Source organism: Chanos chanos, chromosome 9, assembly GCF_902362185.1.
Source record: "Chanos chanos chromosome 9, fChaCha1.1, whole genome shotgun sequence".
Classification (NCBI taxonomy): domain Eukaryota; kingdom Metazoa; phylum Chordata; class Actinopteri; order Gonorynchiformes; family Chanidae; genus Chanos; species Chanos chanos.
Genome location: NC_044503.1, coordinates 4248673 through 4319996, shown reverse-complemented (window position 1 = coordinate 4319996; position 71324 = coordinate 4248673). Strand labels below are relative to the sequence as shown.

The 71324-nt window shown below is 41.9% G+C and overlaps 5 protein-coding genes across 5 annotated transcripts in view; all 5 read right to left on the bottom strand.

Moving 5' to 3' along the window:
* Positions 1–2973, bottom strand: part of LOC115820653 (granzyme G-like) — a 5567-nt gene extending 2594 nt beyond the window's left edge. The window contains exons 1-2 of the mRNA XM_030784290.1: positions 2931–2973; positions 143–308 (exon numbers count right to left, since the gene is read on the bottom strand). Of these exons, the coding sequence (XP_030640150.1) occupies positions 143–308; positions 2931–2973 (209 nt within the window). The remainder of the gene's footprint in view (positions 1–142; positions 309–2930) is intronic.
* A 2739-nt stretch (positions 2974–5712) lies between these two features.
* Positions 5713–9340, bottom strand: LOC115820652 (granzyme G-like). Its single transcript, XM_030784289.1, has 5 exons — positions 9283–9340; positions 7373–7523; positions 6371–6509; positions 6045–6254; positions 5713–5856 (listed from the first exon to the last, which is right to left on the bottom strand). Exons 1-5 carry the CDS (start codon positions 9338–9340, stop codon positions 5713–5715), a joined length of 702 nt encoding a protein of 233 aa, XP_030640149.1.
* Positions 9341–19382: 10042 nt separating this feature from the next.
* Positions 19383–24961, bottom strand: LOC115820650 (complement factor D-like). The gene is made up of 4 exons (XM_030784287.1): positions 24804–24961; positions 23373–23508; positions 23038–23262; positions 19383–19442 (listed from the first exon to the last, which is right to left on the bottom strand). Exons 1-4 carry the CDS (start codon positions 24893–24895, stop codon positions 19383–19385), a joined length of 513 nt encoding a protein of 170 aa, XP_030640147.1. The 5' UTR covers positions 24896–24961.
* A 2098-nt stretch (positions 24962–27059) lies between these two features.
* On the bottom strand, positions 27060–31397 carry LOC115821140 (granzyme B-like). Its single transcript, XM_030784902.1, has 5 exons — positions 31340–31397; positions 30689–30839; positions 29312–29450; positions 28769–29020; positions 27060–27218 (listed from the first exon to the last, which is right to left on the bottom strand). The coding sequence occupies exons 1-5, from the start codon at positions 31395–31397 to the stop codon at positions 27060–27062; spliced, it is 759 nt and encodes a 252-aa protein (XP_030640762.1).
* Positions 31398–39884: 8487 nt separating this feature from the next.
* Positions 39885–64961, bottom strand: fgf22 (fibroblast growth factor 22). Its single transcript, XM_030784285.1, has 3 exons — positions 64598–64961; positions 41813–41916; positions 39885–40079 (listed from the first exon to the last, which is right to left on the bottom strand). Exons 1-3 carry the CDS (start codon positions 64959–64961, stop codon positions 39885–39887), a joined length of 663 nt encoding a protein of 220 aa, XP_030640145.1.
* Between the last annotated feature and the right edge of the window lie 6363 nt (positions 64962–71324).

Genomic DNA, 71324 nt, shown 5'->3' with positions numbered 1-71324 from the left:
GAGTCATTATTATTATAAAGGAACAATACTATTACTTGAGTACAGTTTTTGCTTACTCCACCCATCTCTGGAGAACAGGCTGTCATTTTTGCAATTTTGAATCATTACGAAAATGGTATATGGAATTTGGCAAAACTCTAACCTGCTATAGCAGTGGGCTGCCGTCATAACAAAGGACTCAGACACCAGAAAGCCGCCACAAATATGTCTGTGTGTCTTCTGCACTGAGACCATGTAGGGTCTGGAGTGAGGTTTGGCTTCTCCTCCATTAATTGTTCCCACATTCACAGATGCTGAGAGAGAGGGAGAGAAGGAGAGAGGGAGAGCGATACTTATTATTGTGATTTAAAGATTTTCACTGACCTTCTTACTTGATTTCATATCTGATTGCATTAAACTAATTTTTAACTAAGTGATGTTACAAAAAACAAGCACATTTGCCATACTCGCCGCTCGTGATCATGTCCTCTATTCTAAGTCTCCTCATGTTTCTTCTTTATTCATGCATATTAGTAAAAGCATTTCTTTTAATAGGCTGGAAAATGAATGTAACAGAGCAATAATAACTTTACATTATTAGTCGGAAAGTTATTATTGAGAAAAAGAAAGAGAGAGACGGAGATATGTGTTCATCATTATGACTCAGAAGTTCTCACCAACGTTCTTACTTAGTTTAATGTCTGATTAGAGCATAACTGTTAGAGTATGCAGCCCAAGTCCTTGTCCAGACACTTGCAATCTGATGATTAAAGTACTGCAGCTCTCTTCTGGCAGGTCTACCAGCATGTGCTCCTAAACCGCTGCAGATGATCCAAAATGCTGCAGTATGTCTCTTCATCTCCCTCTACTGGCTCCCTGTATCTATCTATATCAAGTTTAAGTCCCTGCTTGTTGCTTCCAGATCAGCCAGTGAAATCGACATACATCAGATCACTCCTTGGGAGCTGTGTTCTATACTGCCCACTACAGTCTGTGAGGGAACAGCGTTTGGTGACTCCACAACTGCTCAGCAGAAAGTCTCAAGGTGGCCTCTTCTCATGAGTGGTTTCCGGATGGTGGAAAGAGTTGCCCAGTTCTGCCTGATGTGCAGACTTCCTCACCACCATCAAAAAGCACCTGCTGACTCATCTTTTCCACCAACCTCTTACCTCCACAGCCACAAACTAACCCACTCCCTCATGACCGATGTTTCACTGAATTACTTGTTCTCTCCATGATGAATACTATTTGGCACTCCCTTATAAATATTCTTTTCTGATGCTTATGCTTATGCTCTCCTGTGTCCATGTACTTTAATGTTGTAGATTTCTTGACACTCTATGGCAAGTATTACTTAAGTATTTTACTAAGATACTGTATTTCAAATAGTACATTATGACCAGTAGGCGATTTGTAGGGATGAGGGGGGGTGCCATCCCCCTTGTTAGCAATATGACCAGAATGCATCCCCGTTGTTAACCTGCTATCCCCATATATACTCTAGAGTAGTGTCAGTGACCCCTACTGATTATGACTTTAGATTATGATGCAACAGACCTACTTTGTTGTTACTGCGGAAGTTTAGCTGTTTTGTTGATAATTGCCACAGCATCCCAACTATTAGCACTGCTTCACTCCCCACCTTGGGTGATAGCTTCTGCTCTTGCACTTTTGTTTTGTCCCAGTTCATTAGCACTGTTTCAACCATCTTCGTGTTTGTTATTCAGTCTTTTACTTCCCTCAGCTATTCCTATCCTTTCTTGAGAAAGGTCTAAGAAAAAGACTACTTCAGATTCATGACAGATTCATCTTAAACTGCAGAATTGTTCGCATCTTTGTTCTTATAATGATAAATCTGATGAATCATTGTCCTGGTAAACTGAAAGCGCATGCCAGGTGTTCCTACTTAGCCAATCCCTATAAAAGGGCATGAGACTACAGGGCCGCGTTTCAGCGACTTTGAAAAGAAAAAAAAAACAGTTTGCTTAATTGCAACCTTTATTTCTCGGAATCTTGACTTTTTTTCTCACAGTTTTGACCTTTTTTCCCTCACAATCCTGACTTAATTTCTTGTAATTTGAGTTCTTTTCTAACAACCATTGCTTGGGCCAACCAGTGGCTTGGGCCATCACTTCTGCTCCCGTTTTAATGGTTCAACGCAAGGTGTGTACAGTAGCAGACAGGAGCGAAGGCTTCAAGGACTCTGCTCTGTCCAGGTGTTTTAATATTTATCCATATGTAAAACTAAAACTGACTGATTCTTACACACCTGATTTACACCCTGTCTGGTTTCAGATGGGATAACCCATCAGTAGTGTATGTAAAATTACTGCTCACTTATCACAGTCTCCATCAACTGTTATATTCTCATATTGCTCTTTTTGTTCATTGTATGAGTAAATATGCACCACATTCTGGAGTGTTACATGACATGTTAGTGCAGTGTTTATTTTAAAGGACCATAATGCTTTGTAAAATAATGAAAATAAGTATTAAAAGAATATTGTAAATGATAAAAAAACATTATTGTAATTTAAATTCTATAGTATCATACAACTGTAGAATTGAAGAAAATGCAATAAATTATTTTGCGCAAACATGTCAGCACTCAGATGTGCGCAAGAGTGCTCTTGAGCGAGCATAGATTTTGTTCTTACCTAAGAGCAAATCCCAAATAAGAAAACACTGGTGAGTGTCAGAAAACTTGCGTAAACGGGTTTTAAGAACAAAGTTCTTTTTAAGAACAATTGGTGAATGAGACTTTATGATTTTAGTGGACTAGAAATTAAATGTGACAGTTTGTTTTACATTATGAATTCACACTCAAGTCATGAATTTGGACCTCAGCCCGCTTTTTGCCCTCTTAAATAAACTCTACTTCAATTTTTAAATACATTATACACTATGCAGGTATTCACATACAGTATGGGTCTTACCAGAGGGGGTCAGAGCTGGAAGTGCAGTAATAAGCAAGAGCAGAGGAGTGTTAGCCATGGTTTAGGACGGGGTTAACCAGCGTCTTCTCAGACAGGAAAGCTTTATACAGAAAAAAGAGCTCAGGACACGCTCTTTTTCTCTTCCTCCCTTCCTCTTGTAAACATCATAATAAGCTGATTTTTAGGTTTGATAATGACTAGAAAAATCATCTTAGTACTGAGCCCTCTCAAACTTGTTCACATCTTTCATAAGCAACGTCAAGAAAACTAGAAAACTGTATGAAATGAACAAAAATATCAATGGCTTTTAAATTCTATGCTTTTCAAAAATCGTGGAAGCCTATGTCTTCAAGTGACAAACACAGGCTGCAAATGTAATAATCATGAAATCTACAAGCAGTGGTTTTGAATTTAGGCCGTTTACGATCTGTGGAAGAGCCGAGTGTTATGTTGAAGCTGAGGGAGAAGTCCAAAAGCTGCATGTGTGTGAATGAGTGTCTGTGTGAGAATGTGTGTGTGTGCATGCGTAAGTGTCCTGGTGTGGTCAGACAGGGGTGCTTTCACATGCATGTGAGTATGGAAATGCCCTATCAGCAGTTGAATCACTCCCAACTCAGTGAGAGAGATTTATGAGAAATTTCAAAGGCACAGTATATGATTCATTTACATCTGTAACTGTGAGCTGAATGTGTCTTCTTCAAACTTACCTGTGCATCTCACACCAACATTCACTAAGAATAAGCATAGCTTTGTGTATAGTAACAATAACAGCTATCATAAGTACATACCTCTCACAAATACACACACACACCTGTTCTGTCTTTCTATCACACACACAATCTCACAAAGACAGACATTAAAAACAACCTCTCAAACTATTGTTACATGAGAAATAAGGGTATATTTTTTCTCTGCCCTCACTTCAGACTTCCTCTGATTCCATTTATCCGTCTGGGCGGCCACCTTAGACCCAGTAGTTGTTCGTCCTTGGATATCAGTCTCCAGTTCCAGTTCCTATACCTGAAGGGCTTACAGCCTCTGCAGTTCGGCTGTCTGCTCCACCGCCCTGGTCACCAGTCCTGTCGCCTGGATCTCTTGTCCCCGCAGCTCTGTGGCCTGGATTCTCCCCCGACCTGCACTGTTCTGTCTGTACCTCCTGCAGTCCTGTCAGTAGAGTCATGGCCCTTGCTCAAGGGCACACAGCCATGGATGTTGGGCCTGGGAATCAAACTGGCAACCCTCCAGTCACAAGCCCGGTTCTCTAACCTTTAGACCCCAGCTGCCCCAAGTGATGGGACGTTCGATACCGAAGCTCCGTAGCTTGCTTCACTTTCACGAAGCGTACTGGTTCGAAACACTGTCGAAGCTTGAGTCAAATTGCCATTACCACTGATGATGTCCAAAGCTTCGGATGTCACTGAAACACCAGTAAGGGTTTGACTGATTTGAAGGTTTGGCGCGATCCCATGCCCCAGCTAGTAGTAGTGAACCAAGAGATACTGAGAGAGAAAATATGGTAATTATTAGTAGAAAGCAGCGATCACGAGTGTGTGAAGATTTTGCCCTGTTGGCCATCAACAAATTTTATTTTTCTTTAGTATTACAACTTTTGAAACAACAGTGGTAGTTGTTGACTATTTCTATTCTTTGTTTTGAAACCAAGATCCGATCAACTGAAAAACGGGCATAACAAAAACCGTTCATTTAGAAGCATCATGAGACATAGGATGTACATAATGTTTGTGTGATATCATAACATGCTTTCCATTAATAGGTAAAATATGATATTTTTGGAGGGAATAGTTATATTGTAGTAAACTGAGACATATTACAACAGATACATTTCTGGAAACAATGAGTGACCAATGGTTACTAGAAGAGCAAAATGAAAAGACATGGTGCTCTTAGGCTTTAAGTGTACACATCGTATCAAAACTGAAATCAACGAGGCCTTGCATGTATTCTCTCTCTGCAGCTCGAGCTCAGGGCTGCCATAATTTCTGCTAACCACCAGATGTCACTGTGCTGTCTGAAGCTGCTTTGAAGCTTTGAAGCTTTTTTCGGCACAATCAGGAAGCAGCCTCAAAAGCTTCACAAGGCCTCATTCGCCCATCCCTAACTGTCACGTCTCCCTTTCCAACTCCCTCTCTCTCTTCTGATCAGAGTACAGTTTGTCAGCTCGTTAGTCACCATGAGTCAAGCAGCTCGTGCCCTAATCGTGTTCACCTGCTCCATGTTCACTGTCTCATTGGGTCACTAAGATTTCAGCTTTGTCATTTCCTTGAACCCAGAAAAGTTTTTTTTCTTTTTTAGGTGGTCATTTTTTTTCCACAGATGGATGACCTCTTTAAGGAGGGGGGCATAAGGTCAAGAAATCAGTTTTCTGGCTCTTTACAAGTTGAATTATGAGCTGAACATTGATGATGGAGAAAAATCAACTAATATTTCTACAGGCTGGCAGGATATAAAACAGATTGACATCTTCAGTATCTTATTTTATCTGTACCTGCGTCAGCATTGGCAGATTTAGGTCATGATAATGCCAAGAAGCATTACACTGATAATATCTCTGTCCACTAGGCTGGGTTCCAAGGCATTTATAGATTTATACAGTTGAGCTAACTAAAAGAGTATAGGGAAGCAAACTATAACAGTGTAATCTCCTGTGGACTGAAGATTACAAAAATATATGCCTGCCTCTCAAGGATACATTTACGCTCACACAAATAACAACTGCTCAAAGAGACAAGTTAATGCAAATGAAGGATGATTTTTATTGGCTCACAGCTTGTAGCATTTATCCAATGATTTTATTAATCCAAGGCAGAAAGGCTGATATGTTTGTGTAAACTTCTGGCAGGGCAGCATTTGTACATTTCTGACCGAACGACGACACCCCCACTGCCTTATCCCCACACACCAAAGGACCCCCAGAATCCCCCTGTAACATAAAACATGTTAATAAGTAAAAGTGAAATCAAATTTTCCACCGTTTCAGATATAGCTTATCTGCCATACAATACCTTGTTAGTAAAGCGTCAATATCTACATAAGAAAGACTGATAAAGTCTGTGGTCTTACAAGGCAAGTTGATGCTGCTCCACTAGCACACACCACGTTCTCTAATACCTCTCCATCATGCTGTGTCCAGAGGCGTTTACACTCTGCCTCATTGAAGACTGTGAGATTGGCCTCTTGTAGGCGCATAGAAGGATGTCCATCAGGTCTAGTGTAACCCCATCCAGCCACACTACAGACAGTCCCAGCTTTGACATGTCCATCGGGCTTTGGAAGTGGGATAAGCTGCACTCTCTTGCTCAGCTGAACTTTGTTCTCAAGCTAGAAGAATAAACATAAGATATCTGATGGATTTTAGTTTTGCAGTTTATATGAACAATTTAAAAAAAAAATGTTTCAGATTCTCTGAATATCTAAATGATGGAAAAAAAGTTAACCTCCAAAAGCATAATGTCATTCATGAAGGTTTTTGGTTCAAAATTAGGATGTCTGTGATATTTCTTCACTGTCACTGGGCCCAGGTTGTCTTTAGCTGACAGATCATGAGCACCCAACACGACTTTAAGGTTTTGTGCACTATCAAGAGGAAAGAAATGATTTTAATACAAACATTTACATCTACAAGTCAATACTGGAAAATCTTAATGCAGCTCTCCCTGTGACAACATGCTAGAAATCACATACACTAATGAGAACAACAGAGTGGGTAGTAACACGTTATATTAACTCCATTACATGTCATTGTAATGTGATGAATGTCTATTGCACTGCTGATATTTCAGTAGTGCATCCAAGCACACAGTTTTACTAAGCGTATAGGATAGAATGGCTCTGCTGTTTGAGGCTTGTCTCTATGTTGATTCTATTTCTAAATTAGGTTATTTGGTCATTTTCTTTTCTTTTTTTTTGTTTTTAGGAATATGATTTAGTACTTGAAAACTGATATTCTGATACATTTGAATGTAATACATACATTATAGATGTATTTGAATCGTTATGAAAATGAAAGGCGTAATGGTTCTGAAACCGAGACCGAAATTGCGATACAAACGTCCACAGTCACGTGCCGTGGTTCCAGGCAGACGCCCCCAACCCCAACTCTCTGCCAACCACTGCGGGTGCAGCCTGTTTAGTTCTCATTACGTTATTAATGTATCAATATTCATTTTTCATTTCACAATTAACACTACAACACATGTAAATCATGAAATTACTATTCTGTTTAAAGTTAGGTCAAGCTGTATATTTTGTGTTAGGGGTGTAACTCAGTTTCCTCTTCAATTCCATGACTAAGCCGTAGTGTTTTGCGTGTCTTTTTTCACTGTACTGAAATCATACTGAACCGTGACTTCAAAACTGAGGTACATATCAAACCGTGACTTTTGCATACCATTATACCCCTAATGAAAATGTGACATAGGATTTGGCAAAACTCTTACTTTTCAGAGCAGTGGGCTGCCGTCATAACAAAGGACTTAGATACCAGAAAACCGCCACAAATATGTCCCTTACTGATCTGCACTGAGACCATGTAGGGTCTGGAGTGAGGTTTGGCTTCTCTTCCATTAATTATTCCCTCATTCACAGATGCTGAGAGAGAGAGAGAGAGAGAGAGAGAGAGAGAGACAGAGATGGGGAGGGAGAGAGGGAGAGAGCGATGCTTATTATTGTGATTTAAAAATTTTCACTGACTGTTTTGCTTGATTTCATATCTAATTGCATTAAATTGAGTTTTAGGTCATGTTACAAAAAACAAGCACATTTGCCATACTCGTTTCTCGTGATCATGTCCTGTATTCTAAGTCTCCTCATGTTTCTTCTTTATTCATGCATCTTTTTCATGCACATCAGTAAAAGTATTGCTTTTAACAGGCTGGAAAATGAATGTAACAGAGCAATAATAACTTTACATTATTAGTCGGAAAGTTATTATGGAGAGAAAGAAAGAGAGAGACGGAGATATGTGTTCATCATTATGACTCAGAAGTTCTCACCAACGTTCTTACTTAGTTTAATGTCTGATTAGAGCATAACTGTTAGGGTATGCAGCCCAAGTCCTTGTCCAGACACTTGTAATCTCAAGAACGGACTACTGCAACTCCCCTCAAGCAGGTCTACCGGCATGTGCTCCTAAACCGCTGCAGATGATCCAAAATGCTGCAGTATGTCTCATCATCACCCTCTACTGGCTCCCTGTGTCTATCTATATCAAGCTTAAGTCCCTGCCTGTTGCTTCCAGATTAGTCAGTGGAATCGACATACATCGGATCACTCCTTGGGAGCTGTGTTCTATCCCGCCCATTACAGTCTGTGAGGGAACAGCGTTTGGTGACTCCACAACTGCTCAGCAGAAAGTCTCAAGGTGGCCTCTTCTCACACGTGGTTTCCGGATGGTGGAATGAGTTGCCCAGTTCTGCCTGATGTGTAGACTTCCTCACTACCATCAAAAAGCACCTGCTGACTCATCTTTTCCACCAACCTCTTACCTCCACAGCCACAAACTAACCCACTCCCTCATGACCGATGTTTCACTGAATTACTTGTTCTCTCTATGATGAATACTATTTGGCACTCCCTTATAAATGCTCTCTGCTGATTCTGATACTTCTGATGCTTTCCTGTGTCCATGTACTTTAATGTTGTAGATTTCCTGACACTCTATGGCAAGTATTACTCAAGTATTTTACTAAGATACTGTATTTCAAATGGTACATTATGACTTTAGATTATGATGCAACAGACCTACTTTGTTGTTACTGCGGAAGTTTAGCTGTTTTGTTGATAATTGCCACAGCATCCCAACTATTAGCACTGCTTCACTCCCCACCTTGGGTGATAGCTTCTGCTCTTGCACTTTTGTTTTGTCCCAGTTCATTAGCACTGTTTCAACCATCTTCGTGTTTGTAATTCACTCTTTTACTTCCTTCAGCTATTCTTACACTTGTGTCTGGTGAGTCACTGACCTCAGCCGTGGCTCCTATACCACAGCCGGCTCTTTAATGGGTATGTGCTTGGATTGTATTTTGCATCACTTGGAAATCTGCTAAATGAATAAATGTAAAATGTAATGGCTTTACATTCATTTCTTAAGTCATGTAACAAATACATAGGAGGAGCTTTGCCATACCAGCTGATCATGATCACGTCCTCTCTTCATGTTTCTTCTTTACTCATCTGTCTATTTTGTGCGTATTAGGAAATACATTTTAGTAGACCAGAAATTTAATGTGACGGTTTGTTTTACATTATGAATTCACACTCAAGTCATGAATTTGGACCTCAGCTTCTCAACTCAATATTTAAATACATTATACACTATGCAGGTATTCATATACAGTATGGGTCTTACCAGAGAGGGTCAGAGCTGGAAGTGCAGTAACCAGCAAGAGCAGAGGAGTGTTAGCCATGCTTTAGGACGGGGTTAACCAACGTCTTCTCAGACAGGAAAGCTTTATACAGAAAAAAGAGCTCAGGACATGCTCTTTTTCTCTTCTTCCCTCCCTCTTGTAAACGTCACAATGAGCTGATTTTAGGTTTGATAATGACTAGAAAAGTTATCACGGTACTGAGTGCTCCCAACCTTATTCACATCTTTCATAAGCAACATCAAAAAAACCTAGGAAACTCGATGAAATGAACAAAAATAGCTTTTAAATTCTATACTTTTCAGAAATCGTGGAAGCCTATGTCTTCACGTGACAAATGCAGGCTGCAAATGTAATAAGCATGAAATCTACAAGCAGGGGTGCTTTCACATGCATGTGAGTATAGAAATGCCCTATCAGCAGTTGAGTCAGTGCCGACTCAGTGAGAGAGATTTAATTTCAAAGGCAAAGTATATGCTTCGTGCAGATCTGTAACTGTGAGCTGAATGTCTCTTCTTCAAAATTACCTGTACATCTCACACCAACATTCACTAAGAATAAGCATAGCTTTGTGTATAGTAACAATAACAGCTATCATAAGTACATACCTCTCACAAATACACACACACACACCTGTTCTGTCTTTCTATCACACACACAATCTCACAAAGACAAACATTAAAAACAACCTCTTAAGTTATTGTTACATAAGAAATAACGGTGTATTTTTTTATTTGCCCTCACTTCAGACTTCCTCTGATTCCATTTATCCGTCTGGGCGGCCACCTTAGTCCCAGTAGTTGTTCGTCCTTGGATATCAGTCTCCAGTTCCAGTTCCTATACCTGAAGGGCTTACAGCCTTTGCAGTTCAGCTGTCTGCTCCACAACCCTGGTCACCAGTCCTGTCGCCTGGATCTCTTGTCCCCGCAGCTCTGTGGCCTGGATTCTCCCCCGACCTGCACTGTTCTGTCTGTACCTCCTGCAGTCCTGTCAGTAGAGTCATGGCCTGCTCCTACATTCCTACTACTTTGCTTATTAAAAGGTCTTAAACCAATTTTTCAAAAGTCTTAAAAATGCTAAGACATGGGAAGTAGAATTTTATTAATTGTTTTTTTTCTGACACTGTGATTTAAAATCTCAAAATGATAGGCAACATCTATTTTTTAAATACTTTACCGAGTGTCATATTTTGTTTGTGGCCTGGATGCTCAGAGCAGATGCACTGTCTGCTAGCCACTGACAACATCATGTGGGGAAGTGCAAATTCATTGAAAACTGACTATTCAACCAAGATTTTGCAGCATGACTGAAACCGGTACCAGGCAACAACCATTAACAAACTTTATATTAAGGGGACACATTGGTACAGCCATGTTTCCATTTGCATACAAATGAAATGAATATCTGTTTCATTTAGAGGACAAGATACATATATCAGGTTCTAAATTATTCAGGTATTACTAATATGATCAAATCATTATTTGCATGACATGAGAAATCAAATTCATGATTTGTGTTTCAAGTATTTTTCGTACATTAACTTAGCTACAGCCTATATGAACTGGTACTACTGACCTGATCTCAAATGCACTCCACTGTAAACTACTGGGCTTATCATTTACAGATAGATGTGTAAGAATGCACAGAATGCATTTTGGCAGCTCAGTGATGTGTCCAGACCTTGAATAATATGAATGTTGTATATTTTGAATAGCCAAAGTATTCTGAAACTGGTCCATTTCTGCTGCTTTTATCTTTACTGGATGGCATCAAGCCATTAAGACGGGAATGAGAATCCGACCGCACACGGGGAAAAAAAAAGGATTTTGTTCTACAAGTTTTTGTTGGACCTGTTAAGAGCCTATGCAAATTAGTTACACCACACAAAACATACTAATAGTTAAAGTATGAAGAATACCCTTTATTCATATCTTAGCTGTTGTAAAGTTGGTCTTAAATTTCATCCCAGGTGGCATTAAAAAAGTCTTAAAAAGTCTTAAATCTAACTTTAAGCTGTAGGAACCCTGTATAAGGCCTGTGGCTGCCAGTCACTGCTGGATGTACTCTAGGCCCTGTCTGGCAATCTCCAGTTCCTCTGTGGCTTCTAGAGTCAAATCCATACATGAAGCACTGAATGCATGCACTGCTGCCTTTAACAACAGTCTCCTGAATGTAAACATGGATGACTACAAAGCAGAGTCATACAAGCTAAGGAGGGCTGTGGAAGATGCTAGAAGATGATACAGGGACAAAGACTCACAGTTCACCTCTCTCACATCCAACACATGTGGCAAGGACTACGGACAATGTTGGACTATAAAGGCAATGTTTCCTCTATGGTGAGTGCTGACGCTTCTCTCACTTACAACCTTGACTCTTTCTTTTTTTGTTACTCCCCCCTCTCTAGAGACCGTCTCGTACCAAACACAACCACTCGAGACCCAATTGGTTCTTCAGTGATTCTCATTTGCATAAAGTTGAGAATTCGCCATCTCAATTTTGCTTGCTTCGGCAAATTTGCCTCTTTTTTTAAAGCTTCCCCCACAGCCTACAGGAAACTGACAGAATCCCACATGGCTGCGGGGAGCCAATCCCGTCGCCGCACATCAGCAGAGAGACACACACCCACACAATGAACCAACAGCAACACACACACACATGCACACACAATGAAACAACAGAAACATACACAAGGACAAGAAATAATGACCGAGGGTCGTAACAGCGTAAATGAAGTCCAGTGTATTGTTTTCCCTGGTGGCAAAGTTTACATGTTGATGAAATTTAGGTAATACAGTCTTTAGGTTTGCCTGATTGAAGTCCCCAGCAATAATGAAAAATCCATCAGGATGAGCAGTTTGTTGTTCACTGATGCTGTTATGTAGTTCGTGCAGTGCCTCTGAAGCATTGGCGCTCGGGGGCAAGTACACAGCCACAATAACAACAACAGTGAACTCTCTCGGCAAGTAGTATGGCCGGCACTTAACAATTATGAATTCCACGATTCCACGAGTGGAGAGCAGTGTCTGAAAACCATCGCAGCGTTTGCACACCATTCTTTGTTAATGTAGACACCCAAACCACCACCACGAGTCTTACCATACAGGGATGATGCCCTGTCGGCTCGGTAGCATGCTAGTCCATCTAGCTGTATGCTGTGTAGCCAAGTTTCTGTGAAGACAAAGATACAATAGTTCTTTGTTTCACTCTGGGATATCCGTCGAAGTCATACACAGTATAGTTTGTTTTCCAGAGAGCGTAATTTTGCGAGTAGAATGGACGGGAGAGCTGGTCTGGAGGGATTAGCCTTTAGCCTAGCACGGATGCCTCCACACACTCCACGCTTCCGGGTCCTCTCGCACCACCTCCGGCACTTCCTCAGGCAGGTGGCCACAGTGGGATGTCCCGTAGCTATGGGGACTGGGTCGCGTAGCAAGCCGAGGCAACGGAGATTGTCCAAGTAAGTAGGGATCTGATCGTGTGTGATCATATTTCCAATGTCCAACAGCTCTTGAAGGTTTTAGTTGTGTTTCCTTGTAGAGCTGGCATTCTTTCTCACAGTGGCAGGCACTTTAGACAACATTCTCTGGTCCACATGAAGCCGCCATCTTATCCTACATCTTTTCTTATCCTATAGTCCCTGCCCTTACTGGTCAGTGAGCTTCTGGACCTTGGACTGCATATCTCTCTGTGCAAATAGATCCTAAATTTTCTGACTAGTGGACCACAGGTAGTTAGAGTAGGCAGCCTCACTTCCACCTCTCTCACCCTCAGCACCAGTGCTCCTCCAGGTTGTGTCCTCAGTCCCCTGCTGTATTATTTGTACACACATGACTGTGTGGCAAGGAATAGCTCCGACGCCATCATAAAGTTTGCAGACAATACTGTGGTGGTGGGCCTGATCACCAACAACAACAACGAGAAGGCCCACCTGGAGGAGATGGAAGACCTGACAAAATGGTACCAGGTCAACTGCCTCTCCCTTACTGTCAGCAAAACAAAGGAGCCGGTAGTGGACTTCTGTGAGCCGAGACAGAGGAGTTACACCCCACTCTCCATCAATGGTGCCCCAGTGGAGAGGGTGAGCAGCTTCCAATACCTGTACTCATCACCAAGGACCTGACGTGGACCACTCATACTACCACCCTGGGGGAAAAGGCATGGCAGCGCCTCTATCACCTCAGACTGGTAAAGACATTCAGACTGCCAAAACAGATTTCTAAAACCTTCTACTCTGGTGCTGTTGAGAGCATTCTAACAGGATGCATCACTGCCTGGTATGGGAATTGCTCTTCACAGGATCATAAGGTCCTGCAGAGGGTGGTGTGACTAACTGAGCATACCACAGGGACTGTTCTAACACCCCTCCAAGAGTTGTGTGCCAGACAGTGCAGCACCAGAGCCAGTAGGATTATGAGGGACCCGTATCACCCAAACCATGGACTCTTTCAGTGGCTGCTGTCAGGGAGACATCTCCACAACCTCAAGGCCAATACTGACAGGCTCCATACTACTTCTGCACCTAATATATATGTAAATATCTCTCACACACACACATATATATATATATATATATATATGTGTGTGTGTGTATATATAAACTTGCCAGTCAAAACATAGCTATTACGAAGGCTAGCCCTAAACAGGACATTGCAAGACACATTGGGCACATTTGATTTCAAGTCGGCAGCAGAGGACTTTGTGGCAATGAAAAAAAGGAGAAAATAAAATGTTTTTTTTGTTTTTGTTTTTTTAACTGGCTGTAGATGTTACAGGTTACAGATGTTTTGTAATAGCCTACATTTTAGTGGCTAATGTTGGGGTTTTGCTAAATCATTACTGTTCATTAAAACAAATAAACTTAAGGAAGAAAGAAAAAGGTCAGCATTATGCCACACTGCAGGACAAATGACTGAGATACCAGTTAGAATACAGGGGATGATTGTGGATATACATAAATAATTTAATAAGTATTATATATCAGGGCTTCCGCTAGGATTTTTTCCTGTAAGGTCAGAAAGAGTTTATTTTTACCAGACAAATATGAAACTTACTGGTCACGTTTTATAGACTTTGTGTCACGCTGGTGGAGTGGTGCAGGACCCATGCACAAGACACGAAGATTGAAGGTGACAAAAGGAGGACTTTACTTACAAACTAAAGATCAAAATACACATGAAAACTGGAACAAAACTGATAACAAAAAGGTGCAGCCTAACAGTGTGCATATAAACACAAACAACAATAGACAAAGGACAGGTGAAACACAAGGGCTTAAATACAAGAGGAAAACTAAACAGGGCAAACATGATTGGATAAGCTTAACAAGGGGGGGAACGAGGTCAATAAATACAACAAACAGGATCAGGTGAGGGGTGGAAACACACATGGAAGAGGAGCACAAGACATTTCAAACTAAAAGTCCAAAAGATGAGGTGCAGGCTGTGACACTTTGTTACAAACGCAAATATGATGTACACCTAGGTTGAGGACATAATGACAACGACCTCAAATTAGCTTGACTATTTAAGTTATTTCTTAAAATTGTACTTCTTTATTGTGAGTGTTGCACAGTCTGCCCTGCTGCCGACCATCATTTCACTGCTGCTGTACACTGTACCTTTGACAAAACAAACTCTGAAACTTGAAACATGAGACTGATTAACATCATGATGTTTACATCATTAGTCAGTGGTTTATGTTATCTTTGCCACGTCAGGCGTACCTGATCTTAAGCTTCATGATAACCATCAGTGTGGCCTTCTCACGAACTCATTGCTCCTGACGGTTAGATCTACAGGCACCTCCAATATGTAAGTAATATGTTATTGCTTTGCTTGCAGAAGTAGAACAAATAATTTCACACCCAGACAAACCCACTGATAAATAACACGTTGTCATACATTACCTGTGTCAGGAAGTACCTGGGCGGAGGACACAAATGTGGGCAAACTGAGGTTTTTAATAAGTCAAACAAACAAAGAAGCTCTACACAGACAGGCATAACAGGAGGCTAGAAGGGAGTGCAAACAGGTAACAGAGAAACTAGGAACTTTTCAGAACACGCAACACAAGACGGCTCAGTAGACACATGGGAAGGTGTAGACTTCGCCCTGACTGATCCGACGGAGGGGTTTAAATAGGGAGATGTGTAATGGGAAACTAAAGTGAGGGCAGGTGTGTGGGAGGAGAGCGATCAGGCCGGTGATTAGTAGACCGGCGACGCTGAGCGCGGAATGGCTGAGACTGGCGAGGGAGGAGGCGAGGTTGTTACAATCTGGGGTCAAGTGCACACACTCACAGAACATACAAAGTGAGGGTTTCAGATACCAGGTCTCAATTCATATTTCAGATCTCATTTAGAAAATTCAAATTAGATTTGCCTAGCTTGGTTGTTGATATCCTCATAAATTGCTTGCTTGTTCTAGAATGTTTGTTTATCACATTCATCTAGTCACACATTTCAAACTTAGTGAAGTGATAAATTGTTAGTTTGTCGTCCTCTCAGTAGGGGGTGTAATGGAGCCATGTTCAGCACACTGTTACAATGTCCGGCCAAGTGCCAGAAACTATAGTTTAGTCATCTGCAAAAACAACCAAATAATGTCAGCTACTGATTTCACTTGGTTATTGGATTTTTTTTTTTTCAACAGATTGCTTGTATCAGTTTTACTCAGGGGTGGACAGTAACGAAGTACATTTATTTAAGTACTGTACTTAAGTACATTTTTCGAGCATCTGTACTTTACTTCAGTATTTTTTTTTTTTTCTTTTGGAAACTTATGACTTTTCGTCCACTACAATTGAAAGACAAATATTGTACTTTTCACTTCACTACATCTCTGTGAATGTTCTCGTTACTCATTACTTTGAAGCATAGCTTTGTAGTCAGCGCATGAATTTTCTTCTCTGGAATGCGATACGGCATATTGTGTCCATCACATGAGAAAAGCCAATCACAGTAAATTACTCCAATGCTGTCAGTCAAGTGTATGCTGTATTTTTTTTTTTTTTTTTTAACAATTGAACTTGGCGGTTTTACTGATGGCTGCCACTATGGCAGATAAAGATAAAGGTTCCTCACTAAAGCACCCATGGCCATATTTTAAGTCCATGTCTGAGATTGAGATCAAGTGATTTTCAAGCTGCTTTCCGTACGTGTTCACGTGCTGTGTTCTCCTAACTTTTTTCATAGGTGGCTGTGATGTAGTGCTCACTGCTCACTTACAATCATATTCACCACAGTAGATATAAAATGCGACTTGAAAATCACAATTAATATGTTTGTGAATATGTGACGAATCTGGTGACAGAGGCAGACTACAACTGCTACTGTTAAGACAGAGTGTGAACACGAACGGAAACCAGTTAGCTTGGAGACCATTTGGGACATAACACCGGGTCCTGTGTGAATCCACTGCTGACGCATACTAATAGTTAGCTAGCGAAAATGCCGAGTTAACATTACTAACAAAAGGCCTTTCAGAAATATATGTTTTAATCTTGTCAGATAAACACAATACTATTAGTAAGGTCATGCGAAGGCCGTGGGTTCAGGTAGGAACCGGTCCCAATAAGTGGAAGGGTGGTGGAAATCAAGCGGTGACGAGGGTCATCCAGCTGTCTCACATTTCAGGCGATGCTATGTAGTAGAAGTAAAATAAAGCTAACCTATAACGTCAGGACGTGTTTATCCTTTTAAGGCCAATCTGAATTAACCTAGGGCCTATTTAACTGAAGCTATACACTATCTTTTATAGAGGAAGCATTTGATTCAACTGTGTTTCTATAGGCTTTGTACCATATTCCACAAGCTTTCTATTCTACAGGTTCTACAAGCAAGTCAGTGCATTCAGTAGGTTGTTTCAGAGTCATTAGGCTCTGTAAATGCATTGTGGCAACAATACAGCAATGTGTTGACATTAAAAAGAAAATGTACTTTTGAATATTTAAGTATTTTTAAAATCAAGTACTCCAGTACTTTAACTCAAGTAATAATTGAACTGAACAACTTTTACTTGTATTGGAGTAATATGTCACGACTCTCGAAAGAGGCTGGATGCACACGCAGATAAATTTCTCTCTTTTATTTAAAGCAGGGGTGGGCAAATCCGGTCCTGGAGGGCCATGGTCCTGATGTTTTTCCTGTCAACTAACTAAATACAATCTGTGATTGGCTGAAGAGCATGCACACCTGTTTTCAAGGTGAACATCAACAGGTAACTAAGAGGTGAAAACAAAAACCAGCAGGACACTGGCCCTCCAGGACCGGATTTGCCCACCCCTGATTTAAAGTAAACAAGAATTTCACTTACAGACTCGAGAACAGAACCTTGGCAGAACAAGAAAATGAACGTGACCTGGAGGAAATATCCAAACAATGCCGACACAAAGAAACAGGGGAAGCCAAGGAGTACTTATATCAAACAAAATAAGATATAACTTCTAAACACAGGTGAGAGCAATGATTGAGCCAAGACTAAACAGGACTGAACCAAAAACTGACAGAATGGGGGGGGAAAACAAGAGAAAACAGAACCCAGACCCAACACTAGAGGGAGAACAGAGGGACCACGGCGTGACATAATATTTGACCGGGAGTATCTATACTTTGACTCAAGTAATGGGGTTGTGTACTTTGTCCACCTCTGATTTTACATAACATATATACTGGTTAAATTTAATCTCTTTCCAAAACCATGGCGCTAGGAATTCTTTTCATCAACATGACCCATACAGTTAAAACTTGCTCAACATTCCAAATTTCTTAACATAGGTTACAGTTTACGAGGCAGAAGATTTCACCACGTGTACATATGCTGTGTAAAAGTTTTGTTAGTGGTCTGCATCTGTACCAAACACAACTGAGCAAAAAAAAAAAAAAAAAATGAATCACTCCATTGATCAGTGCATCTGAACAGACCTTCGGTTTCACTAATGACTTAGATTACAGATTGCGAATGTTTCTGGTCTACTAAAATATAGAGTGTAACAAAATGTGAAAAACAAGTTCCAGTGGTGAGGTGGTCTTTCATCAGAACCTGAGGCTTGCAGTACAGAATGTGCTAACCACACATTTCCACTGAGCAGCATCTGATGGTGTTTGATGATAACGTGGCAGAATTATGCATGGTTCTGCAGTTAAGCATAACCGTCGGCATGTGGAAAAAATATGTGAGCGTGTAAGTGTAATTGTTTTAAACATATTAGTTTGGGAACTGAAGTTATTAATATAGGAACAAAAAAACTATGCCAAAAAAAAAAAAAAAAAACTTTCTTGTACATGGGCTCAAACATATAACCGCCATGCAAATGCAAAACAAAATAATCTGTTTGTCGAACTGATCATTGCGTTCACACAATGATGGCACTGATCCATGCCAGGAAAGAATGTCACAGTGTGTTGCAGTTTGTCACACTATGTCACAAATTCATCATGTCACCCATTCTTCTTATACAACAAACTGACGTGGCTGTGACACCAGGAACCCCGTGAGTTCCTCATTTGAAACCAGTTTTAGAGGCTGGTGACTTAAACTGTCACTGTAACAATATTATCAGTATTAGTATCATTCACCCATAATCTTATGGCTCTTAAGCTATGTTGCAATCTAATGTTGACAGTTTGGACCAGGAATTAAGCCTGTTGATATAAAGAAAGTGCTATAGATGTTCTGTATCTAAGGCAAAAGGAGCGCTGGGCCATATGAAGTAGTCATTGTGATCAGTGGTATGAGGGTTGAAATGACGGTGTGTGTCTTAGTATTTGACACCTCTTAAGCCATTGCAACGTTCTTTTAGTACATGACCCCTCCCCCCATGGATGTCAGTTCCCCTTGCTATTTTTTTCATCTTGGTATAGACCATGCATTAATTCTGTCATTTCACTGGTTCTGCTTGTCATTTGTAGACTTTAGTGTTTGTTAGTGTTAGAGGGATTCTTTTGTTTGTTTGTTTTTGTTTTGTTTTGTTTTGTTTTGTTTTGTTTTTGTTTTTGTTTTTGTTTTTGTTTTTGCTTTAGTTTAAGTTTTCTTTTCTTATCTTACCTTTTTGAGAGAAATGAAAGCTGGATTGAGACCTTTTCTCAGAAATTCAGCAGTAACCACAGCATGCTGTTGCGTGAGGGTGGGACAGCCTTGTTTAACTGAGAGTGTGACTCACACAGGGAGAAATGAGTGAGTCTGTGTAAAACCTCTACCCTTTCCCACTATGCCCTGACATTATTACAGACAGGTCAGACACAAAAAAAAACCCCACACCAGTGGCCTCCAAAATGTTTCTGTGCAGTCTCTGTGCAGTGTGAGAGTTCATGATAATGCATTTAAATGTTTTAACTTTCAAAAAGTAAAACTCATCACATGACTTCTTTCTACTATATTTGTGCCCTGTCCAAATAGATTTGTCCAAACAGGACGGCCTCAAATAAGAAAAGAGTTCACTGTCAGGCTGCGATTGGAGGAGAGACTTTTTACATTGCAGTACATGGGTTAAGAAATGGTTCACTGATGGTGTTATTAAAAATTGCATGGGCAGTCACCAACCCCCCCCTCCTCCCCCAACCTTCTGTGACACCTTCTCTCACTTTCACTCCTCCTGTCTGTCCCTGTGATCCTAATTTCCCTCTCCAATTGTCTAAGCGCCCCACACCCCGCATTCAGAAACGATGCACATCAAAGCAAAAACTCAGTAAAAAAAAAAAAGGCAAAAGCCTCTGTAACACCTAACAGACACCAGGTTTGACAACTTATCGACTCCATGAATACCAGATCACCTCAAGATTAGTTTTCCATGGGGACAGAATTTGGAGCATGCCACAAGTCCAAACAACATTCCCACGCTCACTGACAAACTTGATAGAACAAGAGACAATGAAACTTGACTTGTACAGCATTTCTGAAGAAATGTTCATATTAAACCTCTAATCAGTCATGTAGCCTTAAAGGTCAACAGTTACCAACAGTTATTTCTCAGGATGTCAGTGGAACTACATTGTCCATAGTGTTAGAGCACTCTTGTTCGTTATTGCTCAGAAACATAAAGTGCGGTGGATAGGAGTAGGCCAATATAATTTAACTATTCCCTAGCTGGAAAAAAACTTATGTCAAATTGTTTAAACTGAGTTAAAGATTAACAACCTCTAAAATTTAAGGATTGTCTCCTCCCCCTAGCTAGAGGCGCTCCTAAAAGGGTGGTAGCATCCCCATCCCCAAATGAGATAAAAACCCAGACGTCCCGCTGTCCTCTTCTTCAGTCAAGTCTGAATCAAGTCAAGCTTAGCTTGGGCTCGGCCGAGTTCTGGTCGTGTCAGCCATCTTGTTGTCCGTCTGTTCGGTCCTGCTCATATGTGCGAAGATTCAGCCCAGTCTAACCTCCTCTGAAGATCAGCAATAGTAGCAGTCTCATCACAAAGTCTCACTGTTGATCTCCTACAATCAGCCTCAGTAACGACGGTTTCTCACACTTGAACATGGCTGGGCCTGCTCTTCTTCTCCCCTCTTTTCTCTCCTTCCCTCACTACCATTGGTGTAAGTAACTCCACCAGAACATCACTCAGATGTGGTTTCTATTGGTTAAGTGTGCCTCTTTGTGAGTAATAATTCGTACCTGTATAGTTGTTCATGCATGTACACTGAAGGTAATGAGAATATTGTTATTGTCTATCATTAGCTGTCATTGTATGACATTGTATGTAGTGTGTGTGTATTTGCCTTAGTTCCACCTAAATCCCGATTTATTCAGCATTAGATTCATTCTGTACCGCTTATATTTACGTTTCTATTCTTTGAGTATGTGATGAATCATCTCTCAGTTTAGTGAATGTTGTGATCAAGGAACTTCGTAATCTAGGATTGAACTTGAGGAGTATTATTGTACTTGCTACATTAATGCTATTACTTATGTTAGGGTTAATGAGGAGTTATTTTGAATAATTTTGAGGTTCAGTGTTCAAAGCGCTGAGTTATAAATACAGTCTTTCAGAATAACTGTAATTTGGGGGTTCAGATACTTGAATAAAGTTATGGTTACAGCTACGTGGCATTAGTATACAGTATAATATTCACAGAAAACCATTAACCAGAATTTATCTGCACCACTGTTACGACAGAACGAATGTCAGATGTGCTAATACAGAGTGACCAATAGACAGGGATTGAAATATTTCGCAAATTCTGGTTTTATATTTTACTTTCACAAGTGACCACAGATGATTTCAGATGTAACAGCAACAAAAGATAACAAGACTGTATCTTTTCTAATTGGCTGTGTGCCCAGACACAACAGCACTGCTTGTACATACAGATACTAAACAAAGTGAAGCAGAAATTTCGATATAAGTAGATATATGTTTTTTGGAATGGTTATAAGTGCACATTTCTCACTGGTGTGCTGCCATGGTAACAAAAGCCTTCATGATTACAGGGCTGCTCATTGGCCGGGACTAAAATAGACCCTAACCAAGATGCAAAACCAACTGAAATGTGGTAGATCAACCTTTTTGGAATGAGCTCACACTACCATCTTGTGGAAGAAGCAAGCTGTGCTTAACCTTGATGTCCAAAACCAGATGGACAAAGCAGGCCAGGTTCAGTCCACAATAATCAGGCTACTAAAGGGAGGACTATGAATCAAAAACAATAAACAAGGAATGGTCAACAAACAAGGAAGTTAAACAGAATGGGAAGGCTAAAAGGAACTAGGAGACTAACAGTATAAGCACGGCTCTGTGCACTCAGACTGGCGAGAGATTTCGCAAGTGTTCGGGCAGTATGACAGGCATCTACTCCGTCCTATCAGTTTTCTTCTTGGTTGGCACTGGGGGTGGGTCTTGGCAGGGTCAAGTTCAAAGTAACTGCGGAACTCACCTTTGAGAGAGAGTGAATGAGAGTGATCCAGAGGCGGCCGTGTTAAAACTGAGACTGCCTAAAGTTGACGATACGGTTACTTTCTTTTGACATATTCTGAATCGCTGGGATCCAGCCAAACAAAACGGAATGAGAAAAGAATGGGAAAAAGTCTTTGGAGCAAGACAGCTGGAGCTGATCGTTAATAACACTTGTGACTTATAATGCAGGCTACCGCAGCCCATGCCAGTCTCTTTCTTACTCTTCTCCAAGAACAGAACTTTAAGGGGCACGCTTTTGAACGAAGGCTTGAGCCAGTCAAAATCTTTCCAACCACTACAACAGACTTACTCACCGTATCGGACTTACTGCGGTCAAGGCAGATGGGTGCTTTAAATTGATGACAAAGATGAAATGGGCCTAGATATGAGGTTGCAATGATACATGGTGCTGGGAGAAATAATGCTCTAACAGCATGCATGTCCGTTTCTCAAAAATACATTTACACTTTAACAAATACCGACTGCGCAAACAGTGAAAAGTTAATACAAATGAGGGACAGCGTTTACCGGCTCACAGCTTATAGAATTTATCCAATGATTTTATTAATCCAAGGCAGAAAGGCCGATATCTTTGTGTAAACTTCTGGCAGGGGAGAATTTGTACATTTCTGACCGAATGACATCACTCCCACTGCCTTATCCCCACACACCAAAGGACCCCCAGAATCCCCCTGTAACATAAAACATTAAAATGAAGTTAAAGTCTTTCCGCCGTTTCAGATATAGCTTATTTGCCATATGATACTTTTTAGTAAAGTGTCAATATCTACATAAGTAACGCTGATAAAGTCTGTGATCTTACACTGCAAGTTGATGCTGCTCCACTAGCACACACCACGTTCTCTAACACCTCTCCATCATGCTGTGTCCAGAGGCGTTTACACTCTGCCTCATTGAAGACTGTGAGATTGGCCTCTTGTAGGCGCATAGAAGGACGTCCATAGGATCTGGTGAAACCCCATCCAGCCACACTACAGACAGTCCCAGCTTTGACGTCTCCATCGGGCTTTGGAAGTGGGATAAGCTGCACTCTCTTGCTCAGCTGAACTTTGTTCTCGAGCTAGAAGAATAAACATAAGATACCTGATGGATTTTGAGTTTTATTTGAGCAAATGATGTTTAAATGATGTTTCAAACCTCAATGTCGAAATACTGAAAAAGTATGGTTACCTCCAATAGCATAATGTCATTTCTGAGAGATTTTGAATCATAATGGGGATGTCTGTAATATGTCTTCACTTTCACTGGGCCCACTTTGTCTTTAGCCGACAGATCATGAGCACCCAACACTACTTGCAGATTTAGTCTACAGTGAAGAGGAGAAAGAAATGTTTTCAGCACATTTACATATGCTGTAGTGACCTCAAGGCTGTCACTGAAATCACCAACATCTTCATTCAGCTCATCTCCCCAGGAGCACATTGTAAAAATCACTTGTACCCCTTTTCCACTGACCCGGCGCCGGTGCCTAATCGAGCACCGGGGCCGCGCTTTTCCAGTGAAAAAATACCGTTAACGGTGCTAAAAAGCTGGCACCGGCACGGCACCGCAGAATTGCTGGTCCTAAAACTTTGAACTGCTGACGTCAGTGGCTATGCAGATAAAAACCACGCGAGAACCAATCAGTACAGCGTTTTCTGTGTTTGAGTAACAAAAAAGTCTGACCAAGCTAGCAGTAGGCTAAATGCTATATGTAGCATGAGAATATATATATGATTGAAAGATGTATGGGCAACCATTTGTGTCTACATCAACACGGGCCGTTGTTTACATGTTACATTGTCACAACCTGCACCGCCATTTTGGACTTTTAGTTTGATATGTCTTTGTGCTCCCGTTCTGTGTCTGTCTCCGCCCCTCACCTGTACCTGTTTGTCTAATTATTACCTTGTTAATTTTATCCAATCCTGTTTTGCCCTGTTTAGTTTCCACCTCTATTTATGCCCTAGTGTTTTGCCTTGTCTTTGTCTATCGTTGTTTGTGTTTTGCGCACACTGTTATGCTGCACCCTTTGTTATCAGTTTGCACTTGTGTTTTAATCTTCAGTTTATCAGTAAAGCCTTCCGTTTGTCACCGTCAACCATCGTGTCTTTGCACTTGGGTCCTGCACCACACCACCAGCGTGACATACATGAACGTAGCGGTAGAAAAAAACTCTCTCTCTCTTGGCTCTGGTTGATGCTAATAGACCACTGTAGAGCTTCGTTTGAGCACTCATTTAAACTTTTGAACTAGGTGACAGGCTTACTATTTTAGTGAATTTTGCCCCCAGAGCGAAAAGTTTTAGGGCAAAATTCGTGATGTGTTTCGCTGTGTGGAAGCCTAGCGTAAAAGTAAATTTATAAAAAGCGTTTTGTCTGACATTATTTTTTCCCCACGGAAATTACCCAAAGTCTCGCTACGTAGCATTCGGTTCCCAAACCAGTGGAAATGCAGGCCGGTTCTCAAAAGGCACCAAGGCAGCCCTGGCTCCGCACCAGCACGGGCACCAGCACCGTCCTAGTGGAAAAGAGCTACTGATATACTGATGAGAAAGTGCTATTGTTTTTAAATTTCTGAATCATCGTAAAAACACTCCATGAAACTAAACAAAACTCTTACTTCTGCCAGCAGTGGGCTGCTGTCATAACAAAGGACTCAGACACCAGAAAGCCGCCACAAGCGTGTCCCTTACTGATCTGCACTGAGACCATGTAGGGTCTGGAGTGAGGTTTGGCCTCTCTTCCATTAATTATTCCCGCATTCACAGATGCTGAGAGAGAGAGAGAGAGAGAGAGAGATGCTCACTATTGTGATTTAAAATTTTTTGGTAATGCCTTATCTCACAGCTCTCTAATTACCAGGCATTAACTAGGAAATGAGATGGTAATAAAATACAGTTGCTAGGAAAGTGTCAAAAGAAGACAGGATAGAAAGTACTAAGTAATTTCCTAGTAAGTACATAGAAGCCTACTAGGAAAGTAGATGGCAATAAAATATAGTTATTCAGAAAGTACCCATAAGAAATGGATAGTAAGTACTAATTCATTATCTAGAACAGGGGTTTTTAACCTTTTTTGACATGTGCCCCCCTACTTTGTCTAGGTTTGAACTGCCCCACCCCCCCCCCATTCCTTTTTCATTTTTACTTGCTGGTTTGCGCTTAAAAATCTCCTAATCTTGCACCCCTCTTAACAAGTGCTCGTGCCCCTCCGAATGGGTGGGCCCCACAGAAAACCCCTGATGTAGGAAGTACATAGAAACCTACTAGGGAACTACATAGCAACAAAATATAGCTATTCAGAAAGTACCTATTAGAGATGTATTGCAAGTACAAAGTTATTATCTAGGAGGTACATGGAAACCTACTAGGAAACTAGATGGTTAGGGCTAGGGTTAGGGTTGTTGCCATCTAGTTTCCTAGTAGGTTTCTACGTACTTACCAGGAAATAATTTATTACTTCCTATCCTAATACCCATATTTTATCACCATCTCATTTCCTAATTAATACCTGGTAATTAGAGGACTGTAACATAAAGCGTTGCCAAATTGATTCACCAACCGTCTTCCTTGATCTCAGATCTAACTGCTTTAAACTAATATCGTAAGTCCTGTTGCAAGAAACAAACAAGCACATTTGCCATACTCGCTGCTTGTGATCATGTCATCTGATCTAGAACAATAGTGTCCTTACATTACTAATTCACACTCGTGCCATGAATGTGGATCTCAGTCCATTTTGCCCTCTTAAATAACTTCCGACCTTAATTTTTAAATACGTTATACGCTGTGCATGTATTCACACACAATATTGGTCTTACCAGAGAGGGTCAGAGCTGGAAGTGCAGTAATCAGCAGGAGCAGAGGAGTGTAAGCCATGCTTTAGGATGGGGTCTTCTCAGACAGGAAAGCTTTATACTGAAAAAAGAGCTTAGGACACGCTCTTTTTCTCTTCTTCCCTCCCACTTGTAAACGTCACAATGAGCTGATATTATCCGATCACTATACTCAGTACCTCTGAAACTTCTTCCGACATAAAGAGAAGTCAAGAAAACTGTGAAAATGGAGTAAAGAAAACTATCATCTGGCTGCCGTCTAGTTGCTATGCACTGTCTATCTGTCTGATAGCCTAGTGCGCTGAAGAGCTGTAATTGTCACTGAGGTAGGTCCAGTTTAGATGTTCAAGTGAAAACTAATTGTCAAGTGAAAACACAAATACAAAAGACAGGAAATGTGAAGTTTGTGCTTGGTTTTGAATCTAAACCACACACCAATAGAGGAACAACAGAGGGTTATGTTGCAACTGAGGTAGATGTGCAGAAATACTAGTGTAATGGTGTCTGTGTTTCTGTCTGGCAGGTTGTATGTGAAAGTGTTGAGTGCATGTGTGCATGTGTGCATGTATGCATATGCTGGTGTGGTCACACATGTGTGTTTACATGCTTGTGAGTACAGAAATGCTATATCACCTGCTGAATCAGTACTGACTTGGTCAGAAAGATCTATGAAAATTTTCAGATGTATATTACACTATTAATGTAGATCCATAACAGTGGGTTTAATGTCACACTAAACTTGAATTGTGCGTTTCATACCAGTGTTCAGTGAGAATCAGTATGTGTGTGTATATAATAACAGAGCTTAAGACAAGTATGTACCTCTCACACACACACTCACGCATACACACACACATGCTCTCTCTCTCTCTCTCTCTCCCTCTCTCTCTCTCTCTCTCTCGCTCTCTCTCTCTCACTAACACACACACACACACACATACACGCACACGGAGACAGAGATAAAAAAAAAACAATCACTCAAGCTATTATTACATCAGAATTATTTATTTGTTTGTTTGTTTATTTGTTTGTTTGTTGTGCTCACTTCAAACTCCCGATGATTCCATTTATCCAGGGAAGAAATTTTGAAATCTGTGTATAAACGTTTGGTCTGTTTGGTCTGTCACAGTTATCTTTCTCATTGAATGACACCACCCCGACCGCTTTTTCCTTACACACCAAAGGACCTCCAGAATCCCCCTGTAGAGCAGAATGACGTGAAACAAATGAAAGTGAAACAAAAAGTTCAGCTCACACGCTCTCTGATTTCTGGGCGCTACTGTAAGAAATGACACAGAACGTTTCAGAGGCTCCTCTGGTTGATTTTAAAGAATGTAGGCAGTTGCAAAATTGCAGCATCAAATTTATTTTCAGTTTTTAATAACAAAATCTCAAGCAAGTATCAGTCACTAACGCTGCATCATTCATTCATGTCAATTCCACATCTCCACCTGTACTTCAGAATGTATTGAAGTCTTAACCAATGAGAAGTCTCAGTAATGAAATGAATGAATAAGAGGTAAAGGCAGCAGCGCCGGAACGAGTGGCAAAATAGGGGTGGGGGGGGGGGGGGCAAGGGGGTAAACCCAGACCTGTAGGGGGCATCCTCCCCCAGGGAACATTTTCTCAATTCTGGCAGCTAAATGCACTGTTTTCCCGTAATTTGAGACAGAAACAGAAAGCCTAAAGGCAGTGGCATTACCAGGGTGACCTAGCGTATGCTACATTGCAACTTTACAACTTCTAATTTGATGCAGTCAAAACTGTCAAAGCACAGACATGACAACCGCAACCACCACAACTTCTAAGTTTCCAGGAACTGTTTACTAACCAGTTTTTTTTTTGTTTTTTTTTTTACGTGAACTGCTGCATAGTAATAAACACACATGGTTAATATCATGCCATCCACACAAATGTACTGAACTGTTGTTAAAACTGAACTTGGACAACGTCTGGGTCCTTACCCTCTGTTTGTATTGTTTGCATGTAGTCGAAGTAGCCTGTGTTTGAACACAAAGGTGCTAACTTGTCGGGTTTAGCAAACAGAGTAATGGGATGGTTAGGTAGGTTTATATACATAAACAAATGTTACAGAATAAATGCAGACATAGGTTATGGCAACTCTTGACTGTTTGCCATGCCAGGTATCCAAGTGCGATTTTCCAAATCAACAAAATACATTGCACAAAATACATAAGCTTCGCCCCTCTTCTTAAACATTATTGCGTTACGTACCTTGCGATCTAGACATAAGATTGGTTGGTGACATCATGAATGGGAGTGAAACATTAATCCTAAAATTGAGCTGGCTATGAGCTCCTTCATTTACAACACCCAACCCCCCCCCCCCCCCCCACACTCCCCAAACACAGAAATATATATACCTAGACAAAAGCGAGCCAGGTTCCTACTGCAATGGTTAAGTTCTCTCTCTCCATTTTTAAGCATAACATGGACAGTGTTGATTAACACTGATAATCTGAGAGCCAAAAGTGCCCCCCCCCCCCTTCCCTTTGTCACCCCTGGGTAAAAGGGCAGCAAACATAACTCACTCTGCTGTGGTTTTCCCTATATATGAAATCAGAGTAATTTCAAACACCTGCTGGGAATACTTTTAATAAAAAGAAAAGGGAAAAAGAGAGAGAAAGGGGGACTGGTGTGCAGATAGATAGATAGATAGATAGATAGATAGATAGATAGATAGACAGACAGACTGGATATTATGTACTTCCAAAGGCTCGTGATCTTACCTGGCAAAACCCTGCAACTCCTCCAGCACATATCATGGAGGAGGGTTTGAAATAACTATTCCACTTGCGACTGCAGTCTTTTTTGTCCATTATGCTCACGTTGGCCTCCAGGAGGCGCTGCGTCGCATAGCCCTTGGTTCTGTTGGCTCCCCAGCCAGCCACGCTGCAGCTAGTCTTTGCCTTCACCTCTCCCTTCTTCTTCGGGAGAGACAGCCACTGCACGGTTTTGCCCTTTTGTACTTTTTCATTTAACTGCAAACAATAAAATAGGAGTCAGTCGGTTTGTCAATCGATGCAGCAAATCAGTCACTTTATCATTCAGGCGATTAGTAAATCATGTGGTGAGTGAGTGAGTGAGTGAGTGAGTCACATTCAAAGAATAAGTCATTCATACAATGTCAGTCAATCAAGTCACTCCTACACTGCATTTTCGTAAGTGAAAAAAAAAAATGAGAGTAATTTGTGATTCTGAGGTTTGAAATACTTTATGTGCTCAAATCCATGAGACATTGTGAGATTACAGAGACCAGATCAGTCCTTTACTTGCAAAAGCATAATGTCATTTTCCAACGGTTTTTGATTGTAGCCAGGGTGAATGTGGTAGAATTTCACAAGCTTTTGGTCAGAGGGCCTCTTCTTTGATAAGTCATGAATTCCCACCACAACGGTCAGTTTTACTGCCCTATGAAGTGAAAGGAAGAAAAAAAAGAAACATCTATTTTTTTTTTCCAAATATGAAAAATAGACAGTAAAACAGAACAGTAATGAAACAAAGGGAAGACATTTAGAGATAAAACATTTGAATACGGTAATAAAATAAAAAAATAATAATAATTCTAATTCAAATAGATTTTAAATATGTGTGCAAGTTGATCCACTAATAGAGGGTTGTACCATTAATAGAAATTACATTGTATTATGTTTATTGTTCTTCTTCTTATTATTGTATTTATTACGTTTTAATGACATGATACATGGCGGTGGTTCTCAACTCCACTCCTGAGGGCTGTCTGTCCTGCACATCTTTGTTTTAACTCTTCATTATCACAGTTAATTGAGTTTATAGAGGGCTTGATAATGAATTGATCAGTGGAATCAGGTATGTCAGTCCTGAGCTCAGGAGAGTTCAAACGAAGACGCACAGGACAGTGGGCCCCCAGGACTGAAGTTGAGAACCACTGATATATGGTACTCAAAACCATGAGTGAAGCATCTCTGAGTCACCAACTAGAATCACTACAGAGTGAACACTGAGTTGCTATCCGGACACTGAAGCGTCTGGTCGTTTAACGTTTGGCTAATGCTGTTTTATATCGAATCGGCAGAGCGGCTATGCAATATCATTCAGCGAGTAAAGCTTTGAGAAAACACTCTTTGGGAGACATACTGACAATAGACCACCCGTGAAATTATACACAGACAGGTTTCATTATTGCAGCTCTCACACCCACTCAGTTTCTGTAAGGTTTCTTGATCTTGCAAACGATGCAGCTTTATCCAAAAAAAAAAAAGAAATAGAAAAAGCAGCACCGAGACCTAAACTTGTGTAACGCTGCCATCCTTATGTAAAAAAAGGAAATCACAAGGCACTGATAACTCTGCTGCCCCAACGCCGTATATTTCTGTTGGGTTTTTTTTTTTTTTGGGAAAAAAATTAACAGAGCAATTTTATCCATAACTGGCTGAACCTTTTTTTTTTTCAAGTAAGGAAGAGTTGGGGTCGTGCTCAGAGAGACGTAACCGGCGAGAGAGGACTAGAAGAGTGTGGGTGGGATGTGGTGGTGGTTGCGGGTTGTGGTGGGGGGGGTGGGGGGTGGGGGGTGTTTGGAAGCTATTCTGGTAAGTCACTGTTTCCTCCAACGAGCCAGACGACGTGCGAATAAAATGCTGAGTCAGAATTGAGTAAGCAGAATTGCTTACCACTGGAAGCAGTGTGCTGCAGTCATGACGAAGGACTCGGACACGAGAAAGCCACCGCAGAAGTGTTGACCGTCTTTTTGCACTGACACCATGTAGGGTTTGGAGTGAGGCTTCGCCTCTGTTCCATTCACTATCCCCACATCCACATAGGCTTGGAGAGACGGATGGATTTCAGGCAAAGTTTAATTCAAATAAAACACAACTTGTTTGCAGTTTAATGACAGAAAACCCAAGAATTTCCTTTTTCTTTTTTTTTTTTTTTTTTTTAAATGACATTTTATGGCTTTTATATAAATTATGCAAATAATCCTGACCACAATTTTCCCATAGTCTGAATGCACACATGCATCTTCAGACATACACTTCTATCAGCTAAGTTGAAGACAGGCCCATAAATAGCCATTATAATTCAAAAATTCTGATTATATTTTCGTTTCACAAAGAATTTGAACTTAGTTAAAAAGGTTACAGTGATGGAGATCCACATTTACTTATAAATAAAACAATTTACAATTTACATTTGGCATTTGACAGATGCTTTTCACTTAGAATAAGTCCATAACAACAACAACAATAAATAAATAAATAATGGACTGGGTGAGGAGGAGAGAGGAAGGTTGTTGGGATAGGTAATGCAGGGATGGATCTTACCGGAGAGAGTCAGGACTGGCAGGACAGAGATCAGTAGCAGAAGAGGAGTGTTAGCCATGCTGTCTGTAGGACAGAGAAGGGCGATATTATTTCGTTTTGGCATGGGGGGGGGGGGTCTTTAAATGAAGGTGGGCATGATCTGAGTTTCCTCTTTACTGCAGCACCTTGCATAAGCACTGAACCTCAAACACCGTCATCGTTTCACATGTGGTCAGTGACAGGAAAACGTCGCTTTCCTCGCCCCTCTGTTTCCAGAAACTCTAATTTACCTGAAATGTCAATACCATGGTCAGACTACTGACCGCACAGGCATGGAAGCCAATGTCTAAATGTCTAAATTACTAGGTATCGTTACTTTGACTTTAAAGATCAGTCAACAATGTCGACTTTGGATTTGATAAACCAAGGGATGCAGTGTGATGGAGTCACCACTTTCATGGTAAACATGACATCATCTTACAAGGTTCCCCTTGACAGATTATGAAAATCCCACGTCTTGCTAAAATGCCAACACGTTCCAGTTAAAAGGAGAACCATGGCATCTGATTTTTTTTTTTTTGAAAGTGTAAAACAGTTTATTTTGAGCATGTAAGACCTCTTTTTTCATACTGGTGTAATTCAGTTTCTCTAATGCTATATTGTTCTGTTATTTCTTTACTGGGCATACTTTAACCCTTATCTGGTCAGTGCTTGATTTATTTTCATCTCGTTCATAAACACACCATTCATAAACAGGTTAGGTAGATTAGATATACCTTGTTCTCATGTGCAAGCAAACATACACACACACACACACATACGCGCGCACGCACACACACGCACACACACACACACACACACACACACACATATGCACACACCACTCGATGTTTAACACTTACTCAGCTTTTCACGCCCCCTTCCCTCAATTTCCTGTTCTCTCTCTTCTCTACTCTTTACATTTCAGACACACTGCGTGTGTGGAAAACGGTTGACTAATAAGTGAAGACCCCGGGGACTAGTTTGAAAGGGTCTACCTGGATACCACGCCTGACAAAGCATTTGATGACGGAAACTGACGTTTCTAATGTGAAGTTAGGTCATGTCTTATCTGTAATGTATTCACACGACTGACCGTAAGCTAGCATCTGAGGGAGCCTCCATTTGACCCTTTCCACATCCTTTTCATTTTTTTTTTTTTGAAGAGTTTTACTCCATCATCCAGATTTTGAGACCAAATACCAAATGCATTTTAAATGCAGTCTAGAATTCATAAAGAGAGTTGACCAGGAGGGAGATTCTGTAATTCTGCATCTCGTCCAGGAGGTGGTGCTGTGGGATTGTTAGGTGGATATACAGCGTGGACTAGGAGTGGATTCTTGGACCTTGCTTCGTTTTTTGCTAAGCGGGAGGTTTACAATGAAAAATTATGATAATAACAATAACAACAGCAATAATAATAATAATAATAATAATAATAATAATAATAATAATAATAATAAAAACGAATTTTGTACTTTTAAATTGTGTTGATTTCTGTTATTTTATAAGATCATCAACAGAGATCTCAATTACATTTCATTACTGTCTCTAGTTTTACATAGAACTCAAACTGTTTAATAATAAAGGAGTTCATAATGGATGTCCTTACGTGTGTGTGAGTGTGTGTGAATGTGTGTACATGCTTACACATGCGTGTAAGTGTGTGTGTGTGTGTGTGTGTGTGTGTGTGTGTGTGAACCTGAAGTGAAGTACACTGGAAATACGCATTTGTGAATGTATATACATGCTTTTGCCTGAGCATATGTGAATGCATACACATGCTTGTAAGTGTGTGTGTGTGTGTGTGTGTGTGTGTGTGTGTGTGTATAATTCTGAGAGGAGAGAGGCGTTGAGAGGTTCATTCAGCAGCCGTCTTTGCACCATCTTCCACGGTATCATCCAGACAGCGCCTCAGCACCCCACCCCTCCATCTCATGCTGGCCTGACCAAAGGCTCTCTAATGCTATAATTACCTGCCATGCTGATGGGGCCAGACTCTCTGTGCTCTGTGTGTCAGCCGCAATAGCCCGAACATTCTGGTTCTAAACCACCCCAAACATTCTGATACTACACCAGTCCGAACATTCTGGTTCTAAACCACTCTGAACATTCTAATTCCAAATCACTTAGCAACATGTGCCAGAGGAGAATGTCACACACATGCTCACGCACACACACAAACACACACACAAAATCTACTCAACCTACAGAAGAATCATTAATCATACAACAAGTCTCTTCAAATGAAGTTGATTACAGTTGCAACACATACCAGTGGCTCAGATAGTTTGTAAATCCTAAACACCTTTGAATGTTGATGTTTTTCTGATAATACATCACCCTTGTAACATAACTTAGCTAAGACCAGCCTAATCTTACAGAAGAGAAAAGACAAATATAAAAACAAGAAAGACACTGAGCACTGTTATTCTTGCCCAAGATATTGTGTTTTTGTTTCTTTTAGATATTTTGACAATGTCTAAACTGAACACCCACTGACAGTTCTGGACTGCATGCTCCAAACATCCAGTGCTTCTGTGGAAAATATCAAGCAATTTAAAAAAGAGAAGCAACTTGAAATTTTCTATATCTTCTCTGCTAGAAGCATCAAATTATCTCATTGGTTGGGGAAACGACAGGTGACGCATGCAGCCAGCGCTCACCTCTGTTTCATGCATCTGATACCTCCCGATGGAAAATATCCAACACAAACCCACTGGCCGCAGCTAAAGAGGCTCAATATTTGAGTGGAAAAGGAACAGTGTTGAAAATTTTGTTTTTAAACATTATGCATCAAAAAAAAAAAAGCAAAAAAAACCCAAAACTGTCAAGCGGGGGAAAAAAAATGAAACACGAGTGGCTAAAGTTGAAAGCTGCAAAAGCTAACGTTGAGTCGTGATTATCAGTGGCGTTAGCGGCGAGAACAGTACCGTCACACAGATAGCGACGAGAGACAGAGGCCGTCTAGCCCTCTCTTTTCCGGGAGAGGTTTCTCGGCGTGCCCTCGGAGATTCGAGGGGGAAAGGTGGACGGGGCGGTTTGGCTCGGGACGAAGCCTCGCGTCCGGAACGCATCCTGACTTATGTCTTTTCCAGTTAGGCCAAAGCCAAACACAACCTTGTGATGTTGACTGGGACAACGTCCAAGATACTGGCCCTGCCTCAGCTAGCCAAGCTCGCTGGCAGCGGGACGGGGCCGCCACCACCAAACCCCCCCCCCCCACCCCCTTTCCCCGACACCCCTTACTCCCCAAAGTCCCCCCAACACCCCCCCCCCTCATCCCCACCTGCCTTACCAGTCCCACCCTCACCTCCCCATCGCCACCCCCCCCCCCCTCCTGACTCCTCACCCTTACCCAACCGGTCCGTCAGACAGCGTTTGACGCTCCCTCAGGCATCCCGGGAATGAGGGCCAGCGGGGGCCTGGTGGCGGCACATGCCTGGGAGACTGTGGGATGGATGGCATGGCAGAACACAGAGGGCACGTAATGTATGTGGCACTGAGGGGGCTCGGTCTGAACCAGAGAGAGCACCGCTGTCTCATCCAGACACAGGACTAATCCACGCTGAGTTGAGACGGCCCCCACTCTGATAGATCTCACTTTTACCTGCTGCCAAGACTCGCAGAGAGTTCAGCCAAACTGCAGGAGGGAGAGAGAGAGAGAGAGAGAGAGAGAGTGAGTGAGAGTGTGAGAGAGAGATTGGAAGGGGGGGGTTGTTTCTGAAATGCACAGAATTTTCTGAACATTCTCCGACTCGTTTTAAGTGCTATCTGAAGTTCTCTAAGGAAAAAAAGAAAAGAAAAAAAAAAAAAGCAAGACCCTCGTTTTTGTGGATTCTGCGAGCACATGCTATGCAACCTGTAATGAGAACTTTATCCTGAAACTAAATTGCCAGAGGAGAGTCACAATTATGTGCATTATATGATTCATACCTGATAAGATTTATAGAAAAAAGGTGCTTTTTATAGTCTACAAGTCAAGACAAATCTTAAAAATAGGCTGAAAACAGCCCCAACCAATAGGACAGGATGTAAATGCTATTCATTCTTCCATTCCAGTCAATGGTCCCTTTAGGGTAACAAAGTTGATTTACATTAAAAGGATGAATAGGTTTTTCATTTATTGGTTACAAATGTTGATCATCATGATATGTAAGGTCTCCCTTAAAGGCATCCGAAAATAAAAGACTTCAGTCTGAAACACACACACACACACACAAACACTCAAAGGCACACACAAAACACACACACACATACACTCAAAGACACACACAGAAATACACAGACACGCACTCTCAAACAACACTGAAACACACACACACACACACACACACACACATACACACACACACACTCAAAAACACACACATACCCAGACATACTCGCAGAGAGAGAGAGAGAGAGACAGAGAGAGAGAGAGAGAGAGTTCAAAGTTTTGCTCTGCTGGTCCATTCACGGGCATAAATCAGTATGGTTTAGTAACAAATCGAGACTAATCCCAAATTCAGAGCATTGTGAAAGACCCAGGACAAATGGCAGACAAGTGTGAGAGGGCTTAGCTGGGGTCTGTGAAAAGGGTGAAGGGTTTGCTATTGATCTGCGGTGGTCCTCTTACTCCTTGCAGGAGCATTCAAACCCAAAGACCCTGCTGAGTTTGAGCAAGTCAGGCCACTCCAGTTCTCTGTATGCCACCAGAGCACACACTCAGAACTACTGCAACTCCTCTTCAAAGCTCTGTAATGGAACTTCAGCAAACACTTCAAAAATCACTTACCTCCTTCATTGCCCTGCTCTTACATCAAATCTGTGTGATGGGAGGTGATTTTTTTTGCGAGGGGTGGGGGGTGGGGGGGTATTTTCTATGCTGTCTCATTCTTCAGCGAGTAATGGTGACCACACAGGTTTCAACAACTGACAAAACTGTGAATTGCGAGGACCGTAGGAGCATGGCTTATATCTCAAACAAATCCTATTCTGGATACAAATTAGGGAATTTGTAAAACAAGTGTGTATGAATGGAAGGCTGGATTTTACAAAGATCCTGGAGGATTTTGAGGAATCCAATGTAAAAAAAAAAGTAAAAAAAAAAAGTAAAAAAAAAAAAAAAAAAAAGGACAAGCGTCCTTTACATTCGGGAATTATTTAACATTTTTAAAGAGGAGTGTGATTGGGTCTGCCCGTGGTAAGGACATGAATGTTCTGTCTGATTTTGGAGATTTTGAAGTCTGTCCAGCCAGAGAAGAAAAACTTCAACGTAACAGCGATGCAGGTGTTTTGACAGCCACGTTCACCTAACACAGCAAAAAAAAAAAAAAAAAGACTATACGCAGTTCTAACGGTGTGGCTTGCCAGTCAAAAATTCACAAAGCGACTGACTAATACACCAAATGTCAAGACAAAGTTTACTCCCTCCTCGCCTCTGACACCTTGAATTTAAGACAGAACACCTGGACGTCGGGTCCAGGTGACTCTGGACTGAAGCAGCGGACACGGACATCCTGGTAAAGGTATCCGTCCCGGGCCCTTCTCTTTGAAGCGCTCCACCTTGATTTTCCATAGCTTTTTTTTTTTTTTTTTTGGAGGTTTTCAGCTGATCAAAGGACACGTCTTTGATCTCTTGCCTTGGTGCTGCCAAGAGATCACTCTCGTCTCTCCGGCGAATGAGTGAGTAGGCAGGACAGTAGAGAAACAACGATAATTACAGGCTCCAAGTGTGTTTCTGTGCTTTTCTAGCAGGGGGCCTGGCAACCTGGCAGTCTTGCCGTAAAACCCAAGGAAAAGAACAAAAAAGAGGGAGACAGAGAGAGAGAGAAAAAAAAAGAACAAAATTCCTGGATAGCTCATGAGATCAATGGAAGAATGAAAAGCCTCTGTAAATCGGGCCTACCATTCAAGTGAACAAGCAGAAAATGGGATTCATTTGAAGGTTAAATGCTTTTTTTTTTTTTTTTTTTTTAAATGCTTTGTCACTGAGATTTTTACCATTTGCTGTAACAGACGTTACGGATGTCTCAGTGTTCTTGATTTTCAGTTTAATTTCTCAGCTACGGCTGAGGCTTTCTGTATCCACATTTCTGACTGGATTAGGTTCATTTAGTTCAGATTTAAAGTCCAGTTGGGTCTTTATATAAAGAGTAGTAACACTAAGATAGGCCTGTAGCACATTATTTCTGGTGATCATGAAATACCTAGAGTTCAAACTTACTCTTAGTTTTGTGTAAACTGGAGAAAGACAAGGGGAAAACAAACAAACAAAAAATTAGAAACTGAAATACAGAGCTGAATTCATTTCATCGACTGACTCATTTGCTCGGTTTGGGGGGACGTTCTGTAAAGAGTTATGGGGACATTGTGTAATTCTTTGACTTGGTATGTGTCACAGTCGAGTAATTTCACATCAGGATGAATTGAAGGTTGAAAGGAGTGTTTTTATCTTATCTTTTTTGTTTTGTGTGTTTGTTTGTTTGTTTGTTTTTTGCATTTTTATCAAATCGCTCTGAACTGGGAAAAGAGCCTCCAGTGGTAGAGCCCTTGTCCTCTGAATGAAAGGCCTGTAAGACTCACTGAATGTACAACAAGAATCCCAGAGGACAGGAAACTTATTCAGGGTTCGAAAAGCATTGAAGAAGAAGAAGAAGAAGAAGAAGAAGAAGAAGAAGAAGAATGATCTTCTTGGGGGTTTTTTTAGTTGATAGCTGTAGTTACTTAGTTTTATCAGAAGTAACCTCCAGATTTTTTTTTTTTTTTGCTTTGCTCCTCTGGAAAAGTAAAAACCCTGAAGCAAATGCAATGAGATGGTTAGTTATTCTTTAGAGAATGGATGTGTTCACCTGAAATCCATACGGCCAGACCTCTATCTCCAATTTTTCACAAAATATATTTCTTCTTTGTGTGTGCGTATGTGTGCGCATGTGTATGTGTGTGTGTGTGTGGGGGGGGGGGCCTTAACAATTGCTATTTATGTATTTTTTGTTTTACTTTTCTGTTTCAATTTATATCTCAAACATGACACCATAAATTAATTCTGTCTGTCATACTTTCATGTCGGCCAAAGAGAACATGGGTTTTGGGTGCTGAACCGTTTTTCAGCTGTCTTGGAACAGCACTAAATAGTGTGGCAGGTGAACAGAAAGTTGTGTTTTGACTGCCACAGCCGAAACGTCCATTAGAGTGGCAAGGATTTGGCCGGCGCAGGGTGGGTTTGGACTTCCTGCTGTACGCTGACCGCGTTGCAGGTGACGAGCATCATTAGCAAGCAGAGCATGGCGCTAAGGTCATGGCACGGGAGAGTGTGCCAAGCCCGAGCTGGCACAGGTACGGAAACAGGAAAGGGATTGACAAAATGGAGACAATAACAACGCCAAAACTTCAGAGAGAACGCAGTTCAAAAAGGTTTTTAAATATATTAAATGTTCTATTCACAACAGGTTGTGGAGGAGAAACAAAAATATGTTAGTTCGGAGTGAGAAGGACAAACATACACAATATATTGTGAAAACTTACAGAGGCAATCAGTTATATGTACGGTGAGAACTGCACCCATAGCCCTTAACAACAGGATGACTCTGCTACTCCAGTTGGAAATGTCTGACTCAACAAATACAGCTTCTCTTTTACTGGATAGTCCTTCCATTTCAATGAGTCAGAGTCCACAGTTTGTCTATGTAAAACCTGACCTCTCACACTGTTAGTCCAACAGTAAACGTAGATAAAACAGATTCAGACACAAATGTGGAAGTGTATCTCAGTCACCCAGCACAACAACACTCACTCTAGCAGCTGGTTGACTTTCCAGACAAGTTTCCTAAAATGTTTTTTACAAACTCTCCAGAAGTTCTTTTCAGGGACAAAAAAAAACAAAAACAAAAAAAAAACCTTAAGAACATAAACTGGAAAACCAGGGGGAAAAAAAACACAGTCATGTTCATTAAATATGTGAAATGGAAGAAAATGAAACAGCTTAAAAGCTACACACCACATACAACTGATGTGCCCTCTGGCGCCCCCATCCATCCAACAAGCATATTTCATTATTTTCCCAAGTAGTGTTGCATCTCATTGCTGAGGCTTCGTCATATGTACTGAACTGTACTACTGTAAAGTTGCCTAACAACATTACGAGATATAGTATATTTACATAAACATTAGCAGCTTTTTTTTGTTTGTTTGTTTGTTTGTTTTTTTGTTGTTTTTTGTTTGCTTTCCAACCATAAGCTGAAACACAGAGGATTAATAAGTTAGAGTACTACTACAACCTCACTGTGACCACCAAAAATAAACAACATAATATTGTTTTTGTTTTTTTTTTGTTTTGTTTTTTTTTGTTGTTTTTTTTTTTTTAGAAAAGACCAAACAAATGTACATATATGAGATTACATGACATGGGTCGTAATAATAATAATAATAACAATAATAACAATAATAACAATAATAATCCATGGTAATAATAATAACAACAATAACAACAGCAACACTAATAATCATTTGTGTGTGAGACAGAGAGAGAGCGGGAGAGAAAATCGGGCTATGTCGGTAGCATGGGGAGGAAATGGGTGGACAGGTGCCTCCTGCGGGCTTTGTGACCCCTCCTCGGCCTCCCTCTCCCGTTTAGGGACACGAACATCTGCCTCCCCCCGTGTTTCCAGCGCAGAGAGGCATACGTGTTGTAGCCGTTCTCTTCGATGCGCTCTTTAAACTTACAGCTGGGCGTGTACCTTGCCTAAGGCCAAACGGAAGAAAACAAAACACACAAAAAAGGATGAGACTTCAGTTCACAAATACACACTGTTAAATCTTAAAACCCTGGACGACCATACTGGAATTCTGACTGGTGAAGTTCCGTGTGCTGTCTGTATTTGTCCCAACGGTGGACTCTAAACGCGTCTTGATAAAATGGATACTCAAGATACATGCAGAGGAGTTAACTCAGAAGCCAGAAGCCACGCTGGTTTGTTTGGACTTTGAAGTCGTGTGATCTTTGACAGCTGACGGCCCAAGGTATTCTAAGAAACTGGAATTTTCCATCAGCCTGGTGTCAAGACTGACTGACATAAATGTTCCTTTGTTGTTCTCCTATTGGATAGTTTGTGATGTTTAGCTCAAGTTTTGTTTTGTTTTTTTTTTTTAACTAATTGAGAAATCCTGCTTAGTGCAATACACCGCTGGTCTACAGGAACACAATAACAACAACAGAAACAAGTACTAGGTACATCCAGTGAGCCTGTTTATTCTATGAATACATTATGACATATTGTTAAAATTATGTTACTGTCATAGCTGTCGTAGCTGTCGTAAGCCATCATAAAACATCAGATTGTAAAAGAGAAATCTTATATGACTAAACATTACGCGCTGTAAATGTATACATTATGGACACTTACAAAGAAATAAAATGTGTTACAACAGCTGCGGCAAAGTGCATTTGCCATTCAGAGCCATCAATAATAGTTATGTGTTTTCCCCATTGTGATCTCACATGCTGTGGTTATAATGATTTATAAAAGTCTTCAACTAAACGTGCAATTTTTTTAAAAGATTTTAGTAGCATTCATCCTGCTGAATCACTCCCACCATGACTTTTAAACTGTTCCTGACTGAGTCAGCCAACACTATAGCTTTGTCTGGTCTGTTACGGATGGATGAAGATGTTATCAAAGCGAGAGTGCTGATTGGAGGAGATACTTCTACGACGAAAAACACAAGAAGTAAAGGGTCTTATCTCCAAAATCCACACTGCCCTCAGCAAGACAACAGCCTCTTAAAGCCACTTGGCTAATTAATGTTCATTAAGGTGTGTTTCAGAAGAGGATGAAAAGAGAGGTTCTCTCAGACGCCCCCCCCCCCTCGTTAAAACCTCTCCAGCTCGGAAAAAAAAAAGGTCGCCTTATCTTAGCTTCTGTGACTGATCGCCAGAAGAGATTTTTTTTTGTTGTTGTCGTTGTTGTTGATGTTGTTTATCTCGTGGAGTTATTTTAGCGTTAAGACACCACACGAAGAGCTGCCTTGTCATGCAGAGTAAATAACTGTCAGATGGCACGCAAAAATCTTCACAGGACACAGCTTGATTCATCGTGACACATCTGCTAGCTCTACCTTTGCAACTCTTTTTGGGCTACTGGGCGGAATTTTCACCCATGTCATGGTGTTAGTTCAACTTTGTCGGGCTGAGTCTCAAAGTCTTCTTCGGTCTGTGTGCTTAGAGCTGCAAAGATTTGCAAAAAAATAATATATGTTTAATTTTTTTTTTTTTTTTTCATTCAACCACCTGTCAGGTCAGATTCAGGTGTACAGAGATGACTGCTTCCCAACTTCAAGGCCTATTGAAAAGGTTTCCTAGCTCCAGCTATTTAAGGGGAGCTTGTTGGTTCTCACAAGACTTTCGACCCTCACAGCTGGAGTTTGGAAAATAACGTTTTTGGGGTTTTTTTTTTTTTTTTTTTGAGATGTACCTACCGATCCAAACAGTGTTCCTTTTTTGGACATGGCTAAGTACAGTCCTGTGCTGACAGATTTGATGGCGACAACTCCCACACTGACAGATCGGATTTCCATCAGGCCTGAAAGAGAGAGAGTAGGAGTCTGCGTTAGAAGAGGGAAGTTTCCCCATCAAAAGCTACTCTGTCATTACTGATTAAGAAACCAGGCCTCCATATACTCTAGGGAGCTTTTCTGTTCCCTAAGAAAAGAAGAAAAAGAAGGGGGGGGGGAAATGTACTATAGTCTGTTTTGAATGATGTGCTTTGTCAAGGAACCATCTATATCCAGAATTTCCAGACAATGAAAACAGTTATTTCCTACTTTAAGGACACTTTTTTTTTTTTAACCAAGTTAAAGGACACAGTTGTGTTGTACAGAGATTAAACCCACTTTCTCCCCACTTTGTCACTGTATTACACACACCCACATACAGATGCAATAACTGTCTGTATGATATAGCTAAAATAAGGCATTCTCAGTTTATGTTTAAAACTCTTACATCTTACTATTTAAATTCTCACGTCCACATATCACATTAAAGGTTATCTTTATCAGTGTGCAGATCATCATCCCATTGAGTTCAAGGTGTTGCACAACAGCGTGTCCAGTCCAAAACTGACTGGGAGGTGCGATGATGTCATAGTTTGTTACCTGTTGTGCTGTAAGATAACTCGCTCCACCCATACAAGAGCTCAGAAAGTTCTGGATTGATTGTCTGCTGATTACAAGCCTGTCACATGCACCACTCTCAAACAGTTAGACCGTTACTATGGTAACCAGCGAGATGTTTTGGAGGTGACTCCAGGTCTGAACGAGGACTTAATTGTCGAGTGTCAGCTTCTCTTAGCGAAATCTTTCTCCGACGTATTTCAATTCAAGAATTCTTATCCTCAAAGGTTTCCTAATGAACTAAACGAATCTGATCCTCCCATGAACCTCAGAAACCCAGCTGGACCGCAAAACATTTCCAAAAAAACATTTTGTTCTCTACTGGTTGCCTCTCTCTCTCTCTCTCTCTCTCTCTCTCTCTCTCTCTCTCTCTGATATTGAGAACGTAAACAGCGTCTAACAAATTAACTTTTGCCCTTGGAGAGACGCGGTAAACAAAGCAACACGTTGATGTGCTGACTGAGTGACAGACCTCTCGTCAGTAGGAAATGAAGTCAAAAAAACGGGGGCGCCCAGGCCAGCAGCCCCCACAAAACACATGCAGCACAGGTGTGAGCAGAGAGAGAGAGAGAGAGAGAAAGACAGAGAGCGATCGAGCGAGCTGAAGTTTATTCTTAAAGTCACCCAACCATGGAGAAAATAAACTAGCCGACAGGTGCAACTGACTCCACGGGCCCATCGCTCCCCATAAATACGTATTTAATGTTTTAAAGGACGGAAGAGGAGTATTTATATACTTGGCTGAAACGGGATGGGTGAAAATTTGGCGTTGAATTGACAAAATAGTTCACCTCCTTTCAACTATGCACACCAAAGATTACGCAGGATCCCATGAAATGTTGAATGTATATTATTATACTATATGTCACAGAACATTCCAGAGATATGCTGTTCATTTTTTATAATTGTTTTTCATTTGTTTGTTTTGTTTTTTAGTACATCTTCTGTTCTTTAAGTTACATTAGTATGTTTGCAAAAAACAAAACAAAAAAAAAAATGAAAAGGTAAGAAACTTGTTTCATTATTCGGAAATGTGCATCCAATGTTATATCAGCTTTTCACAAACATGTCAAGCTAAACAAAAATCATAACAGCACAAAAAAGGGAATGAGGCACATTTTGCTGTTTAAAGACATGAGGAGAGGGAGAGAGAGAGAGAGAGAGAGAGAGAGAGAAAGAGGGGCAGATCAAAACATCGGCAGTGCCTTTCTTCATTTGACATGCATGGCTAGAGTAGACCTATCCCATCATGCAGCTGGGTCTGGCAGGAGCATTCAGGTAAAGAGCAGCTGCGTTTGCCTGTTTTGTTTCTGTCTGGGATGCCTGAAGGTCACATGTTATTTACACGGGCTGTTTACAAACACTGGGTCGTTTCGTGGCACAAGCGAGCGTGCAAATCACCCATAAACAGTAGTGCCAGCCTTCCTGTTGATTGGAGCTTTGGAGCTCGCATGGCGTTTATGGAGATTTGTCAGGCAAATGAAACCCACCGGTGCCTAATAGTGCCGCTACTTCATCTTTCTCCTGAGGAGCTAAGCCCAGGAAGCACAGTCACAGTCAGCTGGAAATGCTACTGGAGTGAAGGACATGAGAGACAGCGGACGACTGAGGGTTTCTCTCTCTCTCTCTCTCTCTCTCTCTCTCTCTCTCTCTCTCTCTCTCTCTTCTTCTTCTTCTTCTTCTTCTCCCTCTTCTTTTTCTTTTCTTTTTTAGTTTTGGTTTTTTTTTGTTTTGACTGCTGACACACCTTAGTCACAGGATGAAGCACTTTTCTAATACGCGGCATTAAAGAGGTGCAACATATTTTCCCCAAACAGTCACTCCTCAAATGGAGAAAAAGATGGAAAAATTCAACACTTCATGTCACGTCCTACCCAACATTCAGCCTTTCCTTGACCTTTAAAGTCTGAAGGCTTTTTTTTTTTTTTCATCTGCAGAGTTTCAGTTGTTCAGGGTAACCATAAAGAGTTCACCAAAAAAAGGAGAAGAAGAAGAAGAAGAAGAAGAAGAAGAAGAAGAAGAAGAAGAAGAAAAGGAGAGATCTAAAGATGTGAAGTGGGATTTTTTTCTTTGTTTAGAGAAATCAGTCAAGCACTGGACGCTTGACCAGAGCTCTATAAAGGCCAGTTAGACCCATATTAGTCTGAGTTCTCTTTGAAAATGCACTCCATTGTGTTCAAAGCCCCTGGAAGAAAGAGTTACTCAAAGTCTTAACTTAGATTTACATATAACTATCTGACCCGAACATGGCGGAAAAACAACCTTTCAGGTCATGACAAAGCAGAGGCTTTGAAAATTAAGCCCAGACTTCACACATGCATTAATGTTGTTTCAGGTTTCATTGTCTTAAAATCCATAAGAAATGACCAAAACTCTTTCTCTGTTCTGTGTGTGTGTGTGTGTGTGTTACAGCTTTATGTTATGGCTGTTTCTAAACCAATTCAATCCTTTCAGTTTCCTGTGAATTTTCACAGGCTCATTTGTGGAAAAGGAAATCGTGTGCTAAGAAAAAGAAATTGTAATTGTTGGACCAGATATGCAAAACACGTCGTCGTCGTCGTCATCATCATCATCATCATCATCATCATCATCATCATCATCATCATCATCATCGTTGTCAGTGGCTTCTTTAGTCTGGTTCAGGTTGCAGTGAGACAGTGAATACTATTCTTTCTCTGTCCTTAACCTCTGGCATGTTAAGGCCACAGTCTTCAGTCAGCCTGTAGCGGCTGTTACAAGCAAATCCTCGTCTATACGAGGTTAGTCAAGTGTGGACTGACCCTTTTTTTTCTTCTTATTTTCTATTGGACTTTTAAAAGCACGGAACAAGCCCTTTGCTTGATCTTTTTTAGTCTCTCTCTCTCTCTCTCTCTCTCTCTCTCTTTCTCTCTCTCTCAGTCTTCTTTTTTTTTTTTTTTTTTGGAAGTGAGCCCATCGTTAGATCATTCAGCCTTTACTGACCCTGAAAGAAAAAAAAAACAAAAAAAGGAGAAAAGAGAGAGAGAGAGAGAGAGAGAGAGAGAGAGAGAAAAGGTCTCTCATGGGGTTCCCTTTGTCACAATTATGTTTCGAGAGAAGAAGAGGGAGGTTTGGGGTTTTTGGGGGCAGTAATCAGGAGGTCTGGCGAGAGGGTAAGGTGGAGGAGGTGAATGGGGGGGTGGGGGGTTCGGGAGTTGGGGGTTGGAGGGGGGGGGGGTCATAAAATAATGTTTCCTTCAACTGCTTCTCTGCCCCTAGTTCGCTTTTGTCCTTTACCTGGGACGTGGAGGCAGACATGGTCTCATTAATGACCGAGCTTTTTGTCTCGGCTAACGAGAGTCCCTCCCACAATTAAATGTGAAGGGAAAAGAGGGGAACGGAGTGAAAAGGTTGAGCAAAGTTTCTCCAACTCTCTCTCTCCCTCTCTCTCTCTCCCTCTCTCTCTCTCCCTCTCCCTCTCTCCCTCCCTCTCTCTCTCTCTCTATCTCAGCCCTCCCAGAACTGCCCTGCCTCTTTAGGAAAAAGCCTGGGAATCTCTGGTCTCCCTGCGTTTGATTGACATACCTTTTCATTTATTTCACAGTTTGCTTTCCTTTAAAATGGAGAGGGCCTTGTTTTTTGGGGGTTTTTTTTATCTTTTTATCTTTTTTTTTGCCCTCCTTTTCAAAACACACTCTTTTCATGTAGGGGTTTTTGGCTGATGTGTCTAATGACTGAAGCCAGCACCTTTGCTCTAATCTGACCCTTCCAAAGCACCCCACAGTACGCAGCGAACAGAGTTTGTATTTGCGGTCAGGTCCCTAACAAAAGCCAACATCATTCATTAGCTCTTTTAACACTCTGTCACACAGTCAAGAGAACAGCCACTTTGAGCGATCATACGCATTTCAACAATTTAATGTTGTTTTATTAAATAATTCACCAGTTTTCTGTTTTTTTCAGTCGGTATGGCCTATTGTCTATAAGATCTGGTGTTTAGACAAAACATTTCGATAACCTGTGAGTAATTTAATTCATCATAATTTGTCACTACTGTGTGTCCATTACTCACTTACATATTATTTAAGCAGTTGACAAAAACAACCCCAAAAGTGACACAGAGTGAGATGTTGTTTAAACGTGGATAATAAGAAGAGCGTGTGATGGTTTTATTTTATTCTGAAGTATGCGCTACTTCTGAGTGATTCGTCTGTTTGTTTGATTATGGAATATTGCCACTTTCTGCTGATGTGTTGTATATCATCTCTTGATTTTTATATACAAATCAGCCATCTCCCCATTCATCTTACCCCGCCCCGAAGAACAGCTAGGCCTATATACTGCCGAAAATTGCAAACACGCGCTCCTATTCACGCTATCTTCACCGACAGACGAGTGTGTCGAGAAGATCAGATCTGACATGAAATCAGAGGGGAAGTAAATGAGCAAAAACACCAGAGACGTTTTTTTTTTTTTTTTCCCTCCCCTCCTGTTAAATACAGTGTTTGTGAGAGAGAACTATGACAAATGAAAATGTCAGAGAGGAAACAAACACCCTCGCCTCTTACACCTGAGCTGATGGATTTTCGAAACCACAAACGCAAACAGCAAACGGACCATCGTAACAACAAACACCTCTGGGTTCTGAGCATCCCCCCCCCCCTCTCTCTCTCTCTCTCTCTCTCTCGGTAACGCGATAGCACGACGCTAACTCAATTTGCTCTGAGTTTGCTGAGCTGCGTTGGCGGTGACAGACCAAGGGTACAGTCAATTTTACGTTAATGACTGGCTAAAAGAGTCTAGGCTATCCGAGCGACTAATGATTGATGCGTTGCTAGAAGACGGAGAATTTCGTTTTAACGGAGAGCCTGTGTAGCTTGGCCGCGGTGTAAAGCTGCAATGTGAGATTCAGTCTTGTTTTGGCCAGAGGAAAAGACAAATATCACCTACCGGAGACACTTTCCAAGACTGAATAATGCTTGACTTACACGCTCACCGACGACGGGAGAAAATCTAACGGAAAAGCGTTTTTTGCCCATTCCGTTACATCGTTGCACTTACGTAAGACTTCAGCCTTCAGACATCAATATTTCACTGGGCTTCAGTGACAGTAATATTGTAATAACAAACAGTCGGTTCTAGTCATTTTCATTAGTGGTAACATTCTCCAAACATATCGTTTCATTTTTTGGCCTCAACAGACCGGTAAATCCCTGCTAGTTTACATGACTAAAATGATTTGCAATTTGTCACTGTTGTCCATTTGAACAACCGTTGCCTCATGTTCAGAATGGCGTGGCCCGGAGTCAACGGTTTCCTGCAGAAACTAAGAACCAGGTTTTGCACTCGTACTTGAATGAATGGTGAGGTGTCTTCACCTGTATTTATATGACAGCTGGTGCAGAAATCTGAAATTTATGATTTCTTTAATAAGGTCGAGGTGACAATGAGAGTGGTCCAGATGTTGGGCTTAACCCTGAGGCCTGTGTGTCCAGACGTGGGGGAAAAAAAAAAAAAAAAAACTGTCAGCTCTCCATGGGTAGTTTATATGCCCCCCCACCCCCACCCCACACACACACACACACACACACACACACACACACACACACACACTCTTCTTTTCCACTCCTCTGTCACCCTCCCTCTCTTCTGTCCTGCCAGAGCATGACTGACGAGATAAAAAAAATATCCACGGATACAGAATTCTGTCAAACAGAACCAAACAGTAACAGTAACACCCTCCAGTGTTTTCCCTCTTCTCCCTGAACCTCCATGTCCGAAAGAAAAGCTCTTTTACCGACCTGCGTAAAAAAAACCAAAAAAAAACAGCAGAGCTAGCTGGCTTAATATCACTTTCTATTCTTCAAATGAGGTAAGGAGTTTTGGCTTTGCAAACACACCCCCCCCCTCCCCCCCTCCTCCTCACCCTGTTACAAAAGATGTTTGTGTGTCTGATTTAATTCTGGCGTCCCAGAGCAACAATAAGCATAAATCAGAATTTGTTGATTGATGATGTTATAATTAAGAACCCCAGTCATCTTTTACAGCCGACCTGGAAAAGGTTACCGAGCACAGCTCGCAGAAAATCGCAGGCTCTCAGCGCAACTCCATTTGAAACACATTGTGTAGAGCAAAAGAAATATCGGGGAAGGGGAGACTCAGGGACAGCTTTATGTAAGTACACAGCAGAGTCCATCTTGCCGCCCTGGAGTTTCTCTCGCTGGACGAAAATGCGTTGGATTAATAGAAAGAAGCACCCTGCACTCTGAACTGAGCCCGAACGCGCAAGGTTATCTTGATCTGAAATCGATGTTTTGATCCGACTGTGTCTTCGTCAGGTCAAAAATCAGAGAGAGAGAGAGTGAGAGAGAGAGAGCGGGAGAGAGAGAGAGAGAGGGAGAGAGAGAGATCTGCGAGGACTGAAACCTCGTCTTTTCTGGTTCACGATAAAGGTGCGTGACTGAGGATAAACATGTGGACTGGCTTTTTCCTGCTGAAGATAGTGTGAGGATCCTTTACCCTGAGGAATGGGGACATGGGAGAGGAGAGCTCAGCTTGTGTGTGTGTGTGAACGTTCTTTTCCCTTTGGCCCACCCTGCTCACAGAAAACAGGGCAGGGAGGACAGAGAAAGGAGAGAGAGAGAGAGAGAGAGAGAGAGAGAGAGAGAGAGAGAGAGAGGAAAAAAAGAACAGAAAGAAAAGAAGCGGAGGAAGCAATTCACAACCTGTCCTCGATTCGGCTGCAGTTCCCACATTCTTTTTTTCTCGGGGTGGGGGTGGGGGTGGGGTTTGGGGTTGGTGGGGAGGGGGCGGGGGGGGGGGGGGGTAAGTCCTGCTTCTCTAGAACGGTGATGGAGGAGATAACCACCTCAATACTTTACTTGTTAGACGAGACTCATCCACCACCTGCCAAAAAGAAACAGTTGTTCTAACATGCGAAACAACTTTAAAATCGACAGCTGTGGAAGGTGCTGTCATTTTGCTGCTGTTGTGGATTTACAATAGCGTAATATGGGTATTAGCCAGTCACAGATAGTCAAAGCGTTACACTTTGGCACAGGCTCCATTTAATTTGTGAAAGTTAAAAAAAGAAAAAAAAAATCTAATCTCTAAACCCTCTAGAGAATTCTTCATATGCCACCCATACAGCAGTGGGCTCTTTCCAGTGATCTGGAATGACTTAGTTCCTCTGTATTAAACTCACCATTGATTCTGTTGTAACAGTATTTACTACAACTGAATGAAACTACATCAGACAAGCTTCGGTTTCATTACACTACAAAAATAAAATAACTTTCAGTACACACACATATGTATACACAGATACACACAAACACGCATACACACCTCGTATATATTAAAATTCTGGGGAACCTCCTTTGACTTCAATTATAACAAAAGTATACAGTAACAACCTAACCCTAACCCTGAGCAAAAATATGTTCACACTTTGATTTTCCCAATAAGAACAATACCCTTCAGACAAAATATTATCTGTAATTTAAGTTAATTAATTATTAAATATTTTATTTTTAGTGGGGACTATTACTGAGGACTAATAATTTTGATCCAAATTTGACAAAGCATCACACGCAGTAGATTAGTGCTCTTTCAGCACAATGTCCAACGAAGTTGGGAACACACACACACACACACACACACATGCAAACACACAAACACATATATAAACATATGTACTTTGGGAACAGTTTACTGGAAGATGGGACGTCATTAGATGGGCCAATGCAGAGAACAGACACATTTACTAGTCCCCCACCTCCCTTCCTTTGGGCCTAACGTGACCTATGACCCAAATCATAGACGGTTTCAAACTCACGTAAGTCCAGGGAATTAAACGAGGTCACTTTTCGTGAATGTCATTATTCGATGAATCTCGTAAATGAATCTCCACACTTAATACAAAACACCAGGCCCTGAGTTTCCCCATAGTCCACATGATGCTTTGCATCTCACTGTGATATATTTCTGTGTATGTCACATGCACTAACAAGATTTTTAAAGGTAAACAATGACCCACCCTCCCTGCTGCCAAGCTGAAGAGCTGTGTATAGGAAAACCATACTGACCTCACATTAATGTAAATTTTCCGTAAGTACGTCCACTTAGAAAAACAAACCCCACCATAATCATGTTTATCCACATCCAGAAGGTACCAAGTTTTCAGGCCTGTGTGTATATGAGGGACAAATGATATTTACAGAGACTGCATTTAAAAAAAGAAAGAAAGAAAGAAAGAAAGAAAGAAAAGAGAGAGAAAAAGAAAGGTGTCCATATTAATGGCATTTAATCTCAGACCGTGTTTTGTAGGGTAGACAACTAGTCAGCGTGCTCCACCGGCTTGCTGAGAGGAAAAGGTATTTTGTTTACCGTTACCCGGCAACCGTGCAGCTCCTCAGACGTAACTCGGTATGTTTACAATTTGTTCTGCCTTTCATTTTATCTTTTAACAATCGCCTATTTAATAAATATCTCAAACGATTCCAAAATCTTTACAATTGCAATAAAACACTTAAGGGTGTGTGCATTGTTCTCGTTATTGGCACAGTAGCATCACTAAATGCCAATATATCCTTTAATGTCCCATGTACTATTATTGGTTCACTGAAATATATCAGCGTTTCCTCTATTACGGGATGTCCGCTCCGGTGTTAAGACCCACACACATTACAGGTAAACTGAACTTAACTCAAACAAAAAGTGATTCTCAACCTTATTCATTCTGGCTGCGTGGGTGTCTCTTTCTCTCTCTCTTTCCTTCTCCCCCTCTCTCTCTCTCTCTCTCTCTCCCTCTCTCTCTGACACACACACACACACACACACACAGCGGATAACACAGACATACATAGACCGACTAAAGCCGGTACGGTTTCAGGGCCCACATTTGGCCCCTTTTTGCCTTTATGTGGTGCTGAATGCATGCTCATGGGATTAGCCACCACCTTCAAAGGCCATTAAGGTAAATGACAGGTATCCCATTACTTTCAGTGTTGGGGGGGGGGGGGGGGGGGGCAAACACCACTTACAGAGGACTGCCTACAGAGCATGGGGTCAGCTGGGGACAATGACAACAGTCTCTCTCTCTCTCTCTCTCTCTCTCTGTCATTTAGAGGTTCCCCTGCTCTCAGATCTCACATGCTCTGGTTGGTTTAGTCTCTCTGCGAGCTCTGGGTGGTCATGTTTTCTGCAGGTTGATTTTCCACACTGTACTGTACTGTAGTGCAGTGCAATTCAGAGCGATGTTGTAATTTCAGTGCAGTAAAACTTCAGAATGGGAATATCTTTGGATGATGCAACAAGCCTGCAGGTCAATATTAAGTGCACTGAAGTGGAAAAACTGTCAGCAGAAATGACATCTTAAAACTGATAGTGATAACTAGGATGAAAACATGTGTAAACATGTAACTTTTTTTTAGTTTAGTTTTGTTTCTTTGTTTGCTTGTTCATTTTTTAATAATTTCCGAAAGATTTACACAGCAAAATTTTACAAGTATTGATCACTGACATTACAACTCATTTTTGGAAGTGCATACTTTCATTATTTTTAATGTAAAAAAAAAAAAACAGTTTGTGAATATAGCCTTGAAACAGCTACTTAGTGTTTCAACATGAATGTCAAAAAGTGACTAAGACAACTTGTGTGTGTGCAGTGCTGAGAGGGAGGGAGGGTGCAATGTGAACTGTGACTGGTCATTGCAGACAGTTAGACTGATTAAGCTGATAACGTTATATGAGAAGCCACAAGGAGTTCCTCTAACTGGTGTGTTGAGAGCACAGAGGGTCCTACCCCTCCCCAACAGAGTCTAAAGGGCCAGAGGAAGTCTTTCATTAGCCAATTATACGCTTGTAGATAAAGGGGCATTTCCCCTGTCAGAGACAGTTTGGGGTCAGAGTTCAAATCACACCATCCTGTCAGGGAAAAAAAAAAAACCTTCAGCATGTCTTATGAATTCACTGTACAAGTTAAACGGTTTGTGTGAGCTGTTCAGAAACCATTTGGCCTTAATGTGCCTTCCATTTTCAGTAATGAAATTCTCTTTTAGCTGCCGTTCTGTTTGTGTGAACTAGGCAGGCTTAGACAAGGGGGTATTCAGTGAATGTGAGCAAAGTCTTGGCGAAGCGTTTTTTTTTTTTTTTGTTCAAAGCTCTAGGTCATGTTATCACAAATGAACGACTGACTCACCTGTGACAAAGTCCACGAGAGAGTCATCCGCCGTGTGTGATTGCTCAAAATCAACACCGCCGAACAGCCGAGAGAGAGAGAGAGAGAGAGAGAGGGGTAGATGAAAACGTGTATACGCCACCTCGGCGAATGAGAAACCGTTATCATTTAAAGTCTCTCCGATTATGCCTTTTATCGTATTAAAGAACCTCTGTTATTTTTTAACCGAGTTTCTCAAGTGTATGGGCTGGGTCTGACCCAGACATACTTGACTGCTCTTGAAGGCCAGGTCCAATGGGCCACCAGCCCCATTAATTAGTGCTCATCCTGGATGGAAAAGTTTGGGAGCAATCATGGGAATGCTTGGGGCGATGGGACAGACAGCTCTCCCAAGAGGGTTTAAGGGGCACAAAGGGTTAACTGAGCGGTTGACTAGTCATCTGTCTGAGTCTGTGTGGTATCGTTGGGAAGAGGAGGGGGGGGGGGGGTAATTGGACCCGTTTCTTTAATCAAGGAGGAGAGAGAGAGAGAGAGAGAGAGCACCGTGTCTCGTAATCAAGCATCGCTTCCGTAACAAGCACGCGGTATCAAAGGCAACACGGATAGTTCCAAGCAGATTCTCGGAGCGCTTTCTGACTCATGGTTTCTCTCGCTTCCTGGACGTTGGGTATCAAAAGCCTTGGTGTTTAAGCTGATGTCATCGCAGACTACCACTTAATTTTTGTCGTTGGTTTCATCTGTAGCTAGTTTGCTGCCCTGACTGAGAACAGAGCTGGGAGTGGGGCGAAAAAAAACGAAGTCTTGTTTACCGTTCCTATCCCTCATGTTTGGCCGTCCGCTGGAAAAAACGTGCAGTGCTAATTGAAACATTGCCACATCTGAACTTATCCAGAGTCTGTCAGGTTGAATTCGCCCTGTCACTCTGAACTCTGGTTAGCTTCTACCTACAAAGCAGACTATCACACACACTTGCACACAATTCGATGACATCACCAAAGCTCCCTTCATTTTCCCAGACCTTGACAATGTCCAAGGATTCAGAGGAAAAGTTTGTGTTGTCTTAGCAATTGCAGAGCAGCAGGGTCCTGCACATCAAGAATGAAGGACATGTTAGGGTGTAGCAACTAAAAGGCCTGTGCTTAGAGTAAGACAGAAGCTATAATACAGGTAACTACAGTAGAAGCCAAACCTTGAGTTCTAAAGGAATCAAACATTCCATTTGCTCTACTATGACATCACTGTCATCTACTACATATTATTCTCTGAGGATTTTCAACAAAACTCAACATTCTACTGGAACCTGGGTAAGGTTCCAGAACACCCCCCCACCACCACCCTTTATGACATCACAGTCCACTCTCCTTCATTCTATTCTATTTGGTTGAAGGCACAGGTGAGGAGAAAGGTTCCGCTTATTGAATCTGACACTCGGTGGCCCCGATGCCCTCCGCTTGGCCTGCATTTCCATTATTGAAATGGGACAAGCAGACGGGGAGGTGACAGCAGGCACTGTGGGAGAACATCAGCTCCCTGTCAGACCTGTCTCCCGCTCCACTGGTCAGAGGCCTTGACCCCAATACTATCCACCACAGGGGAGGAGAGGAAGGGAGGGGTGCCACAGTCTGTGCATTAGCCTGGTCTACAGTTCCGAACTTGAGCCTTTGCAACTGGCATCAACAGTTGAAGCAGTAGCAGCAGCGGCAGTAATGTCGCAATGTAGGCTGAGAGAAATCTCTCAGGAGAAGTGCGGCTATGGGTGACCACAGATGCAAAGAAGCGTATTTCATGCATACTGCTGCTCTGTGACAGCTTTGAGCTGATGCTCCAGACTGACTTTTTGGATGCTTACAAAAAACATCAAATCCACCAATACTCAAATTTAGTGTTTTTATTATTATTATCATTATTATTATTATTATTATTATTATTATTATTATTAATGAAAGTTGTTGATGTATATTTTGCTTAGCCTAAGCTTTAATACCTGCATTTTTTCTTAAACTCAGTGACGATTTAAGATGACAACAGTGACCTCAGTGACCTGACACAGTGGAACATATCTATAATTTTATAACATGGCCTCCTGCGGACAGTTTTTGGCAAGGGCTCTGTTTTCATCAGCACAAAGCAACCTTTGTAGTTACTTAGGTCAATAGCCATAAGGCCTGATCTGAGGCCAGTTTCTATGTTTCGGTCAGAATGATTAAGATTAAGGAAGGAGATCAGGGGTAGCTGATCCTAGATCTTCTTTCCAGGGCAGAAATTCATCAACGCTCCAACACAAAGTGAATGGAAATGAGGCTGTGTATAGCTCCCTGAATGAGCTACAAGGAAGAGCCTGGACCCAATTAGCCATCAGAGCAAGAAAATGAACATCTTTTTCAGTTTAGAATGTTTTCCGTCTTCTTTCAGGAGTATAAACACGAACGTGAACACACACACACACACACACACACACACAATTTCAAAAAATGACAGACAGCACACATCCTGAGAAGGTTCGTTTAGGTAATTGGTCTTACACGGCATACTAAACTTCTGCAGGAAACATGTAATGCACCAAAGGGAAGAACATCTATCACTGTTGTTTTACAAATAAAGTTTATTTCCATCCAACTACCGTGCATGGGACAGTTTCCATGTTGACTACACTACATGGGACAATTTATGGTTTTGGGGGGGTGGGGGTCGTGTAGGCTGTTCAAGGCTCATGATACATTGCCAGTTGAAAAACATACAGAACAGAATAAACAGAACAGAATGTTCTGTTTTGTAGGAATAAACGTTCCGTTTTTGCAGATGATCTTCACATTAAACTATCACAACAGTATTGTGTCATTTTGGACACATAACAGCACTGGACTGCATTTGACCGCAGATGAAGGGATGTCTGTGTGTGTGCATGCATGTGTAAATGTGTGTGTTTAAATGTCTGTGTGTATGTGTGTGTGGGGGGCGGGGGGGGGGGGGGGGGGGGTGAGCTTGTCATGTAATATGGCCTTATTTTGGGTGTTACATGACACATATAGTGAGGTTGTGACTTTGTTTGTGCATTTTAACAGGACTGTTTCCTATGAGATGAACTTCTGCACCTGATATATGTGATACGCAGTGTTGAAACGACTGGTTTAGTAGGTTTAATAACTGGCTTAATACTAATTTTTTATGGGGAGCAATCACACTCAGACTAGTTCTGGATGATAATGATTATGGTAGCCAGATGAATAAAGTAAAGTCATATCCTGGGACAAGTTGTCAACGGTTAATAATTAGTTCCACCCTTTGGAAAAAAAAAAAAAAAATCAATCCACCCCCGGATGTTGCTTTTGATGTGCCCACAGAGTCTTGTCAGAAGACTGTTTACACTGACTGCTGGTGCACACTGGAGAGGAAATCGCTCTGCATACAGAAAATTTTCCATACCGTTTCCTAGTGCTGTTCATAGATTATAAAAACAAAGGGCAGGTTGCCTAGGCAGAGATCTAAACTACTGTTTATTACTACAGTAAACAACGTCACCATATCTTTTGCTTCGGTCAGAGATACGGTGTGTTACTCCAGCCTTACATAAATAGAACCAAGCAACCTATTATCCCAACAATAATCTCTGATAAACTCAAATTCACCCTGTGAGGTTACATGCCACTCTTCATACCATGCAGAACAGGGTTTCCCACGTCATTCGTCAGGGACAGCCTCATATGTGTACTCTTTCTAGTCATGAACAATTCATTCATCCAATGAGAATTACAAAGCAAACAAAACAAAACAAAAAAAAAAGTCAATTGCAAACAGAGGTAAGGGTTTGCAGAAAGTATAAACGCGTATACCTGACGGAGTGGGCCTGCTCACTATGAGATTCGGGGGAAACAACGGACATTGGGACCTCCAAAAAAAAAACCAATTACAATGTTTCTAGCGTCTTTGGCTCAGAGCAAATGATCTGTTACCCCATTAAAGGATCATAGCAGTCCACTCGAAACCAAACAAACATGTTCCAAGTGCCAAAAATGTCAGGTTTATTAGTGGTGTAATAAAAGGCGGGAAGACCTGTAACGCACAGCGTGTCCCGTCAAAGTGGGCGGAATGGCTCGGATTCACCTCCGTCGAGGGGCAAAAGGGTGTCATCCAAAAACCCAGCCCAGTTTTACAGCTGCTCACAGCCTCTTTTATGACACAATCAGCAGAGGAGATCAGTGAATTACTGATATCCAGGGCATACGCTCAAATACAGGCGTTCCTCCGTTCGGCTGCACTAGAGTTTTTTCAGACTGACTCAGACTTCTCTGATTTAAAGGGGCAATAATTCATTTCAAAACTCGAGTGGCTCGATCGCTTTTTGTTTTGATGAGCCGGAGTGGAGTGTGCTGACGAGGTACTATTTGTCTCCTCGTAAACGGATTCAGGGAGCCAGCAGGACTGACACGGAGTTAAATATGTTATGTATTAAAGATTCAAGCCTTGTGAAGACAATATTATGATCTACAATGTAAACAATAGCATAAACACTGGAGATAAAACAACAACAAATTATTTTCACAAAGGTGAACTTTTTCTTTTCAGGTCATGAAATACATACAGATTACAGACAGTTTCTAATGTTCAGTTCATTAGGGAACAGTAGGGAACCTTACAGACCGGACCTTAGAAGTCATTATGCTTTTGGTTTTTGTCATGTTTTGCTCTCAGTGAAGCCAAAAGAACCTATTTGTTCATGCACGAAATATAAAGGGAGCTGACAAGATCAGAACAGACATCTTCCAACAGGCAAACCTGTCTACGGCTTCCATAAGTCAGATTCGTGAACTGTTTAACAATCCTCAATCAGTGAAACTCAACAATGACAAATTTCTTTTCTTTTTGGATTCTTTTTTACAGCAGCTGAAAGTAAGAATGTTTGCATTACATGGTGTCTGGTGGAGGTGAAGGGTTTTATATTGAAAAAAAAAATGAAAAAAAGGGCCAGTACAGGACCGTTAAGAGGCTCGGCCGAAGGCTTTGGGGGAGAAGCTGCCCCCGAGTCTCTGCCTGCTTCCAGCATGTTCGAGTCCGTCTCTCGCTGCCGGGTGATTTAAGCTTGCTGGTCAGAGATGTTATTTCCTTTGGCAGGTACAGAGCCGCATATGGTGAGGCTAGTATGAGTTTGTCTAGCTGTGTGTTCCCAACTGATCTAATTAATTGCTCTTTCACGTCTTTCACTAAAAAAAAAAAAAAAAAAAAGTTATAATAATAATAACGATGGCAGCTCTAATGACTTCTCATTGAGAAAGAATTACGTCTCTGGTCAGTTTCCCCTCAAACATTACTACTTGGCCACAGTGACATGAAAAGAATGAGGCAATGGGCCTTCGTGTGCTGTGAATGTATCACGTACATACAGCTGTGTACAGTCACTCTAACCAGCGTATCAGCTTAACCTCTTTTCAATTTCGAATTCGGGTAGAGCGTTCACAGAGTAAAACGGCGCTGTTTTCTGTTCGTTCATGTCGTTACGAAATAAAATGACTTGTGATTGGCCGATAGCTCAAAAGAGGCATTGTTCTGAAAACCATTCGATAGAATACTTTGTGGCATTGAACTTCGAAAACGATCGTTTTAATCAGCGACGCTGGTTCAAGGTCCCTTGTTACATTTGACCTCGGTGATAAACTACATATTAGCGCATTTATATGGACTGCACTCTTGATATACTTAATAATGCACTCTCGGGTATACTTAATAAAGACTCAAAGGCAGCTCATTACCGGCAGGGCAGCGAGTAGAGAACTCGACTTGTTTAAAGCATGGATTTAAATATGCAGGAAGAAAGAGGGGGAAAAAAGAGAAGCGGGGCCTCTGGGAGCCAAAGTGAGAGTCAATAAACCTGCTGATGAACTCCTGTAAAACGGAGCTGGGAGCCAGGGCCAGAGACTTGCTGTTAGTAGCTAATTGCTACACTTTTTTTTTTTTTTAAAGTAGGGAACCATTCATAATATCAAACCTCGACATTCGAAAACCGGCAAAGTTACGCTAATTAGAACACCACTGACTGCCACACTCCCCCATCCCATCATTCCCAGGCCATTCTGTATGTGTGTGTGTGTGTGTGTGTATGTGTGTGTGTGTGTGCGTGTGTGTGTGTGTGAGAGAGAGAGAGAGTGTTTGGTTTTCCTTCCCTTCCCCTCTGCGATGCCAGGAACAGCTGGCACGACCGTGGTTTTCATCGCTTCCAGGGCCGTAAGCCAGGACCCCAGACCTCATTCAGGGGGATTAAAAAGGCACAATTCGTGGGATTTTCTTCTCCTGTTGGCACCCAATTTGTCGTGAAGACCCCTTGGGCTACGCTGACCCTAACAAGGCGCTGTAGAAATCCGTGTACCCTCTCACACCGAATCCTGGAAGATTCCGCGTATCCGACATGATACAGGACACGCTAATTTGTTCAGACGAGCAAATTATCCAAAAATCCTTTTTGTATTAAATGTGACACACACACACACACACACACACAAAATGATTGTACCACAATAACAAAATAAAATTGCCATTTTCATGGAAAGATCTGATGAAAGGTGTACATTTTTAAAAGAACCCTTAAGTGTTAAAATTGTTTTCTATTCATGTGGCGTTCTTTTTAAGATTAAAATCCAGCCGCAGAATGTTGAGTTACCGGCAAAATCCCCTGTAGAACCAGTTTTCCCTGTCTAATTTCACGTACTGCAGTCGTCTCAAAATTATATCAGAATTTTCTGTCTCTGGTCCCATTTTCAGTTACTCAGCCCTGGTCATCTTAAGACAAGAGCTGAAAGTCCTCACGAGTCAAAATACGGTTTCACCGTCTAGACACAGTTCACCTCAGTCATTTGGTGAATGGGCAGAATTTACAGTACTGAAAAAAAAAAGGGGTAAGGAACTTTGTCAGCAATACAGAGACAAAAGCTGCTCAGAGGATCAAATAATGAATATTACATTTATATATTTGTCCTGGACTAATATAAGCAGCTGTGTCCTTCACGAAAAAGGTCTGTTCTTTGGTTTTCCAGCTCCCCCCCCCCCCAAAAAAAAAAAAAAAAGTCCCGTACCCCTCGTTCGCTGGCTGACAGAAAGTGGTATTAAATAATTCCACAGTGTATTAAAGATGGGTGGGTGATTTTTCTTCTTGTGGACTTTATCCAAGTTAAACACATCTATGAAATCACAGGGAAAAAAAAAAAAAAAAAAGAAAAAGAAAATCCAGAGATGTAGCACAGTGAAAGAAAACACAGTTAACATGACACAACTCCTGTAAATACAGTTGGAAAAGAGGGAGAGAGAGACAGAGAGAGAGGGAGAGAGAGATATATATATATAGAGAAGAGAGGGAGAGGGAGAGAGGGAGAGGGAGAGAGAGAGAGAGAGAGGGAGGGGGGGGGAGGTCTGGCAAGCAGCAAAGTGGCTGTATGTGAACACAAGTGACTTCTCTGATTATGGCTGTTGTATGACCATATTTTTCTTAGACTTTAAGGACAGTGTCATTGCCTGGACTCAGATCAACCGTTTGATGTTCCCAGCCACACACGCCCTAGACCTCAACAGTGTGTCCTTTCTAAAAGCCAAATTGAGGGTGAGTTGGGGGGGGGGGGGGCTTAACTGGCAAAGTCTTCTGGTAATATTTCATGAGTACCTATGACATGAGAAATGATTTTTTTTTTTTTTAAATCAACTTTGGGCACATGTGATCATTCAGAATGTATGTCCAACAAAACGCTGGTGTTGGCAGATGAAAAACCAATGCTACGCAGTGGACTCAAGCGTTCTGGCTTTTTTTTTTTTTTTTTTTTTTTTTTTTATAATTCAGTCACTGGACCACATTAACCATCATGCAACAGTAGATAAAGCAAAAGGAAATTGAGGTATTGACCAGCAGGCCTGCTGGAAACAGGCACACAGTAAGTTACTCAGTCTAAATCAATGCTGAATGGTTTATTGTAATCAGGCAGTAATAATTCATGTTATTGAGAGTAATCTCAGCTTCTCCTGGGCCTGGAAAAGCGTGCTATTTGTGTTTACCCTTGAAAACTTCTCATCTCCCCTCCCGACTTCTGTCTGCCCCCCCCCCCTTGTTAGAGAAATCAACCCAAATTCTTGTGAGAACATGACCTTTTTTTTTTTTTTTTTTACTGTCCTCAACCTCAGAGCAACATGTCCATTGTTACTATGCTTAGATAACTATATTATCATAATATCAGGGTCACAACGCTTGTCTGATTTGCACAAAGCAAATCTATCAGGTTCATCTCGACAGCATCTTATCGTTTTCTGATCGGTATCGCAGCGATTTGAATTTAAAAAAAACAAAAAAAATACTTCAAAGTGCTTTGTGACAGAAATACATTTGAGGAATTGACAGCTGTGTTCTAAAGCGTCACGTATAAAACGTATCATTCATCTCGAAGCTCTGAAATCATTTGCAAAATTCTGCAGTCCGTTTCCTCTGTTCTTTCAATGAGGCCCATCAGTTTAAATTCAAACAAACGCAGACGGTATACGTCGTCAAAAACCAACGATGGCCTCTTTTGAAAACGACTTCTAATATATTCAGATTTGACCAACTGTAGTAAAAGTTAAATGTTTAATTTTGTTCTTTAATTTCTCTCTGGAGTATTCACACAAAAAGTCTTTCTAACCATGCCTACAAAATCTCTCTCTCTCTCTCTCTCACAAACACACACAGACACACACACACACACACACACACACACACATACAGACACACTCTCTCCTTTCATCTGTCTCTCCTCTCCTTCCTTTCAACCATTCCTTTCCTTTCTGGGCTTTGAGTCGTACTCCCTGCCTCCTCTCACAGCCGTTCCAGACCTTAGTCCATTGGGATTGATACAATATTTTCCAACCTCAATTAGCAGAGTGCCCGTTGACTAATTCGGCGTGTTTTTGCACCTGAGCGTTTGGGAGCGGGGGCTGGAAAAAGTGAGTGGGCGCAGGCAGGACTGGGAGGACTGGGCGCAGCCACCATCGCCACCACCACCACCACTGTGTTGACAGAGTGAGAAGGCTACACAGAGGACAAGGTGGACAGCACCTCACTGCACAGAGAGAGAGAGAGAGAGTGGACAGAGAGAGAGAGGGAGACAGAGAGGGAGGGAGAGAGAGAGTGTACAGAGAAAGAGAGAGAGAGAGGGAGAGAGGACAGAGAAAGAGAGAGAGAGAGAGAGAGAGTGGGCAGAGAAAGAGAGAGAGAGAGAGAGAGAGAGAGTGGACAGGGGTGGGGGAGGGAGAGAGAGAGAGTGGAGGGAGAGAGAGAGAGAGAGAGAGAGAGAGTGGGCAGAGAAAGAGAGAGAGAGAGAGAGTGGACAGGGGCAGGGGGAGGGAGAGAGAGAGAGTGGAGGGAGAGGGAGAGAGAGAGAGAGAGAGAGAGAGTGTGTGCGGACAGCAACTTGCTTTGTGGAAAGAGGGATGGGGTGGGATATGCATTTCTGTGTGTGTGTGTGTGTGTGTGTGTGTGTGTGTGTGTGTGTGTGTGTGTGTGTGTGAGTGAGTGTGTGAGAGAGTGAGAAAAGGGATTAGTTGATTTGATGTGTGGGATTATTAATTAGGGATGCACATAGGTCAATCTCATACTTCTTGGCATAGAACAATTTTGAAATTAAACAAAGTTCAAACGCACTTTAACATCACCCTGTTCCCACTACATCATTAGCTCTAATTGTTTTGTTCAAAATTCAGGATGACAAATTCTCCTGCAATATTAAACATCAGTTCCTTTATCCCCTTTCTACTGCCTGTTAAAACATGAAGAAACATATAAGGACAATCCACAGGTTTGTGTGTGAGGATTTATGGAGATTACAACGCTGAAATTGTGACATGTGATTGCACCTCGGACCGCAGGCCTCTAATGAAAGCATGCATACAGAGGGAGATCCGTGCCATGTGTGTGTGTGTGTGTCTACATGTGTGCATGTGAGCGTGTCTGCCTGGGCGTGCGTGTGTGTGTGCGTGCGTGTGTGTCTACGTGTGTGCATGCGTGCATGTGAGCGTGTCTGCCTGGGCGTGCGTGTGTGTGTGCGTGCGTGTGTGTCTACGTGTGTGCATGCGTGCATGTGAGCGTGTGTGCCTGGGTGCGTGCGTGCATGTCTGTGTGTGTGTGTGTGTGTGTGTGTGTATGTGTGTGAGTGGTGGGGAATCTCGACCACAGAGGCAGGAAATGAGAGTTTGGTGGGTCGATGTTTGAGCAAATTGCATTGGAGGCACTGTGCATTTTCATCCACACTGGCTCAGCTGCACCGTCTAAATACTTCTGACAAGGGCAGAGAGAAAGGAAGGGTTTTACTTAAAACAAAAACAAAAAAAAAAACAAAAAGACTGCCCCTTTAACAGCACAACACTGTCTGGCAGAAAGAGAAGGATTCCAAAAAGAAAAAGAAAAAGAAAAAACAACATCCACTAACTCAACCTGCAGCTTCAACACTTCTCTGTGTTAGAAAAATAGACATTTTCACCATATGGTTGTAGTAAATGAAAGATGTTCTTATTAAAAATGTATATAGAATTCTGCGGAGTGAGCGATCTTGTCATCACAACTGGATTTCCACCTGCTGTGTGATGGGTTATGAAATCATATAAATATCTCGTATTGATGAAAACCTGCTAAGACACAGACCAGTTGGCTGTGTTTAAAACTTGCACAGGAAAAAAAAAAAACAAACAAAAGAACTTGCTTTCCACTGATTAAAGTTCATTTAAAGGCTCGATGCCTGAGAATTGCTCTGTGCAGTCCGAAACCCAATATAAGGTCAGGTACAGGCCAGAGTGTGACATTTGCAAATCTTCTCCTAAAAATAACATGCTCCCTCTAAAGAGATAAAGGTCCAACACACAATTTCCTTGTGAAGATGCAGGCACAAAATGCATTCAATACAACTCCCTGCTACTATAACATCCAAATGCATTATCTCTCTGTAACATAGGTCCAACGCAAGTGCTATGTGTAAAGATATAGGTCCAATACATGATGCCCTGCAAAAGACACCCCCCACCCCCACGCGAAAGACCAAGAAAAGGACAAGGAGCGCCCTGGGAGGTAAGGGAGGTCAGGAAGGACTGGGCTGAGCGTGATTTGTTGGAAAGGGGGGGGTGGGGGGATCCCACGGCAAGCGCATTTGGGTGATTTATCCCCCAGACATCGGAAAGAAACAAACACGCACACAGCACCTGCTGTCTCAAGATGTTCTTCCAGATGCCAACCTCATACTTAAATGCTACCACATATGTTTAAAGCTGCCTTTCAGTGAACGTTTTCTAGAATCATTAGGAAACATCATTTGAAGCTCTCAATTCAAAACATCTAAATGTTGTTTTCTTTTTGTTGTTGTTGTTGTTGTTGTTTTTTTAATCTATTTTTATATATTTCAGTTCTGACAGAGTAAGCACTCAGGAGGAGTTGATAGTATTGAGAACATTAGTATGTTTAGGGGAGTCGCAGTATAAATGATTTGTGGGTTACTTTAGCCTACCACAAATGTGAGCCTTTCATGATACTTTTTTTTTTTTTGGGACATATTAATTCCTTATGTGCAACCACGGCTTCTCCCAAAACCCAGAATGCACTGCCACTCAACACACCATGTCTCTCCTCACGTCTGCTCTGCTGTAAACACAACTGTCATGTTCCCATGAGTCAGTGTTACACACACACACACACACACACACACACAAGGGGGTATTCCCCCAGTTTACCTAGCAACACAACAGAAATAACACCAAAAGCCCAACGCACTGATGGAGAAGAAGTGAAACAAAGTTGTAATAAAAGTCATAAAAAGAAAACAACATGACCGATAAGAAAGTTCACACTACGGGGTTAAATCGTGTTAAAGTCCCGTCTCGCAGGAACGTAACACACGTCAAGACAGACGATTTCTCCCGAAAGACTTACTGAAACCCCATTCTAGAGGGACGTGTGTGTGTCTACTTACTGTCGGGGTGGTTCTTCCGGCGCGTTCCGTCCACTTTGCCCGTCTTGTCGATGCAGAGGAAGAACTTGTTGGCGGAGTAGAGGCGTCGTAAACGCACGTCGCCCTCCAAGTGATTGTAACTGCGCGTGTGTCTCTCCAGAGTCCACGAGCAGTTCGCTCCCCGCGCCAAAGCCTGGAGCGGGTCACGTCCTAAACCCGGGGGGCACCCTCCGTGAGACGAACCCCCCAGCAGGAGCAAGAGGAGGAGGCATGCCAGACGGAAGGAGGCAGAGGCGGGTAACGACGGCGTGGGCAGCCCGGCGTGGGCAGCGCCAACGGAGGAGTCAGAAAGGAGCCCGGGAGCGGGTAGCATCCATTTGCACATGGTCAGGGGGGGGGAGGGGGGGTCAGAATCCCGGGGCGCGCTTTGCACAAGCGGTCGGCATGCCGCTGCCTTCAAGCCACTTAAGCCGGGAAACTGTTGGCCGAGAGGTGCGGGCACAGAACTGGAGAATCCTTCCTATGATCCTGGGTACCATTCAGAAGAAGAGAGGAAAATGAAGGCTCCTGGGTGGCGTGATGTTTGGGATGTCCTCTTTTCTGTTGGTAGTCCTGTTCTTCATTAAGGTAATTAAACAGTTTGCATGTCCATCTCCAAAAAAGCAAGTCTTTAAAGTGTTGTCCTGGAGCTGCTCTGTTAGTCCTTGGCTTGGTTTGACTGAGTCCTCACAGCTGTTAGAGCAATGTCTAATGTGGGGTCTGTACCTTGCAAAGCTCTCTCTTCAGCAATGGGCAGACCAAGGTAAGTGCGTGTATGTGTGTGTGTGTGTGTGTGTGTGTGTGTATGGGTGTGTGCGTGTGTGTGTGTGTTTGTGTGTGTGTGTGTGTGTGTGTGTGTGTGTGATTGAATGACCCGTGCCCCTGCGAATGAGCTGAATGAGTGCTACTGAATTACTCTGTGTGTGTGTGTGTGTGTGTGTGTGTGTGTGTGTGTGTGTGTGTGTGTAAGAGTGAGCGTGCGTGTGTGTGAGTGTGTGCGGCTGCTGAAAGAAAGTGAGAGAGGGAGTCACAAAAAGAATGGAAAGTGAGAGGGAAAGAGAAGGAAAGAGAGTGAGAGCATGTCTGCCTGGATGAGTACTAAAGCAGTAAATGAGTGACCACTAACTTTTTCTCACTCTCTCTCTCTCTCTCTCACTCTCTGTCTCTCTCTCTCTCTCTCTCTCTCTGTGGCTGTGTGTCGTCTCTGGAGCGGAGGCTTTCCCCTGTCAGGCATTTTATCCTGGGCAGGACTTGAATCTCGGGGACTAAAATGAACTGGGTGTGGCTAGTATTATTCACAATCATTTCAAATGAATGAATTTCACAACTTGTTTTGAACTATGTCATGTTTTCATTTGCCCTACATTGTTTTTTTCTAGTGGCTAGAAACAGCTAACCTAATATCTCATCTGCTTGTGTGTGTTTTTGTTGTCAATCACACTCTGTGGCTTGTTCCTGCAAAATCGTCCTTTTCCTGATATATTCGGGTGAAGCTTATTTTTTTGACACATTTTATTTACAAGACCATGTGATTATTCGCGACGTTTCAAAATCAGACAGGTGATTCTGTGTATCCCAAGATGTGTTAAGAACTTTTTAAAGAAGTTTTCACCCTTTGTACTACCAGCGAAAACGAGCGTATGTTATCAGTACTAGATAATATCAGATATTAGCAGGTACTTCCTTTACTACTGTTTCTTCTTTACTTTTGGTTTGCACGTTTAGACGCACATAAAATAATTCTTTGTGGCAATAAAATATGACTAATAATATTATTTCTACAAAGTGAAACATACATACACACACACACACTGAAATAACCTCTTCGATTTCTCTAGGTTTCTAGGACTTGCGAACGTCGCCTGCGACAGCAGCTACTTTGAAGTGTACGCTTGACTTTGTTTTTGGGAAGCTCTTACTTTGTTTAAAAAGCTCCTGGTTTAATTGAAGAGGGCTGGCAGCCTCGGGGGTAGAGCTGAACGGTTCGTGTGTGGAAGTGGTTTGAGGACCGTGTTTCGTCGTGCGAGGCAACTGCGCCTTTTCTCGCTCCCGTGCTAGTTAAAACGCCTTTGACGCTCGCTGGCTTGACTCGTAAAAAGCGCACGAGGACACCGGTTCTGTCGCGCCCCGCAGCTATTCCTGTTAGCCTGCGTGCGCTGGCCGTCGGATTTCCTGGTGCTGCGCATCAAAGACTTGCCCCCTGCCTTCGTTTGCTCTCTGAAAGCTTCGTAAAACTCGCAGTTTTTCACCCCCAATTAAAGCTCGCCAGAGTGTCCCCTCACTTACCACCTCCTTCCCCCTTTCCTTCTCGCAAAACTAAGGACAGAAATTCTGCTCGTCTCTGACACTGCAGAAGTTCGCGTCTCCGTGAGGGAACCTTCTGTGGACGCGAAAAGTGAATGAAACGCACCTTCAGTATTTACGTATGAACAAGATTTTTTTTAAATAAGCATTTTCTCCCTTTTTTCGGGATGTTTTTACAACTTATGTAATTATTTTAGACTGCTTCAGTTTTCCCAGTTAACACCAAAACTGAAACTAATATATCTCAACACTCTGAAGTTACATAAAATATTGCCATGTGATGCATAACATTAACGAAAGATGCACTTGAAGAAATATAAAACCATTTGACGGCAACGTTTGATGGAATTTTCTGTTTTTGTTTTTGACAGATGGACGTAATATATAGGCTATGTATATGGATATCTGTGTATGTATGTATGGATATATGTGTATGAGTAGTCTCTCTCTCTCTCTGTGTGTATGTATATATATATATATATATATATATATATATATATATATATATATGTCTACACACACACACTGTGGCATCTTTTCATCTGGTTTGTCAATGGTGCAAAAAATGAAAATGTCTCTTTTTATATTGAAAAACAGAATCTCTTTTATGCCACCCAGGACAACCTCTGGCACACGCAACTCCCCGGAAGTCCCTGCCTTTTTTCTTCTGAAACCGGCTGTAATTAAAATCATTCTACGCACTGTAAGATGTTTCACTTAAAAGACCCCGACTGCCCTGGGGGGGGTCAAGAATAAAGGCCCATCCTCTGTCTCAAAGACAGATGTGGTAAGAGATTGGTCAGCGTCACCCTTGTATGTAAAGGGGTGGCTCGCCACGCGAAACACAAGAACGCTCATTCAGCTGTGTCACCCCAGTGGGACAGTGTGTTATTTTACACAGTTATAAGCACTTGTTTATATACAAAAAACAAAAAATATATGTTTAAACATTTTAACATTTAAATATCCTGCTTGTGTCTGCTGAAACTACTGCATGGTCTCTGATTGCTTAATATATTTTCCATGCACCAGTCATAGATAGATGACTTTATTATTTTGGACGTGTGTTAAAATGTTTTTTCAAAGATTTTTCAAAGCACACTCAACACATATGATTAAAGAAAGATGAGAACCTGAAGAAATACTGGAGCCACACACTGGTTGTATCTTTAATATACTGTACATCAATTCATTATTTCGTTTCAAAGTTTGTTTGCATGAGGGTTTCGTAAACAACATGAGGGAAAAAACAAAAAAAAACCAATTCCTAGCTCAGGGGCAAAACTCTCTCCTGTACCACCTTGCCGTGTCTGGGTCCAACTCCCACGATGCTTTGCTGTGTGTGTGGGTGTGACGTGAGCTGGGTTCTGTGTGGCCGAGCAGCAGATGAGGATGTTCGGCAACCTAATCTGTCCCAGCAGGGCTCCGAGCAGCTTGGGAAGAGTATGAATGGAGATAATATCGCGGTAATGAGGCCTGTTTTGTACCATCAAAGTCTTCAGAAGAGCCCTGAAACTCGACCTCCCTCTCAGCTCTGACTGGCCCTCTCTAATAGACCCCATTATTAATTGTTTTCTCTCCCTCGCCTGCTAATTCACAGACTTGTTCTTAGGGTTTTGTTTTTTCCTCTCCTCTTTTAATGCCTTTTCTTTAATCTCTCTCTCTCTCTGTCTGTTCCCTTCTCTCTCTCTCTCTTTCTCTCTCTTTTCTTTCTCAATATTTTTCGTCCCTACCTTTGGACCACTGTAACACTGTTTCACGCTCCTGTTTTTCCACACGTCCACGTATAAAATGACTTACTTTTCATGGAAAAACAACAGTCCCTCTGTCTGTCTGTCTCGGTACCTGCAACGCTAACCCTGGCTTCCCCGCGCCTCTCAATTCCCAGTATGCCAATACCATAAAGCGCCGACACCAGCAGCGCTCTGCCTTCATTTCCAGTCACATGCATTATGCAACAGCTTGTTCGACTTTCAGGTCTTAATTGCAGACTTCCTGTTGGACAGTTCCCTTGAATATGCAGGTGGCCTTGATAGTCGAGTGCCACATAGCCCCAGTCGACTGTATAAACATCCGTTTCTAATTCAGGAGAGCAGCGCACCAAAACCAGACTCAGACAAGGACACGACCATTTGCATTTCCTGTTTCGTGACCATTGTGTATTGTGGGAGTATAGGGATAATAACAGGACCTTTCTCTTTTCTTTTCTTTTTTTTTTTTTTTTAAACGATCTGATTGACAGATAAATTCGCGAGATTTGGCAACTAATGCTCTTCCTCAGAGAAAAGAGGCCAGCAGAGATCTCAGAGCGATAGGGCAGACTCGGGAGGGTTTTTTTTTTTTTTTGAAGGAATTAAAAAAAAGAAAAAAAAAAAGAAAAGAGAGAGAGAGAGAGAAGAATTGAGGCGGACGTGGAGAGGACGCGCGATAAGCGGACTGCGTGTGATACCGCATCTCCGTCGTACCTGTGATAATCTCAGCCCGGGCGATAAAACTGTGTCAGAACAACACAGCTCCTCTCTCTGATGTGGTCTCTTTTCTGTCTCAACGGCGTGTGCTCAAACAAATGCGACACAAAGTGGAGTGTTGACGGTGTTTTTACACGAGCGTACGGAAGTTTATCCATAGATATGCGTAAGATTTATGGACGCTGACACGCACGCTGAGGAATTCTCACTGTGGGGGCCACAAATGTGTGCTATGTTTAAAAGGCTAATGGATTATAACTTAACTCTCTGTAATGGCCTTCATGTGCTTTTGGAGAAAATACTTAACCCCCCCTGATGAAGAATGAGTTTTACACAGGAAGAGAAAGAGGTTATATCACACTATTCTGTGCTCGTATACAAAGTCAGTCAGTCCTAAAAACAGTGGAGCCATTTTGTTGTAAACGAACATCATATTAAAGTTATAGCATGAAAGCGTTACACATTCACTTCAAGTCGAGGTTTCAAAACGAACTCTGTAGACTTTACAGTCTTGGACAGACTGAGTCCGGAGGGATATCACGCTACTGCAGAGAGCAAACAAGTCAACCTGAGAAAACACTCCATTTCTCTCTCTCTTTCTGTCTCTCTCTCTCTCTCTCTCTCTCTCTCTCCCTCCCCTCAAAATTCCCTAAAACTGAAGAGCACACATGCCAAAAGCATTCCCCAGCATGCAGTTCATGAGGCCTCTCCCTCTCCCTCTCTCTCCCTCTCTCTCTCTCTCTCTCTGTGTCAAGCCCTTTCTCGACCAGGTGAATGTTAAAAGCAGTGACCATCTGGAAAACAAATAAGAAAAAGCCCGGCATAGGTGTACACGGAGGCCCCCGGTGATCAAAGAGAAGAGAGGTTGGCAGCCTTGTCCAGTTCTGGCTATTATTGTGTGGATGAATGGCTGTCTTGCCCTCTTTTGTTCTCTCCTTCATTGGCAGTCATTCACCCGCCAATGACTGTCACAACGCCGCAGCGAGGCAGACACCAACAGGGGCTAGCCACATCAAACGCTCCTGTGGAGGGGCCTAGCTTGTGAACCGTGGCAACAAACACCCTCTGATCCTCACCTAGCGACACACACACACACAAACACAAACACACACACACACACACACACACATGCATGCGCTCACACCAAAGGTTGGTTAGCTCACCAACACAGTCACCACAGTCAGATAAAGGAAACCCATGATGCCTACCACAGAGTATGTTGCTGATAATTGCCGGGCTACTGATTTACTCATACCAGACAGGGAGGGAGAAAAATATGAAGCATTACGGTAAACCAAAGTTCTTCAGTGTTGAAACAATTACAGGAACCTTTGTCAGATAAAAACAATAAATCTCTCAAAGGGTCAGTGGGTGTTTACATAGTCTTGAGTGTAAGATCATTAACAATAAATATGAAACTCACAGCCCATGATGTAAACCAGCGGGGGCCCATCCAGACCTGTCAAATGCACTGAAACGGATAACTTAAACAATGGGCCTCCTTAAGAGGATTCTAGGTTCTTCCATCCCTTTAAAGCATCCGTGTTGCCTTTTTCACCCCCAAGGACTTTAATGATCACTTGACTGTACAGTAGTAAAATGAAGTGATCTTCATGTGGAAAACACTTGCGAAATTGGTAGTGGTCTCAGAAGAATCAGTTGTGAAACAGTGCTTCACAAGTAAACAAGCACTTTGGTAAGAGGAAGTGGGAAAGAAGTTTTTTTTTATTGTTTTGTTTTTTTTAACTGAAGAATGACAGGTGTTGTTGTGTTATTTGTTATTTATGTCTAAATAAATTAGCTGGATGCATAACCCCTGCGGTTCTGCTTTGTGAGGTTGAGTAAAAAGATCAGTCGCTGACCTTTTGACCTTTGATTAATACGGCGTAAAAGGGTAATACTGCCACCTGGTGGCTGGTTCTATTTAAGTGCACAGT

Bases quoted from the DNA above. Each gene is read 5' to 3' on its own strand.
- LOC115820652 (XM_030784289.1), bottom strand. From the start codon at position 9,340: ATGGCTAACACTCCTCTGCTCTTGCTGGTTACTGCACTTCCAGCTCTG. The intron at 6,510-7,372 runs GTAAGAGTTTTG...TCCTCTTGATAG, and splicing joins GCAGCCCACTGCTCTGAAAA to TGCACAAAACCTTAAAGTCG. The intron at 6,255-6,370 runs GTTAACTTTTTT...TTATTCTTCTAG, and splicing joins ATGACATTATGCTTTTGGAG to CTTGAGAACAAAGTTCAGCT.
- LOC115820650 (XM_030784287.1), bottom strand. From the start codon at position 24,895: ATGGTCTCAGTGCAGATCAGTAAGGGACACGCTTGTGGCGGCTTTCTG. The intron at 23,509-24,803 runs GTAAGAGTTTTG...TCTTCACTGTAG, and splicing joins GCAGCCCACTGCTGGCAGAA to ACTAAATCTGCAAGTAGTGT. The intron at 23,263-23,372 runs GTAACCATACTT...TTATTCTTCTAG, and splicing joins ATGACATTATGCTATTGGAG to CTCGAGAACAAAGTTCAGCT.
- LOC115821140 (XM_030784902.1), bottom strand. From the start codon at position 31,397: ATGGCTAACACTCCTCTTCTGCTACTGATCTCTGTCCTGCCAGTCCTG. The intron at 29,451-30,688 runs GTAAGCAATTCT...TTCACTTCATAG, and splicing joins GCAGCACACTGCTTCCAGTG to GGCAGTAAAACTGACCGTTG. The intron at 29,021-29,311 runs GTAAAGGACTGA...TATTGTTTGCAG, and splicing joins ATGACATTATGCTTTTGCAA to TTAAATGAAAAAGTACAAAA.
- fgf22 (XM_030784285.1), bottom strand. From the start codon at position 64,961: ATGTGCAAATGGATGCTACCCGCTCCCGGGCTCCTTTCTGACTCCTCC. The intron at 41,917-64,597 runs GTAAGTAGACAC...TCTCTCTTTCAG, and splicing joins CCGGAAGAACCACCCCGACA to GCCTGATGGAAATCCGATCT. The intron at 40,080-41,812 runs GTAGGTACATCT...GTTTGGCCTTAG, and splicing joins AAGGAACACTGTTTGGATCG to GCAAGGTACACGCCCAGCTG.